The sequence below is a fragment of the Sturnira hondurensis genome, unplaced genomic scaffold (assembly GCF_014824575.4).
Source record: "Sturnira hondurensis isolate 20B ecotype Veracruz unplaced genomic scaffold, ASM1482457v3 Scaffold0002840, whole genome shotgun sequence".
Taxonomy (NCBI): Eukaryota; Metazoa; Chordata; class Mammalia; order Chiroptera; family Phyllostomidae; genus Sturnira; species Sturnira hondurensis.
In genome coordinates, this window is record NW_028075471.1 from 33,442,464 (window position 1) to 33,514,552 (window position 72,089).

Sequence of the window (72,089 nt, forward strand, 5' to 3'; positions counted from 1 at the left end):
CAGTCACCGCCGCCGGGTCCGCAGAGCTGCCGGGCGGGAGGAGGCGGGAGCGCGCGTGTGCGGGACGGCTCGGGGAGTGCGCGCGACCAGGAGGCAGAGGCGCCGCAGCCAACAGGCGGCCGAGGGGGCAGCCTCGGGAGTTGCCAACGACTGTGGGGTGGGGGGCAAAGCTATAAAGAAGGCCCAGAGGTAAGAAACTAGCAAAAACACAACCTCAAGTTATACCCGTGCTGTGCCTCTCTAGCAGCAAAGACGAGCGGTGTGGGGTTTTGGCTGAATCTGCACTTCTCGTCGGAGGAGAAAGGGTATTTTCCTCTTTAGCATAAGTCATTTGCATAGTGTCTTTAGACCAGAGTTTAAATAAGAAGAAAACTGTAGCTTATTTTTTTCTCTTTTCCTCTCTATCTTTTGAAAAGAAGTCTGGAATTTTGGAGAAAAAGAAAAGGGTCATTAACTACCAGAGTTTTCGCAGCTAAAATAAATTAGTGTCCAATGCACTGTTCCTAACAATAATCTAGAAAAGTTTCCAGCAAGAGAGAAGAGCAATTGTGTCTGGCGTGAACGGACAATGGTGACTGGTTTTGTGAGACACATATGGCAAAGAATAGAGCCAAAATCCTTTGTAAATATTTCTGTTTTAAAAGAAATTGTTGCTTATTTACGTCCTTCTAAAATTATTGGACTCCACTCTATTACAATGTATTAATTTCTTATTACATTTATTTGCAAAGAAAATTGTATCTATGCTTTGAATGTCAAATTGCAATAACTAATTTCTGATGGCATTTTGTCTTTGAAAATGTGTTTAGATATTATAATAAAGTAACAAAAGGTCTGTATCCCAAACAAAAGCAGAAAACTGTATTGAAATCATTTCCTCCATTGAAAAGATGCTGTATTAGATTCATAGGATACCTCCTAAGTAACTGAAATATTGAGAGGAAAATTATTTAGAAACAGAGTGAGATTTTGTTTTGTTATTTTTGTCTTAAAATTTTAGAGGCCTTTTGTGGAAGGGATGTTTCTTTCCAGCTGAAACACAGAAAACCTTATCTGTACCACAGTAGCCTCAATAATGATGAATCCTTGAGGCAAAAAATATATGTATTTTGTTCAAAACAACATTCAATTTACTGTTGGATATAATGGTAATTGTGGCTGGGCCAAATGAATTTGTTTGAACTCTTAATGGCCAGAAAAGAAATTTTAAGGTAATTTCATGTCACTTGTTTGCGTTTAATTATTTGGTAAAATGTGAACTGGGTTTGAAAAGCTCCTGCATGAGATTTAATATCCGAAGGAACCTGACTATGTGAAGGCAAACATTTCTGTTTTCCCTTAGTAATTTTTGAAACTCGAAATTTCAACTAGAATTTAAATCATTTTCTTCCAAGTGAGACTTTAAAAAAAGTCCTAAGTAACAACAGGTTGTTGACCTTCACTGTTGACACCTTTGGGTTCTATATAAAACCAGTTTCTAAACTCAACACATAAACCTGCTTTATAGGTAAACGGTTTATACCTTCAGAATTTTTAGCCAGGGAAATACAGTTTTGATGTACATAAATCATAAAACACTCAGGATTAGAATTCTTTAAATTTACATTACATTAAAATATATATCTATTCTATTTGGTTTAATTATATATATAATTATTTTCTTTTCCTAAAGAAAACTTTATAAAACTATGCCAAAAAAAATGAGAGAGTTGAACAAAGCCAGAAAGCCACTGGGGGCTGAAGTTCATCTAAATATCTCCGCTGCTGGATATCAGCTTAACAAGTGCTTAGCTATCAGAAGCACCAAACCGAGGCAAAAAGCCTCAAATGTGTACAACCAGAGTGAATATGAAAGCAAGTTTTATCCAACTTCATTAAAAATTACCAATCACTCAAAAACACACTGAATTTAGGTCTAAGTCAGAAGAAACACATTCTCATATAAAATAAATGATCCAACAAACTGAAGTTGACTTTTTTTCATGTTTAATGTGAAAATGGTGAACTCATGAGGTTTACAACACCACAGTATTAGGCATTACTTAATATCCATTTTGATGGCTGTTACATCATCTAAAAGTAATATGGCAATCGGCAGCATACATTACATGCTTTTCAAAACTGCTGAAAAACAGAAATAATGTGAATTCAAATACATATTGCCAAAGAGCTGGGGATTGCTCTTAAATGGCGGGACACTAAACTTTTCATGTTGGCAAGATAAAAAGAAATTGCTAACCCTCTTTTTTTCTGTATTAAAATAATGAATGTTAGATGATAAAATAACAAGATCCAATACATTAAGTCAGAATACTTACAAAAGTTCAATAATGTTTTACACCGAACCAAAAAAAAAAGGGAGAAGTTACAGAAATCATTCTTTTCTAATTTAATTTGTTTTTATTTCTTAGTTACAGACATTTCAAAGACTTTTTAATGATACAATAACTTTTAAATTCCTAATTAAAATGAAGTGAGGTAACATTTAATTATAGCAACAAGTTATCCTAGTTATGGAAAAATACCTTCCGGTTAGTCTCAGAGATATTTTGCACTGTGCACCAGGGGAGGAACTTGAGTAATTATCTCAAGAAAATGCTGCTTCGTCCGAAACTTCAAGTTCAATGTAATTTAAGACACTTTCACTTTGGGTCATGGAAAGAAAATATTTTATTAAATTATATAAAATTATACCAGTTCTCTGGCAAATACCTAAAAAGAAAAGGCTTTTAAAAAATGAATAATTAATTCTGAAATTAACAAGTTGATATCCTTTTCTATATTATTGGAATACTTATTGGTAAAATTAAATGCATTGATTTGTATAAGGTACTACTTCTAACCTAAACATAAATAACAAGTAACCACCACTGACAAAGTTATCTAGTGATGAGAAATTGCACATTTAGTCAGAAAATAAATCATTAACCTGTAATCCTAATTACACAATGATAATGAAAACAAATTATTTGTTTCCAGCAACCACGTGTTAAAGCTGATGTTGGACAATGAAACTGCATTTCTGAATCTACGTATTTCGAATATCAGCAAAATTACCAGCATGACTTCTGTTTTGTCTGATGTGTAAACATTCTTTTATTATGTTTTTATTCATAAGACACCTTTCCCATCTAAGTGTGAAACAGAATACTGGAAAGGTTAAACGCTCTTAAAATATTTCAGTCAAACACCCAAAAGCAGAGTTTCCCAGTGCAGGGGAGGTACCGGCCAAGCGTCAGCCGCAGGTCTGGATGGGCAGTCTGGTCTAGCCTGTCAGTCTTCCTCGTGGTTAAGCTCACGCATGCTGTGTTCACGGTCACACTGCCCCACTGACACAGGAAGGACTCTTCTATCTGGATTTTAAATGCTATCTACTCCCCTATCTTTTCAAATTCCATAAAACCAACTCGGGTTTTTTGAACATATAAATCATCTCATTCGAGGGCAGGCAGGTTCTTGTTTTACCAATAGTGTGTGCCCTATGAAAGAGAGTGTTGCAGTCACAGGCTTTTAGCTTTCTATGGAAGCTTCGCCAAAATAAGACAACATAAAAACAGCACTAATAAACAACCCAACGTCTTGAAGAATTTAAATACCTTATATCATGACAGTGAGCTTTAGGTAAGAATATATCATCAGCGAGCTTTCTTCTCTATGACTGGACATAATTTGCGTTTCCTAAGACGGTCACGTTAGAATTCTTGTTCAGGATTCCTGCAGAGCTGCGCTCATTTTACGCCCCCGTGAACCGCTGTCATCGCTACTGTGTCCAAACCCGGAGGATGAACTGGGAAAGAAGAGAGGGGAAAATAATAAAAAGAGGAAATTGGTTTTCACAACACACTCAAAGCCTGAGTAACAGAGGAGAACTTTAATTATCTCCAGTCACAAAGAGAGACAGGAAATTTGGACTTTTAATTAGCCATTTGGAGTGCAGTTGGATATTTTTTTTTGCTAGATAATTTAAACGCGAATAATTCAAGTCTGACTAAATGAAAGTCACATAATCAGAATGCAGATAATTGAATTTCTACTGCATTCATTAATTCAGTGTGGAGGTGTGTGTGAAGACTACTATGATGAGCTGTCACAACTCAATAAAATCTCAGTCAATTAATTTTTTCATTATCTTAGTATAACATCAACAAAAAAGGGAAGTGTGTGGAGCTATCTGTACACAGGCATGTGAGTACTATGTGTGGCAGAAATACACACACGTTACATCAAAATGCAAGGAAATACCTTTCTGAATCATAATCTATATCGTTTTCTTTTTTTCCTTCTTCGTCTTCTTCAGGGAAGCGTCTGTTCATCAAGGCAAACTTGTGAATCGCTTCCTCTACAGAGTATTTAGTCTGCCCAGAGACGCACGCCTCGATGTCCTCCGCATTCAGGTGGCTTTGCAGGAAGAGGTGAAGTCTACTGTCGGAGAGCAGCAGGGCATTGTGCAGGACCCTATATACAGGGGGAAGGAGAAATGATCAGTGCACAGGGATGGACAACTACAGGCAGAGGAGAGAGAAACATTAGAAAGGTGCCGCTGAGGTCATTTCTCAGCTATGGCAAACTGCATCCATTGTGGACTCTGCCTATTAAAGGGATGAAAGCATATGTTAACTTTCATTCAATTATTTGGAAATTTAGGTGAGTAAAAACATGAAGCTAATAGTTAAGAACATCTGTTAAAAGAATAACTTCAAGGACATTTCTTCAATTTAACCATCTGTTGTGGCCATGTGGATTAATTATGGAAATATTTTGCTTGTGTAGTCATAGAAATTTATTCTGCTTAAAAAAAAATTTACTGCCAACCAGCATGTCAATTTTGTGATCTTTATGGGCTAGGCTGTCAAGAAACATCAAAACTTTGAACTACTATTAAAAAGTTCTATTAAAAAGTCATCTCTTGATGGGGAAAAAAACCCACCTACTTCTATGCTTGTACAAGTTCACAAGGGCTCAGTTGAGAGGTGGCTTTTTTTTTGAACACCTAAAATTGACTAGAAATTTCTCCAAAGTCTTCAGTGTGCAGATTTCAACTAGTGCCTCAGAACTACAGGGAGGAATAAAACCTAACCTGTAGCAAAATCTATACATGCTCAAATTCATATTATCAGTGAATGTGTTTTTTCTGACAGAGTACAGCCTTCTATTTAAATAAAAACTGTTTTTATCTTTTTAGCAAAGACTTTTAAGTATGCTAATCTTGTCTCTATTAATAATGACACAGTGACGAGATACTAAAACCGGTTGTAGGATACAAAACTAAAATTCTAAAACCCAAGTATAATTTTGTCCAACATGGGATTTTTGTATATAAAGAGCTGTGAAAAATGGGTTACCTATTTAAGACTAAATGGGCCTCACTTTCTATTCCACATTTTTAAACAAGTAACCAGGAAAGTACATCTCATTTAATTTGCTGAAAATCCAAGGCCACTAAGATATTTCCTTCCCTTCAAAATGAAACAGATTTACTTTTTCAAGATGGCAAACATCTAAGAAAGCACAGTATCCACACTAAAATCTAGCTATGCCCTTGGCTGGGATAGGCTTACAAATGTAGTTTAAGAAAATATCCTTTCCTGGCCTACAAAAAGAAAAGGTAAAACCTTTGTGCTTTTTTAAAAAAGGCAAAGTCTGAAGCAAAGCAAGTAAACACTTCCTCCTGCTTTGGGTCGCCTGCTCTGGGTTCCCCCAGAAGATGATCATAATCACATGATAAAGAGTGTTTTACCAAATACAAGTAGTAAAGTAGCAAATTCTTCTCTCTTCCTCCTCTTCGAGATTTATTTTCTACCTTTACCAATGTTTGCCACTCTTGTTTTAAATACTTCACATCCAGAGGAGATTTATATGGCAATGACCCACTAATACTAACTCGCATGCCCTGTGAAGTTTGAACAGAGGGCTTCCTGCCAGCTATGGGACAAGTAACCGTTCATAGGATTATACTTACTGCTTTGTTTCTGGTGGAAATATGTTTTATTTTCTTTATAAAATAATGGGTAATCTTTAAAATTGATTTTAGATGGTTCAAGGCATTACACCACAAAAGTAATGAGCACTAATGCCAATGATATTGGACACAAATTCATTTTAGCTTTGTTTCATGTCTAAAGCAATTCTACTGAGCCTTGAACTGCTCACGTGCTGTTATTAACTTGCTAGTCACCTAACACATGGGTACAGCAAACAAAAGTGATCAGAGCCCAGGTTGATCGGGACCTCAAGGCTACTGTCTTTTTTCTTGGGCTATAATTCAATTTCCAATTTTACTGTACATTAGAATCATTTCCCAGTGTTTTCTTTTCTGCATAATACTGCCATCTGGAGGACACGCAGGTGAAAAGCAAGAGGGAGCCGGGCACACCCAGCTCTCAGTTCTGAAGCGGAGAAAGATGTGGAGAGCGTGGGAACCTCTGACCACCCACGCAGGCCACAAGTTCAAACATAGTACATCTGCTATGCACACTTCTAGGTTTTTCGATTCTTTTAGTCTGGCTAGCTAAATTTATGCCACCGTGCTCCATGGGTATGAGTTTTAAATAAGCAAAAATAATGATTAATGTGTTTATGATTTTTACTTTCACTCAGATATTTCATTCCAAAACTAAGAATACAAAATTTTGAGAGGGACTTCCCACCTGCTTCGGTGAGCATAGCTATTTCATTTAAAGTTATATCTGGTTTAGTACATATCAGAGAGTATGGTTGCATTTGTATCACCATACGAAATCTTTTTACCCTGGTCACATTTGTGCGACAGTTTCCACAAACAAATGTAATGGCAGTAAATCAACTCCCAACTGAATATAAAGAGTACTTTGTAAAACAGTCAATAAAACGTCATCATTATAAGCCTCCATAAAAATAAATGTGTACAATTTTCAAGCCTTTATAAAAGGAACCAAAAAATAGCCTCTAGAATTTTAAAGGCATCTGTGAAAAGCTATTTAAAACATGAGCCCAAAGTTATTCTTTTCTCCATAACAACTTTAAACTAGACAAAGCAAAACCTGTTTTCCCTTGAATTGGATACAGTCAAAAATCTGGTTTTCCTCAACATGATTTTATTAGGTGTATTATATATTGGTTCAGTCGAGAACAATATAAAGCTGTGCAAAAACGTTTAATCCTGACTATGGATGCCCTGGATCTGCTGAACCTAATATAATAGCACATACACACGTTTGTATCACATGTGGACGGTTAGCAGTCTGATGTAGGCAAAACAAATTTAATTCAGCCTGTTTATCTCTTAACCATGAGAAAAAACACAACCTACACATCTTCCCTGAAGACATTCATGAACTGTGCTGTGGCGCCCTCTATTGAACACAAAGACACAAAAACTGTGTGTATGTGTGTGTGTGTGTGTGAGAGAGAGAGAGAGAGACAGAGAGACAGAGAGACAGAGAGACAGAGAATGAGAATCTGTAGTGTTTCTAGGGCACCCTTTTGTGAAAAACTGTAATATTCCTTAAGTTTTGAAGAAATACAAAACTGTAGTACAAAAGCCTAATTTTTTCGGGACACGGGGTTGTATTAACAGGATGAATTCAGTGAAGGACAGCTGGCTCTCATTCATGATTATCAATCACACATAAGAAATTAGTAGGAAGGCCATTTTCACAGTTAGAGTCTATTAACAGAGTTTATCATTTTAGTCTATAATTTTCCTTTTCCATAGCTATAAGAAGTGACTTACAATTTATAATTATACAGGGAAGAAAAATCTAAAAGGGAGATTATAACCAAAATTGAGGGAAAATGAATATATTTTAAATATCTCACAATCATACTGACTGAATTTAACCTGCACTTAAGAGTTCTGCTAATTGTAAACTTGCCACTTCCTGGGATTAATATCGTACCTCCACTTTCCTATAATTTCCTTGTCTGTAAACTTGAGATCATACCCAACTCCTGATATTGTCGTCAGTATTGAGATGAAATGTGAAAAAAAACTACACTATAGCAAGTGTTCAGTACATGGTGTAGATTATTTTTTGGCACCTAGTGAAAGAAACAACTTTCTAATTCCTCTACGAAGATTGGCCTGGATATGCACTTTGCTATTAAACATATATGATTTCACAAATGATCTTAAAATAAAAAAAGAAACTGTTATATACACACATATGCCCAGAATTAGCAGCATTTCGGTTTTGAAGTATTTGAGCATATTAAGTGCCCTTGCTTCATAACTTCAAAACTTACATAAAGTCCAGATATTTTAAACACATGCTAAAAATCTGCCACACAAGTATAGTTCATATTTAATGCGATGGGGCCTTCCCTTTCAAGTCCCTGAAGTGCTCTATGAACAAACAAGGCACAGGCTATTGCTAGTGGCCTTACTTAAAACATAACCAATGAAACCTCAGAGGGTGTTGAACCAGGGGCAGGACACAGTGTCCAGGGGGCCAAGTTAGACATCGCATCCCGTTTCCCAAAGTGCGCTCGGGCTGAGAGACACCGGAGGTGCCAAAGACATGGAAGGTTGTTCCTTCTACACAAACCGGACAAAGAACAGGAGGTCTATGCCTCAGAATCTAAGGACCACAGGAAGATGGGGAGGGTCAGGAGGGGCCACAGCATTCTGGCAATTTAGGTCAGGCCTGGCTCCAACCACGTGGTATTGGACTCCTTGCTTCCCGAAGGTTCAAAACACAGAGAAGCACCCCAGCTTGGAGACTCTTGTTCACACAGCACAGCCGACCAGACAGCATCACAAGAGAACTTGGTGTCTGTGCTACGACTTGACTTCTGGTTGGTAATCCAGATCCAATGTTTATGAATCTAGCCCTCCCCAATACACATTTAGTGCTCCCCCACCAGACTGGAAGCTATAAAAGGACAAGGATTTGTGTCCAGTTTGTGCAGTCCTGTATCCCTACTGCCCAGCCTGGGCCAAAGTAGTAGCTGATAAACGGTTTTCCCCTGATGCCTCACTTCAATGATGCAACCACCAGTGAGGTCAGCAATGCCTGGGTAACATTATCGCACTCTTTGTAGCAAACCAAGGCTCAAAGGAATTCAGTGACTTCCCCATGGTCATGTAGCCAGAAAACCATCAGGAGCCAAGATTCATGAGACACTTGGAGTCCGGCTCCTTGAGCTCCTAACTCAAGGGACTTTTCACTATGACGCCTGCATTAAATTCCATCAGCAAGCAGCCAAATGACACAGGATGCAAAAATAACCGAGTGCAAGCAGAACTCCACTGCAGCCAAATGACACTCACTGAAGTCATTAATTCAGTAGGCTTACCTGTGAAAGGAAAGGTCATATTCAAAACAATGACATGGCCCTGGCTGGTGTGGCTCAGTGGATTCAGCTCTGGATTGCAAAGCAAAGGGTCGCTGGTTGGATTCCCAGTCAGGGCACATGCCTGGGTTGCAGGCCAGGTCCCCAGTCGGGGGTGCATGAAAGGCAACCACACATTGATGTTTCTCTCTCTTTTTCCCTCCCTTCCCCTCTCTCTAGAAATAAGTAAAATCTTTTTTTAAAAATTACAATGACGTGATTCCCAGTTTTAAAAAAAGAAAGCCCGCATGCCCTGCGATTAACTAGCAATGTAAATACTGAGACAAGGGCCATCCTTTGACCTTACAGAAGGGGAGGTCTCTCTAGAGAAGACAAGCAGCTCCCCAGTGCTAGTGGGGACCCTTGAGCCCAGGCCTCACTGTCGATGGCCAGTCTGCAACTTCCCCGAGCAGCATCAGGAGCAACAGGCCACTCTGCAAACTTGGACCACAGGGACCACGTCTTAAGGGAGAGGCCATCAGCCACCTGGGTCTCATACAGACAACAAGTAAGATGGGAGCTGTCCCCAGAGAAAGGGCAGAAAAACTTGACCAGATCTTTGTTCTGTCAAGCACGTGATACTCAAAAGAATCCCTCTGGAATGTTTTCCCAGGACTCGGCTCAGGTACTTGGTCCTACAGTCTCATGTCGTTTTTATTTCTCTGGCTTCTTATTCTTTTCCAGGCCTCCCTCAATCTATAATCTTCAGTGTTTCTATATCTCTCCATGACCCCCTCAAAGGAAAGGCAGTCTAACAATCTAACTGAAATAAATACTAATATCCATGTGCATACGTAATAATCCAACCCTTTATGAGTGAGCCACATGGAGAGAAGGCAGTATGCAAGGGGGGGGACCGAAAAAAAACAGAAATTGTCTTCTGGAGGGCAGGCCCTTCACAGTACAGGCTTCCCCCACTAGGTGAGTGTTCTAGGAACCCATCTGTACCAGTGTACCAGCTGGCACTGTTGTGAGAAGTTGCATTCATCTTCAGTGAATTTTTTTGAAGACTCTTTCAAAGCCTTTGCCCATTTCATGATGGATGATTTACGAGTGCTCCTGCCCACATCTCGCTGAGTGTTCAGTTTTCGACCAAAAACAGCATGACCCTCCCCCATGCCCACCCTCCCTATTCACCCAATATTGCCCCAAGGGACTTTTTGTTTCCTTGGATGAAAAAAGTCCTCAAAGGAAAACATTTTGCTGATATGGAAGAGGTGGAACAAAAAAAAATGGGAGAAGCACTAAAAAGTATCAAAATTGATGCATTCAAAACCCGTTCTTCTGAGCAGTGAAAAAAATGTCTCAATAGGTGTATTGCATCAAATGAAGAGTACTTTGAAGATGACTGACATTTAAACATGTAAGAATAAATACACAACTTTTTATAAATGAATTCGGGAGGTTGGTTTCCCCCTCCATATTATATCATACTAGCTCTAAGGTACCATGTAGTGAACTTGAAAGATTACTTCAAATCCTGAGGCCAGCAGAAAAAGACAGTCCAGGAGACTGGGCTCTGCCACCTAACCAGCAGTCAGTCACATGACTCGGCCTAGTTTATTATCTGTAAAGTAGGAAGTTAGAAAAATTGGCTCAAGGCTATTTCATTTCTACATGGGTCAAACAAACAATGGCCAATACTCAGCTACCATGTATTACATGCCAGACTGTTGTGAGTGATTTACATTCATTAATTCATTTAATCCTCTCAACAATCTTATACAGCAGGTACTATTATTAACTCCATTTTACAGGTGGCAAAACACAGACAAAGAGGGAGTAAAAGACTTGCCCAAGCACCCAGCTTATAAGGAGCTGAGCCAGGCTTTGAACCCAGGCAATCTGGCCACAGTGTGTGTGTGCAAACCAACGTGCTCTCCCATGGGATGGGTTCCAGCATTCCAGAGTCAGGGCGGGGAATTATAGCAGTGTGAATTTGAGTCGCCTTAACTATAGCACTTCCCATCACCAAGTAATCCAGAGTTAATAGCCCACGGAGGCTATCAAACATCAATAAATACTCCCTTATAAATATTCCCTCCAAAGAGTAGAGTTAAACTATTCATTTAGAGGAGCCAGAAGGGTATTAGCAGCCCACTGCAGAGCTGATTTTCATCTGTCAATCCTAACTGCTGTAAATAACGATGGTTTTTAAGAAGTGCCTTTTTAATAAGGTACATCTGTCTCCTGGCAAATTTTAGTTTTGTCAGCTAAACTTCCAAGTAATTTGGCTCTGCTTTGTTGCTTAAGGGACCACGTATTTATTATCAGACTCAATTAGTTCATTGTTTTCTTTCAGGAAGATTTGGTCCGGAAGATGGACCATCAGATGTGAGCCACACGATGGAGCTCTAATACAGGAAATGAACGACTGAGCAAGCTTCAGGAGCAGATCATTAGCATTTCAGACAGGATATGGTTCTCCCCACCTGATCCCTGGACACCCAACTCTTGCAAACCACTTCTCTCACATTTCCTGTGGGGCCACATGAGTTTCTGCACACTTACTTTCTGAGGAAATCTTCCAAACCCTGACGCCTTTGATCCACATGCTGGCGATTGTTCATATTGAAAAATAGGTTTTTAGATGGAAGTTCTGGCAGTTGCCTTATGAGAAAGGAAAAAAAATTATAATCATCAAATTAAGGTGGTTTAGTTCCAGAAATCTCTCAAAGTAAAAGCAAAGTAGGCACGATAATTATCACACAGTGATTATATATTACATTAGAGCTGTATAATAAGGATAAGAGAATATTAACTTAAAGAAAATCCCATTTTTAAACATTTTTGAGGACTTTCATGGTTAATGCCCATAAAAGCTGGTGGAATTCAAGTGATAAATATTGAATTCAGATGCTGTAGGCACAAAACTAACTAAAACTATAATTACAATCAACAAGAATGTCTATTAAATCCTTCCTATTATGTATATCAAATTTCTAAATATTGAATACAATGATAAAGTCTCCTCAATATACTCTTTAAGTCACTTACACCAGCAGCGCGTTACTTTGGAGTCTCTGCCTCAGCCACACAAACTCTCTGTATCTTCTTCGTACACAAGATGTTTTCATCGTAAAACACATGCTATTGGTCTGTTCAGAAAAAAGAAAAATATAAGCCTCACTAGAGAGAAAAATGCTTTTTCCTTACTTCCATAACTCACAATATAACCCCCCGGAAAAAATTGTTTAAATAGGATTTTTAAAACCAAAAATACATTTGCACTTAAACCATAAATGGCAGTGTTGACCTGAGGCAAGCCGGTCATTCCCTGAGTCCCAAAGTAGCCCCTGATCACCTGCCAGCATTGCTTCAAAGGAAAATCAGAAAATTGAAATCCTGAGTCATAAATGACCCGACAGCACTCAGGGTCATCCACTGCATGTAACACCTTCCATGGGTCCGTGCAGCTGGAAAAGCCTTTGGGGGCTAGAGACACCTTCTCCTGGTCTTTGGCATGACATCACAGAAGCCATCATGTCCTTGAGAGGGCCATCACTACAGATCACCTGGAAGCCTGAAGTCACTTTGAAACCAGAGAACAGCATGTCCCTTCTCTGCCAGATGTGAACTGAGTTAGAAAGGGGTCCGATGCACAGGGACAGACATCCTCATGGGTCACCCACATTCTGGTCCTGGCTCTGCTGCGGGGCAAGTCACTTACACTCCAGTTTCCTGATGGATAAAATGCACGAAATGGAGCGTACCACTTCACAGGGTGTGGGAGGACTGACAGCAAGCAGTTGGCAAATGTTACCTATTAACACTATTATTAGTGACTAGATGTTGGTTTCCTTCCAGCTACCCTAAGGCAGACATGGAAAAAAGCCACCTACAGAGGCCCTATACTCAGCAAAGTGATGATGCATCTCCTTTGGGTAAAGACTGGATGGGCAAATACATGTGTCTCTTGTGTGGGTAACACAAGAGATGAACAAATATTTGTCTATTGATTTTTGTAAGAAGATCCTCAATTCTCTATATTTATTTCAAATTTCTATTTCATGATCTTTAATTACCAAATGAGAAAATTTTTGCCATATTCTACCATTTAACAACCACCCAGCAGTTGTTTTCCTTAGAAAATGTGTTTGGTTCTTAAACTGTCCCCAGGAAACGTATGACAGAGTTCCTGGTATTTCTCCGAAAACCCTGGATGCCAAGAGGTTGAGTTAAGAGACCCGCCCCGACAGCAGCACTGGTCTCAAACCCACCCGAGGTGCTGGGCGGAGTTTGGTGTATAACACTCCAACCTGTGATTTCAAAGCACCCCAGTGCCTCACTCTAATGTGACCCTTGGGGACTAGAAGAGCAGGCAGTTTACACCTGAATTAGTGCCCTGACGAGGCCTGGGCAGGCAGGTGTCCTCTCAGAGCTCCCTCCCCAGGGAGCACCAGGCCACTATGGGGACCCCATCGCCTCCAGTACACACTGGGTCGGTTCCAACGCCCTTTCCCTTCTCTGTGTGGACCATGTGGAGGCTGATAACTACAGATCCCACTGGCACCTGCGCCAGACCAAGATCCACCCACCCATAAGTCCTTCCTTTGCAAAGCAAGTTCAGGGAGTACAGATGACAGGCTCCCCACCTCTACACTCCGCTAGTTTAAAATTCCAAGTAAATAAGATTTCAGAGTTGCCTGATATCGTTTCCCTTGAGGTTAATTTAAATGGGCTGAACAGCGGCTTCTCCACCCGCAAAGCTCTATGGTCCCGGCATCTCAGGGAGGCTGACCGAGACTCTCCAATCCACGCCCCCAATTCTTAACTGTACACCAGGCAGAAGGTGCTTCAGGATCAGATTATGTCAAGATCACTAATTTATTAAGTTCCTCTAAATAGATTTGCTTGTTTCTGCTATCTGTCAAGCCAAGCTGTATTAACTGTCCATTTATTCGCATGTCTGAGAAACACCAGACCACAGCCGAATAATATTTGTGCAACCCACCATTTCTGGTTTGAGATGGATGGACATTTCTGAATTCATATCATGCGACTTACGTGGCAGAGAAAAATCTACACTTTCATTAACTCTCAGAGGATAATCAAATTCCATGCCTACCGTAAAGCATGTGATAAGGACCTACACATTTTTAGAGGAAGTTAAAAGGCCACTAAAGAATTTAATTTCTCTTCAAAGGCACAATCACAGACATTTGTGTTAAAATTTTCCACACAAAATGTATATCTGGTGTGACTTTAGGAATAAAATCAAAACAAAATCAAAATATAAAGTATACCCTGGCAATGGACGTCAATGCAGTCACTGAAAAAGCAGCCCTGAGTTTTCGGTTTGTTCATTTTCTAAGCTGGAGAGCCTCAGGAGGAAAAAAATAAAAGTTTTATGTTTTATGGCTAGTTAGTGATGGCATATCCAATCTACCAACCTAGCTACGTATCATAGGAAATTGGAGGTAGCTGAATTTCACCTCGCCTGTGCCATGTGGTCACAGAGGAAGCCTGGGCCTGTCGCTACCCTCCCAAGAAAAGCCTGGACTAAATCAGATGGGGAAAGTGGCTATCCATGATCAGGGCCACAGAGCTCCAACGCATGGGTCAGACCCACCTTGCCACTTGTCTTCACAAATACAGTTCTTTGGAACACAACTACGCTCATTCATTTATGTCTTGTTCATGGCTGCTCTTGCCCTACAAGAGCAGAATTGAGTACTGTGGAGAAAGACTGCGTAGCCCACAGAGCTGAAGACTTTCATTTACTACCTGGCCTTTTAAAGATTTATTTTTAGAGAGAGGGGAAGGGAGAGAGGAAGAGAGGGGGAGAAACATTGGTCAGTTGCCTCTTCCACACAACCCAAAAGGGACCAGGCCTGCAGCCCAGCATATGTCCTGACTGGGATTCAACAGGTGACCCTTCGCTTGGTGGGATGATGCTGGTCAGGGCTACTACCTGGCCCTTCACAGAAAAAGTTTGCTGACCCTGTTCAAGATGATCACAGAAGGCCACACGCCACATGACACTGTCCACGGGATTAGGACAGAGCATCCTTTCCAATTAAAGAACATTATGTCCAGTTATTTACTTGTGTTAATTACTCGGAAGCTAGACTAGGGCAACAAAATTACACATATTCAGTTCCTACCTCCTTTTTTTTTTTGCTTTTTTAAGTTTTTTGTTGTTGTTCAACAGTTCCTACTTTCTTATCTACCTATAAAACACTATATATCTCTTCCCCAGAGAACTCTACACCCTCTCAAAACAGAAGACATCAAGCAATGTATTTATTTCCTGGAAATAGCTACAACAGATCATAAATACTATTAATGAGGTATAAATATTCTTTAAGCATGAATTTTATATGTATCCACATCTCCATGAAGGCCATAAACATTAAAATATTAATATTAACACAGGTGCAACAAGGAATTCAAATAATTTTCAACTTTAGGGGCCATCTTACTACTTCAAGATACAAGCATTAGCTGTGATCATTAAAGTTCAGTTCTTTGAATAAAGATCACTTCCCAAATTTCAACTGTAAGTATATCATCCTATCCCATCAAACAGACTCTGCTAAAACTTACTATGATTCCCATGGGCTACTGACTGCATACTCACATGAATGCATATCTCGTAGTCAATGTAGGAATGCCAAAAGTCCTCCTTCTGAATCCTGGGGTCTCGGACCCAGACACTCACGAACTCCTGCAAGGGCATCACAAACACAGAGCCGTGTTTCGGGACTGCAAGTAGGGGCTTGGCAACAGATGAGAGCAATAAGCTGTACTAGGACAAGACGGAAATGAACTTCAACCGATGTGGTCACGGTTCTTTGAAAAAGAAGAAGTTAATGAATCGGGCTCCATAGGAAGTCCCCCTGCCCAGGAAAAAAAAACCTTTTGCCACATAATGGAATTTATAAAATAATGCAAAACCAAGTTTGTTGTACTTCCAGGGAGTTTTACATGTTGTAAGAGGATAGTAAGAAAGTATATTTTAAATCATGAAAAATAGGTTTGTGTTTTTCTCAAATTTTAAAAGTGGTCATTTCTTACTTTCTTAATTGTTCTAAATTAAAACTGTAGGCTCTGCCTCATACATCACACACTCCCTACAACACAAATGAGAAAAAGTAGCAAAGGTCATGCGAAAGGCAAGCAATGACCGTGTACAAGGACTCCGTGTGTGCCCCCAGCTTCACGAGGAAAAGCTTCGTTTAAAAATATAATAACATGGCCCTGCTGGTGTGGCTCGGTGGCTTGAGCACCAGCCTGAGAACTGAAAGGTGGCCAGGGTTCACTCCCCGGTCAGGGCACATGCCAGGTCCCCAGTTGGGGTTGTGCAAGAGGCAACCGATCGATGTTTCTCTCGTACCTCAGTGTTTCTCTCCCTCCCTTCCCCTCTCTCTAAAAGTAAATAAATAAAATCTTTAAAATAAACATGATAACATGTATTTTAAAAATGCATTATTTGGCTTGATAAATTTTAAAGTATAATTTATGCCCTTGGGGACTATAAATTTGTTCATTGAACTTAATTTTCAATATGTTAACTTTTTGGTTAGAAGGAGGAGCTTCAAGGCTGAAATTGGAGCCATTTCTTACCGCTTTTCTCTGGCACACAGGAGAGGCCAGTGTAAACGCCCTGGAGCAAAACCGAAAGAGCGATGGTGGGGTTTTCTGGATGGAGCCCCTCCATTCTATCATGCAGATGATAAAATGAGAATTTTCAGTACAGAGTATTTTTTATTGACTTTAGGGAGAGAAAGGAAAGCAACATTGATTTGTTGCTCCACTTATTTATGCATTCCTTGGCTGCCTCTTGCCGGGGATCGAACCCACAACCTTGGCATACTGGGACAATGCTTCAACCAACTGAGCCACCTGGCCAGGGGAGTACAGAGGATTTTTTTAAGGAGAAAAATAGTCCACATCCTCAAAATTACTTTTGCCACCTATCAAGTTTCACCTTCTAAGACATGAGCTTTATTCCTGCCTTTGAGAACTCTGCCCCAAGGCTTGACCTCAGTAGACAAGGATTGTGACTTAATGCTCCAAATAGTCTTATTTTTAAATATTTTATTTATGTACTCTTTCATATTTTTATTGATTTTAGAGAGGGAGGGAGGAGGAGAGATTTGTTGTTCCACTTATTATGCATTCACTGGTTGATTCTTGTATGTGCCCCGACCAGGGATTGAACCCACAACCTTGGCATACTGGCATGATACTCTAACCAACTTAGCTACCCAGTTTGGGCTCATTATGTATTTTTAATGCCACTTAGAAGACAGAGAGGCAATAAAAATAAGGTAACAATATAGTGATACTCAATGTTTGGCCATTACTTCTCAAAAACACATTCTAAATTGTAAGAGGCACTATAAAAACAATTGTTAAAATGAAGTATTTGTAATAGCCCTTCATTCTGTATAGTGTGATTGGGTCAGGGGTAAAGAACATGCTGCCCAAAGATGGAACCGAAACCCAGGCAGCCTGCCACTGGTCGGTGCACATTTCCCCTTGTCTCCTGTCCCTGTGTGTTCGTGTGTGTGACTTGTCTTCCTGAGGTGCTTTGCACACACCCACAGCTCTTAGAAGGAATGAATCAATCATCAGTGAATCAATAGACAGAAGGACACACAGAGTAGGATTAGGAGAGAAGACCAGGGTCCAGAGCAGATATCCCTCCAAACACTCCCACACACTTAGGGCTGTGCCCTTTCACGGGCCCTGGGTGCTGTTGCCTTCATGGGCCCTTCTCCAAAGCACAATATTCAAAATCAGACCTTGTGACTTTCCTGGCACAAAGATGAATAAATATATTGCTATTATATAGGAAAACCTTCTCCTTGACCTAAGAGATCATTTTATTTTTCTGATTAAAAAAATAAGAACATTTTCTTGGGCCCCTAAAAGCAGTCAGGGTCCTGGGCACAGGGCCTGATGACAAGGTCGGCCGAGCCCACGGTCCGGGCCAGGCAGCGAGTGGCCGGCAGCTGACACGGTCGTCTGGCCCTGCGTTGGGCCAGAGGTCCCAGTCATCAAGTCACATGAAAGCCACACTCCCTCACAGGGTGCTGGCTGCTCTGATTTTCCGCTGGAGAGGCGGAAGAACCGAATATACCAAAAGGAAAATGAAATGTTTCCAACCACTCCATGTCCCCTATTAACAGAAGACATGCATCATGTACTGAAATAAGTAGGCCTTTACACAGATTAAACAAAAGCAAAAGACAGAAAAACACATTTGTCAATTTGCTATAAAGTTGTGACTTCAAAAAAATGTTTCTGAACTTAAGCTATAAAATCCACAGCACCGCATACTCCCAAACACTCAACATATTATTAATCAGTGATAAATGATGACAGATTATTCTGGAAGAAATCAGGGCTTTCCCCCTCTATTTCTTTGCTTGTTAACACACAAACTTGGAGTAACACGTCCCTCTTCATGGAAAGAACACTGAAATTATAGCCACAAGGCCAGGGGAAAATTCCGTCACCCACTTCCTAAGTTACAAATTTATTCACTGAGCCTCTGTTTCCACATCTGGAAAATGGGAATAATGCCTGTGCGACCTATCTCAGCTGTTTATTACGAGAATCACATTATAAAATACGGGTGAAGACACCAGAAAACTTTTCATTAGGTGCTACACGAATACACACTATTATTATTATTTTCCATGTAAAGTATTATTACATACAAAGGGAAACACTTACAAATCCAAAGCACCAAGGTCTTCATACAATCATTGTCAACCAGCAATTAAGGAAAGGTTAACCAAACATATATGTTCTTTAAAAGATTGACTGATTGATTTAGAGAGGGGGAAGGAAGGGAGAAAGAAAGAGAGAGACATATCATAGGCTGCCCCTCGTTTGTGCCCTGACCAGTAACCAAACCTGCAACCCAGGCAAGTACCCTGACCAGGAATCAAACCAGCAACCTTTCGCTTTGCAGTGCAACACCCAGCCAACTGAGCCATACCAGTCAGGGCTCCATGTTTTTTAAAGTAAAAATTACTAAGGACCCAGTAGCAAACACTCTGAAACTGATTTTTCAGCAAAAGGGGGAGTGACCTAAACACCTCACAGTCCTTACTCAGAGCAAGCCCCTCAGAATATTTGTAAAAGGAATGGACAGCATAGTGACAAATTTGTAAAGAATCTCTTTTCTTTGTCTCACTGGGATGGAAATCTCAGACTCTACCATTATTACTACTTATGAAGTTTAATCTTTAATCTTTCTGGAGAAGAGTATGTTGAATACATATTCTAAAACCATGCTGGAGATAAAATGGCTTCTAAGAGCATGACAACGCATTGTAAACACACACACTCAAAGTTAACTGTGTTGCTAAGACTCCAAATATCTTGCCCTTGGTTAGAGTGCTGAGTATCACTCTTCTTTGGTGGATGGCGAATTTGGTTTTCTTCCTCCTCGTTCTCTTAAATGTTGCTGTGGGCCCGACAGCCACCCCCCCCACCAGGCTGCTATTCCTCACACCCTGTTGTAATTCCAGGGTAACCTTATCCAACCATGGGTTCCAGCTCCCAGCATGAGCTGATGATTCCACCTGCAGCCCAGTCCAGGCCACTCACCACATACCCAGCCTCTTCTCTAGACTGCCCAACTTGGAAGTCCCACTCTTCCTACATTACCCTGTTCCCCATCTCATCCTCAGCAACCCTGGCTAGAAACCCAGTTACCCCAGACTTCTCTCTGTTTAAATCACCTCCCCAAGTCCTCCAGGTCCCCTCTCCTTCGAACCCACCCACACCCTATTCCCTCTGCTACTGCTTTGGTTCAAGGACTGCCTGCCCAACATTACCACAAGGGCTGCTAAATGATCTCCAGACCTATATCCAATTCATCCCCCACATTAAGACAAGAATAGCTCCAAAGCACACATCTGATGATGTCATTAACCTGCTAAAAATCCTTCAAAGCCTGCCCCCTAACCTTCAAGATCAAGTTCAAACTCCTAAGCTAGCACAATAGAGCCTTTCATGGCCTTCACTCTGCTTATCTCCAAAAGCTAAGCTTATGTCCTCATACCCAACGTGCAACTTCACACCTGCATGCCTTTGAACAAGCTGTTCTCTCTGCCTGAACAGCTGTCCCCACCCCACGTTCTCCTTTTTTCTTCTTTGTTGTCTTCTTTCTTTTATTTTCTGCTAACTTTGACTAATTTTCCAAAATGCAACTCAGTCTCCAGGAATCCTCAGATTCGTCCTGTCTATTTACAGATTTGACCCTCCTCTGAGCCCCTAATGCCTCTGGGCAGACTCCAGGCACCCACCCTACTCAGGACACCTCACTGTACAGTAATTACCTGTAGCTCTCCTCTACCAGATGCTAAGCTCCTGGAGGGTGGCCGAGGCTGCCATGTATGATTTGAATGCCTGGCACATCCAATGTATTCTATTAATGTCACTTAATGAATAAAAAATGTCTACAGGAATGAATGAATGAATTGCCCGCAGGTGGGGGAACAAGATTAAACTTTAGTGGAAATAAAAACCTCATCCACTTGGGTTCCTGGATTCCATGAATTAGTGATAGCTCGTCTCAAGTTCTACATGAATTAGCAGCTGGTCTAAAGTTTATCTTAATTTAACAAACCCTTTGCGCTGAGGGTGTGCCAATTAACAGCTCGTGGCCGCAAGAGCAATGTTTAAGATCTAGGAGAACTAACTGTTTTCGAGCACCCTAAAGAACTCCAGAAGCACCTATTTACATAGAAATCATTGAAAATCATCCTGATAGCTTCAATAACTTGGGTCCCCGAAGACCTGTGCCAGACAACAATTTGTTCGCCTCTTTGGCCTTAAAATATGTACTTGAAAGTAATAAAAGTACACTTATTTTAAAATATTCTATGAGTCAGATGCACCTCCCCTCCCCCCACCCTGCAATTAGTAGAAATTACTGGAGTTCCACCATGCTGCCAGGCACAAATAGTACACCCAGGAAGCTAAGGTTCACCGATAATCTCTTAATTAGACACATCCCTCACGATGCTGCCCCCCATCCTTCAACGGCAGGCTGGCAGTCTGGCAGCCACAGAGGGCAGCTCAGAGTTCCATACCTAGAGTCGTATGGATTTCCTATGAAAATTGCTTCAGCAGCAGCAGTTACTCAATTTAATAACCTTATTAAACACTTTAATGACTTCTTGGGCCTAATGACAATATCTAGCATGAAGGAAGAAGCCAAGCAGATTAAAATTAAAAATTTAAACTAACTGATCCCCGCTATGCTCCATGTGAAAACGGGCTTCTGGAGAGAGACCACTAGACTCTGGGAGAATCTAACCCTGTGTTCTCTTCTAATAATCACTCTTTGATTTTAACATACCACCTCTCTCCACCGCCACTCCAAGTTCAGCCTTTATCCACTTATCCACCTACTTTGTTGGGTTGGTTTTTTTTTAGCCCTGACAGGAGATGAAATTAACAATAAAAATAACTGTATTGTACAGGGCACTGACACACTCCAGGCTTTGTAACAAGTGTTTTACACACATTTTCCTTTCTTCTTCACAACAGTCCTAAGAGGTCAGTAATATCATCATCCCATTTTACAGATAAGAAAATAAGGCTTCTAAAAGCTTAGGCGGCTGACCCAAAGTCAAATGGCCAATAGGCTGAGCTAGGTTCCAACCTCTGGCCTTCCTTGCTCCAAAGCCTGGGCTCTCAAACATTCTATCTAGTGGCTCTTTAAGCAATAATATAAATCTCTGTCATTTCGAATTTCCCTGTAATTGCATTATTTTGGAGGGGGAAACATTGTCTTCTTTGCTATTAGCTAAAATACCAGCTGAAACAACATGCACTTCTGAAACTCTGTGCCATAGGCTTTGTATTTCATTCTTATATTTCTAGAACCAAGCACGGCACTAGCACATAGTTGGTGCTCACAAAATGTTTGAGAATTCATTTGACTACAAAGAAGATTAAAAAACAAAGGATGTACAGCTTCTATAGGCTTAAAGTTATAAAAATGCTGTTGAAAAACATCAAAGAGGCATATACTTCTTTGTATACATCTATATAAACATCATATCCATACTGTGTTCACATGTTAAAAGACTCAACAGCCCTGAGCGGTGTGGTTCAGTGGGTTGGGCATTGTCCTGCAAACTGAAAGGTCACCAGTGTGATTCCCAATCAGGGCACACGCCTGGGTTGCAGGCCAGGTCCCGGGTTGGGGCATGCAAGAGGCAACCAATCAATGTTTCTCACATTGATGTTTCTCTCCCTCTTTCTCCCTCCTTTCCTCTCTCTCTAAAAATAATTAAAATCTTTTTTAAAAAAGACTCAACATAATAGACAAATTCTCCCCAAACTGATCTACAGGTTTAACACAAGTTCTGTAAAAATCTCAGTAATATTTTTTGAAGACATAGATAAGCATATTGTAAAATTTACATGGGAAAGGAAAGACCCTAGAACAGCCAGAACAATTTTGAAAAAGAATACAGTGAGAAGAATCCCGGTTGCTGAAACCTATACAAATATGCCCAACTGATTTTTGACAAAGGCGTGAAAATAATTGAGTGGAGAAGAGATAGTCTTTTCGATAAGTACTTGTAGAACTGGACATCCACAGGCTAACAGAGGAACCTCAACCTACACCTTGCACCTCACCGAAAACTACCACAAAATGGGCCTTAGAGTTAAAGTCCTAGCCTTGATACCACCAGGATGATCAATATAACAAAAAAGTGAAAAATGGGACCTCACCACAATTAAAAACTTTTGCTCTGCCAAGGCCCCCGTGAAGAGTTGAAAAGACAAAGTACAGACTGTAGGAGAATATTTGCAAATCGCACCTCCCTCCAAGCACTTGTATTTACAATATATAAAAATACATAAAACTCGACATTTAAAATATACAACGAATTCAATCAGAAAACAGGCAAAACACATGAAGAGACATGTCACCAAAGCAGACAGACAGATGGCAAGCAGGCACATAAAAAGATGCTCAACGTCAGCAGCCATTAGGGAAATGCAAATTAACACCACAATGGTGTGTCATTACACACCTCTCCCAGCTTCTAGTGGTGTTATCACTTTTTATTTTAGGCATTTTGATGGATGTATCATTTAAAATTTCCACTATGGTCTAGCTTTAGTCTTCATAGTATGAGCAAATGTAACTGTGCTAAGTATAAAAATACTTACTAAGATCACAAAAAGAATAGAGACAAAAGCTAATAAAGGAGAATTTCTAAGTATTGGTGAGGATTAATTTTTCATAGCCTTGATGAGAATTTTCTATCACAAAAGAGAAAACTTGTTTCATTTTGTGCTCATTTTCTCAGGACTTGATTTTTTTTATTCCAAAGTAGTGTTTTACATGTTTACGTACGTACCGGAGATTCATTCATTCATTCATTGATACAATTAAAATGTATGGAATACAACTCTGAGCTACACAGCTAATGCTTACAGAACTTAATATCTTATTCACCCAAATTCTGTTCAAGACTTCCACATAACAATCTCAGAACTAAAATTTAGCCATTTTACACACTACATTCTTTACAAATAGCAAGTTTGAAAGGCAGGAGGAATGTCTTTATTCGCTAATATTCCCTTCCTTTATTCCCTAATAGTACTTAGGACAACCTAAAAGACACACCACAAGGATGCTACTTGCCACTTTATAGCTTGGAGTGTGTTTAAGGCCATGCCCTTGCAGGTTCGAATGATTTTTTAAGAAAGCTTTTATTATTTCAGGGTAAACAACTGTGGGTAACATTTGGGTAGACCTGACTTTAACAGGACTTCGTGACGTTGCAAGTTTCTTTACACCAGTCATGCCCCAAATTAAGGAGTTACCTTTTGGTATCACATAATGCATTAGGAAAAGTGCAATGGAAAAATTCAACTTTTGCAAAAAGAAATAACTGCCAACCTGTGTTAAACTGCACCACCAGGACCCAATCAGTAAAATCCTGAATGTGAAAACCACTCCAGGACAGAAGACATGGTTTATTTAACACACAAATTGCAAAAGGGAAAAAAGGCAGAATCCGTGACTGTAAGCAGGATACTGACCAGATGCAATGTGGTCCTCATTTCAATCATGATTAGAACGAGCAAACACATAATCTTTTTTCTTCAACACAATCAGGGAAACTGGAAGGCTGGCTGAGTATTTGATGGTAGGAGAGAACTAATGTTAATTATTTAAGGTGTAAGAATGTGGTTTGTTTCTGAGAAGGGTCCACTGTTAGACATGCATATTGAAATAGTTACAGAAGAAATTCCAGAATGTCTAGAATTTGTTTCAAAATAATACACTGAGTGGTGGCAGGAGGAAATGGGTGGGGTTGAGCAATGGCCTGGTCATGAGTTAATAATGTGTTAATCGTTGTAACTTTAGGTACATTAGGGTTCATTATGTGAATCTCTCTACTCCGTGTATGTTTAAAATTTCATAATGAAACAGTAAAAGAAAAAGTAAAAGGAAAGAAGGGAAGGAGAGAGGAAGGGAGGGGATCCCCAACAGACAGCTTTAGAAAAAAGAACAAAAGTGGCGTTTGAAAGTGAAAGCAAGTCAGAAATAGAATCTGAAAATGTTAACCATTTGTTTAACATTTATTGACACCATTCGCATGATACTCTAATGCTTGTCTACCTTTCAACGATTTTTTCATTGTTATAAAAACAAACACTTGCATGTGGTTAAAGATATATTTACACATAAAATTTCACCTATTCAGGACTTTTTAATATATATTTTAGACTTTATGTATATATATTGCCATATATATAATTTTTAACACAAATGAAAGTATGCTATAAATACTGGTTTGTACCTTCCTTTATTCACCAATCTTTTAGAAATATTGATATTTATATATAATTCAATGTTATTTGATTTAAAACAAAGTTTATTTTAGACCTGTTTGAGATACACAGAAAAATTGTGAGGATAGCCCTGGCTGGTGTGGCTCGGTGGACTGAGCACTGGCCTGCGAAACCAAAGGGTCGCTGGTTCGATTCCCAGTCAGGGCACATGTGTGGGTTGAGGGCCAGGTCCCCAGTAGGGGGCACGTGAGAGGCAACTACATGTCGATGTGTCCTTCCCTTCCCCTCTCTAAAAATAAATAAATAAATTTTTAAAAAAAATTAATAGCTATATGTCTAGAACCTTTAAAAAATGTGAAGACAGTAGAGAATCCCCATATATCTCATTCCCAGTTTCCCTGTTATTATATCACATCTGATCGACCCAGAGGGAGGGAGGATGAAAGAACAATAAATTTAGTTTCAGGGAGTAGGAGACTGTGTTGTCTCGTCACTTCCCTTCAAAGTCCCCAGCATCACAGGACACCAGATAGGAACCCTGCTTATGGGGTATTCTTTAATGATATTCACTGGCTCCAGCTAAGTGAGTGACCAGTCAGTTTCCCAATATCAAAACCATGCTTCCCCAGAGCAAGTCTCAAATGTTAGCGTCAGTTAGCATACCGTACCTCAAAGATGTATGTGTTAAGCTTAAATCTAACACATGCAAAACAGAAGCACATCCCTCCCATCTGTCCCTGCAGGGCCCTGTCTCCTCCCTGGAAGCAGGGTCCTCCTAGTGCCTCGGACTCTCGGAGCCCACGTGTGTCTGCTCCACTCAGGATATCCCTATCACAGAGCTGATGAACTTATCGTCACTAAGTTATCGATAACTGGTAGCTGCCATTGCACTCAGTATGAAGTAAGAACACTGTCTAAAGGTACAGGTCAAGCACTACGATCCAGGAGAACAGAGGGAATAGACACACACAGGATACACACACCCTTCCAGTCCCCCCCACCCAGAGGCAGAAGCACCCCATTTAAACCAAGTGAGCCCTGGGCAGGGGAGCAAACCCATGCCTTGGAGGGGCCAGCATGTCAAACTCCATGAAACACTGTTCAGCAAGAGGAAACTGACTATTCACACGTCACAGGGGATGAACCTGACGTGGCTGGAGGCAAGAGTCTTTAGTAATGCTGAAAAATCCACCCGCTCCTGCTGGACACCAGAACGCAGGGAGAACAAAGATGCCTGACTCCACAAAAGACACCATCCGAGACCTGTCTCCTGTCACAGCCACCTGCCTTTTCATTAGGATTCTGGGTTCTGTCTCATTAAACAGAAGGGTTGATTCAGTTGGGTCCATCTAATTATTCTTATTAAAATATGTAACCATAATATTTTAATTGTAAATTAAAGTTGCATGCATGAATGAATCTGAATTCATTTTAATTTTACAATGGCCCAATGCCAAGGCCATTTTTATGGGGAAGATCCATCAGCTCGGATACTGCTGTCCTGGGAATTCAAACCCATGTGCAAATGGAACATGTTTAACTAACAAGAGAGACTCCCACTCCTTGTTCTCCTTTCTCTAGATTTATTACAGTAATAAAGCTACTTTAACAAGAGAGACTGCATTTGGTTCCACACCCTCCAAATCTTTTTTTTTTTTTAATTACCAAACTTCTAGGTTGGCACTACCAGTTAGGTAGAACAGAGATGTCACTCCCGGGCTATTTGAATCTTGAACCAGGATGGTAAATAGCTCTCCATTCAAGTGCCAACCTCATGATTAATTAGTACTGTCTGCTGTGGGCGAATGAGCTTACACACACACTGCCCCCTTGGTCTAGATTCTAGAACAATCACCGCTATTGCATTCAGCCCTTCCCTATGCAGTGAAGTGCGACCTGAATTATTTCCCACTAAACAACATTTAAAGCCTCAGCCACAACCTCCTCCACTTCTAACGGGCAATGAGGACAGAGAGCTGCTAGGGTAGGCAGTGAGACAAAAATACCTTTTTTTTTTTTCACAGTAGAGGCTGTAGAAAGGCCTCGTTTGGACTCCTGCACTAGGCCTGAGAGTGAAAGGGAGTTAGACAATCAGGTTCGAAGCCTGGGGGAAGAAAGATTGCTCCAGGCAGTGGGAAAAACATTCGTGGAAGCCCAGGGCCCAGAGTGCAGAGCAGTGAAGACTCAGAAACAAGTCCCACGGTGAGGAGTGCGAAGCTCGCTGGGGTTGGCGGAGGGGCAGAAGATGAGCCTGGAGAGGGAAGCAGGGCCAGAGCATGAAGGGCCTTAGATGCCTCAGTGAGGAGTTTGACTTTGCTCTAAGGGCAATTCGTTAGAAGCCAGATCCCTCTGGCCACATGTAGAAAGTGGGCCGGTACGTGGTGAACGGCGCATCCAAAATCTAGCCTTATCGGGTTATCTCTGGCTGAGAGGCTAAAGGAAATTCCTGAACGTTATATCTCTTTCTCCCTACAGTATTTTTTTCCTTTTCAGTTGAAAAACTCTCCAGTTTAAAATTTCTTCATGCTATATTATTACATAGTTATCTATAATAAAGGACTTTTGCAAGATCAGTAAAATGCTTCCTTTATGTAATTGGTTAAATTTGTCTAGTTTTTATTAATTGAAATGTGTTCATAATAAAAATGAAATGATTAATACAACCCAGGAAAAAAAAAACTTCTAATTGGGAAAAAAGTCTTCACGGCTTTCACTGGTAGCTCCCCCCGCCCCACCCACCCAAGAGAACAGCTTTTAAAATGCACCTTTGAAACAGTGCTGGAGACAGCTGGAGCCTGCTCCCACGCACAGCCTGCCCAGTGGTCAGGCCCTGGCAGGTGTGTAGTGAAGAATTCCCTTCACACAAAGGGAGGTCTGGCTTCTGTCCTAGGCTCCTGGGAGGTGCCCTCTAGGCCCCTGCAATGTCCTGCCTGACAGGTGCATCTTCATTGGCCTGGGCTTTGATCCCTGGACAGTCTAACAATGTGAGTATGACGGAGGCTGGGGCCACACTATATCAGCTGCATCCTCTAAAGGAACTGGAAACTGAGCGTGTTAACTTGACCCCAGGAGATGAAAGGTCAGCCACATTGTAAACATGGAGCCCCAATAAAAACTCTGGGCACCAGGGCTTGGCGAGCTCCCTGTGCACGTTGTCACACATCAATACTGGGAAGGTGACTCCATCAGGAGAGGACAACCAGAAACTCCACATTTGGACCCCTCCCCAACTTTGCCCTCTGCGTCTCCTCCTTTGACTGGCTCTAACTGGTATGCTTTCCCCATAAAAAAAAAATGTAACCATGAGTATAATAGCTCTCACTGAGTTCCATGAGTCTTTCTCCTGAATTAGCAAACTGAGGGTGTTTGGGGAACCCTGGAAGTTCCGATGGTATCAGAAGTGAGGGAAGTCAAGTGGGGATTTGCAGTTTGGCCAGCCTCACAGAGAACATACTTCCTGAAGCCAGCAGCTTGGTCCCAGCATTGCTTAACAGAGGGACAGAAGAAAGAGGGTCTTGGTACTGTGTGTGGCTACCTCTGGGAGTGTGGGGGCAGCAGGGAAGCAGGGGACTGGCAGGAAGGGGCACCAGGTACCTTCTGGGGTGCTAAAAGCATCTCTACCTTGATCCAAGTGGTGGTTACACAGGTATAAATGTAAGAAAAATACACTAAGATGTACACATAAGATCAGGGCATTTTATGCATTTTACTGTACATATGGCATACCCAAGTTAAAAAAAATTAAAAAATAAACAAAAATGCTGCCTTTGAAAGTGGGAGAGGCCAGCCTGCAGTTAAAGGGTGAAGTGGGCAGGACTAGTGAAGAGAACCTGAACCCACAGGCAGGGCCCACGTGAGATCTAGGGAAGAAGTCTGTGGAAGGGTTCTCTGAAATGGATCGGTTTTGTTGCTGTTGTTTTATGGATTGGAGAGAAAGGGAAACATCGATTTGTTGTTCCACTTATTTATGCATTCATTGGTTGATTCTTATATGTGCCCTGACCAGGGATCAAACCCACAATCTTGGTATATTGAGACAACACTTTAACCAAGTAGGACACCCAGCCAGGGCTGAAATGGATTGTTTAGTTCTTTAAATTTGGACAAGGTGAAATAAGGACCATGTGGTTGTGTGACTGTGTGTCTATGTGCGTGTGTGAGTGTGTGTGTGTGTGTGAGTATGCATGCTCCCTAAAAAGGCCCATGTTACAGCTGTTTGGTTTCGTTAGGCTCACCGACTGATGACACACGTGATACAGCAGGTGGCAGGCAGGACAAACAGGTACTTCTGAGGGACAGCTACTTGGCGAAGGGTTGATGCGGTGGGCGTCCTACGCTCCTCCCAGTCAGACAGAAGCTCAAGAAGCTAGGACTGGAGGCTTGAGAGGTCAGGCTAGGTTTGGGAAGGGACAGCTTCCCTGCTTGTGGGACACCAAGCCAAGGGATCCAAGTAGGCGACAAGCAGGACAAAACTGAAAGTAATGGCAGATGGTTGCCCTGGGTTGTTACCAGATGTATGAAAAATTGCTAATGAGGCAACTGAGCAGAAAACCAAGAAAGTAGGATGAAGGGAAACTCAATGGGGGGCAGAGTTTGGGAGAATTCTGAGTCATGGAAAAAGATACTTTTCTAAGCAGTGTGAGGGACTGAGCTGAGAAACAGCTCGGTCATTAGAACCAAAAGATAAGGGCCAAGGAGGCACCAAGGCTGGGAAATGGAGCAGTGGTTTTTGTTCGCTCATTAGCCCTCCTGTAGAAAGCCCTGCAGTATCTTGACTCTCTCCACCCTGTACAGATTAGTGAACAAAGAACTAACCTGCAGTGAGTCAAATGACATACCTCTTTCTGTTGTTCTGGAAACATCTTCGGCACAGGATGAGATCAATCTGAAAAATAAGATACCAGCACTGGGTGACATGGAACCCAAAGCAGATATGGCTTCCCACCCAAATCCCCCAAGAGAGCCTGGCCCCTACAGTCTCTGGCAGGTAACCTCTGCTGCTCCCTCCCTCCTGTCCCCCAAACATCCATCAGTCCACACTGGGCGTGGGGAGTTTGGGATAGGACATGTCTGCGGAAGTTGGGTGATGGCAGGCTCTCAACCTTGAAGGCCAGGCAGAATCAGGCTGTAGTCATGGCCATGGTGACTCAGAGGAGGCTAGAGATCTGGGGAGCAGAGAGGCCCTGATGGGCCCTGGGGATGCTGGCTGGCAGCGAGATGGAGGGAATAGAAAGATACCCAGAAAGAGCCACCACCGAGAGCAGTCCTGGCAGTTCTACAGCGACCCAGCCTCTCAAGGAACAAGCCATGCCTATGACATTTAAACTACACCATCAGATAACAGGTGGTAAGGCCCGAAGGAGGACAAAGGTCTTACAAATCCACACCAAAGAATATTCCTATAGAAAAATGAGCAAGGGTTATCAATAAAGATTACCTACTCATAAAACAAAAACAATAAAGGTCAAACTCAACCACCAAAAAACAGAAACAACCTGACTTAAAAATGGGCAAAGGACCTGAACAAACATTTCTCCAAAGATAATATGCAAATGGCCAAAAAGTATATGAAAAGATAGTCAATGTCACTAATCATTAAAAAAACACAAATCAAATCCACAATCAGTTATCACCTCACATTTGTTAGGATGGCTTTTATTTTTAAAAAAAACAGGATATGGAGAAATTGGAATCTTTGCACCCTTGTAGTGGTGGAAATGTAAAACGGTGCAGCTGCTATGGAAATGTATGGTGGTTCCTCAAAAAATTAAAAGTAGCATTATCATATAATCCAGTAATCCCACTTCTGGGGATATATCCAAAAGATTTCATTAAAAGTAGGATCTCAAAGAGATACTAGCACACCCGTGTTCACAGCAGCATTATCCGTAACAGCCAAGAGGCGGAAGTAACACAAGTGTCCACAGACAAACGAGGGGATAAGCAAACTGTGTTGTGTACACCCAATGGAATATTACTCAGCCTTTAAAAGGTAGGAAATTCTGAGATATCTACAACATGGCTGAACCTTGAGGATAATATGCTAAGTGAAATAAGCCAGATATGATAGACAAATCTTTGTGATTATACGTACTTATAGGAGGTTTCTCGTCAAAATCACAGAAACAGGAAGTAGAATGGTGTTTGCCAGGCTATAGGGAAGGGGAAGTAGAGAATTCTTATTTAATGGGCATAGAGTTTCAGTTTTGCCAAATGAAAAAGATCTGGAAATCTGTAACACTTAATACTATTTATTAAACTTTTCCCTTAAAATAGACAAGATGTTAAATTTTACGTTTCTTACCACAATTACAAATAAAGTTCTTGAAATAAGGTCAAAATCTATTTTAAATGCTTTTTTAAAGATTTTATTTACTTACTTTTAGAGAGAGGGGAAGGGAAGGAGAAAGAGAAGGAGAAAAGCATCAATGTGTAGTTGCCTCCTGCATGCCCCCTTCTGGGGACTGGGCCCGCAACCTACACACATGCCCTGACTTGGAATCGAACCAGCAACCCTTTGGTTCGCAGGCCTGCACTCAGTCTACTGATCTACACCAGCCAGGGCTGTTTTAGATGTTTAACAGAAGTGCAAATAAAAATGAGACACTGTGCAAGGATCATAAGAAATGGGACTGAATGCTGCTGGTAGGAATGTGAGTTCTTCCAGTATTTCCAAAAGACAATTTGGCCACATGTTTTAAAAAGCATTTTTTAATTTTTGACTTTGACACAATTACTCCATGCTGGGAACTCAGTCTAAAAAATCAGTCAGACATGCAAAGGTTTTTTTTTTAATCAAATAAAGTGGAAACCTAAGTGTCCATAAGTAGTAGATGAGAAAAATGGCCCTGGCTCATGTGGCTCAGTGGATTGAGTGCCAGCCTGTAAACAAAGGGGTCACTGGTTGGATTCCTAGTCAGGGCACATGCCTGGGTGGTGGGTCAGGTTCCCAGTGGGGGACACCCAGGAGTAAGCCACACGTTGGTGTTTCTCACCCTCTCTTTCTCCTTCCCTTCCCCTCTCTGAAGATAAAAAAATAAAATCAAAAAAAAAAAGGAAAAGAGAAAAAAATGAATTACAGTACAGCTGCATAATAGAACATCTTGTAGCAAATTATGTTATAGAAGAATATTAAATTGTAGTGACTGTTCAAGAAGTATTAAGTGATTTTAAGTAGGTTTTTATTTCTTATTTATTTAAGAATTGGAGCCTACACATGACAAGTTAACAGTAGTCATTTCTGAGTGGTGGGGTTCTGACCGGTGTTTACTTCCTTGTTTTCTAATTTTTCCAAACGTTTACAATGCATTTGGTACTTTTGAAGTCAGAAAACCATACACTTCTTATAAGTAAGTGAAATTTGAAGTGCTCAATTACTTTTACTATTCTTTCCTCAAAAAAAAACAAGTAGCTAAGTTAATTTCATTTTCTGTGTTTGTTTCACTTCCTCCTACAATATTGAACAATTTTTCTACTTAAGTAAAAACAAAAACACTGACTTATTACTTTCATTTTATAAGGATATCCCATCAGCAATTACTTTAAATTCAAAATTGAACTTAGGGTCAGTTTTTCCCAGACCAGCTCTCAGTACTGCCTGGGTCCTTTGCACCCTACTGGTCGGGTCTCAGGTGGGTCTGGGGGGAGGGGCACAGCTCTCCCAAATCTCCTCTGATGGGGAAGCTCTTGGAGAGGGTCCTGCTGGAAGGGCAGCTCTTCAGCTAGCGTGGCTTTCTATCACCATCCGCAGACACGAATAACAGCATCAGTGATGGGCACTGGACTCCAGGAAAGCCAATCCACTGGTCAGTCAGGTGCCTAAGACGAGGCCTGGCACAGAAAGGAGGAAGGGCTGGGCACTGACTTCCCCCTGGGTGTTTGGACTAAGAAACACCATGAGACTCAGCAGTCTCAGAAACCGGAGCCTAGGAAGTGATGTAAGAGAAACTGGACAGAATGATGTCCCAACTGGCATTCTGAAGGAACCAGGGCTTATGCTTAAACAGAAGCCATGATGTAGATAAAAGTTCTCGTGAGATATTAAAGAAACTGACCACTAGAAAAGCTGAACTGGGAGCCAGCTCCAGCTGCTGATGTCTGCAGGGCTACCTGGAGCCAGTGCCCAGAGTTCTTAGTTTTCCAGTGGCTTAAGGGTCCAGTGTCTCCTGGGTTCCCATGGGGAGTGTCCTTACCATATGAACCTCATTACTCACGGAAACTTGAGGGAGATCCCAATGTGTACAAACAAAAGAACTCAACCAAAAAGAAAAGAGAGCTGCACCCAAAGGTGGAAATTGGACTGAAGTGGGCAGCCATGCATCTCGGGGGCCAGCAGGATGTGCAGAACCATCTGCAACCCAGGCCCAGGGAGTTCTCCCTCAGGCTGCTCTCAGAACTTTAAAAAGGCAGACCAAAATGGGAAAACGAGCAGGGTGCTGAAATTCAGTTAAATTTGGACCAGAACGGGAAAACACACAGGGTGCTGAAATTCAGTTACATTTGGAAAGACAATAAAATTTTCCATTTAAATGTTTCCAGTATTTATCAAAAATATATATATCAAACAGGTTTAGTAGCCTAAGAAAATGCTGGTTCATAATACATAAAACAATAAAACTTGCTAATCTCTACAACATAATCTCTACAATGAATTCCATTTATGGCCATGAATATGATTTTTAGGCCAAATATAGGATTTAAAACAAGAAAAAAAATACCAGAGTATTCCAACCTCAACAGCTATTTTGGTGGCATTTAGAAGAATGCTAACCTAGACTTACAGACATTCTAGACAGCTATAGGCATCCATAGGTTGAACCTGATCTCCATCTCCCTTCATATACACACTATGAAGAGCCATGGGCAGGGGGTTGGAACATGACAGAATAAACAATTGAGGGAATAAGCCATAAAAAGCAGATGTAAGTGAGAAGAGTAACCACTGGACCAGCCAGACAGGTAACACTGAACTTCCTAACTGTGACACCCTCTCTCCTCAAAGCAACCCTAACCTCCCATTTCAAATCTAAATATATTTCCCACTCTTTCCCAAATGGTCTCCTTCCTTTTTTATGCTACTAAAGTTCTCCAGATTAGTGATTCATCCAGGCTGCTCATTTTCCTCTTTTAGAAAAGCAGAGAAATTTCAGAAGTTAGGGGAAGGGTATTACTAATTTAAATACTACTGTGAGTCAGTTCGATCGAATTGCACTTGCTATCTACCTTTGGCTGCTCACTCCCCTCCCCCAAGCCCACCACCACACGGAGTAGTGATTAGAATGGGACCAAGGGGAAACCGCTGACACTTGCATGTATAGAGTACCTGGCAGGCTGATGTCACCCTCAGTGCCTGCCACAGGATCATGAAAGACTTGAGAACACTGCCTACTTGCTACAGACCAGCAGGAAATGCCCTGCTCTTTTCACCCACCAACAACAGTACATGGTTTTTCCACTTCCTGTTCACTCCACCTGTCCCCCTGATAAGAAGACTTTGCAGAAGCACTACCATGACTCCCCATCAAAATGCTACCTGAAGGATGACATGGAAAGAATACCTAGAATTAAATTTAACAAAAGAAGTGCAGAACATATACTCTGCTAACTACAAAACATTGTGGGAGGAAATTAAAGGTCTAAATAAATGGAAAAACATCCCATGTTCATGGATCAGAAGACTTAACTTTGTTGAGATGGCAACTCTCCCCAAGCTGATCTACAGACTCAAAGCAATCCCTATCAGAATTCCAGCTGACTTCTTTGTACAGATTGGCAAGCCAATTCTAAAATCGGTATCTTCCTGCCAGCAAGCCAAAATAGCCGAAACAATCCTGAAAAAGAAGAACAAAGTAGGACTCCCACTTCCTGACTTCAAAACTTACTACAAAGCAACAATACTCAAGACAGTGTGTAACTGGCACAAGGGAACAAGTAGATCGATGGAACAGAATTCAGAGTCCAGAAATAAACTCACACCGCTACGGCCAACTGATTTTCAACAAGGGTGCCAGTACCACTCAACCAGAAAAGAACAGTCTTTTCAATAAGTGGTGCTGGGATGAGTGCATAGCCACATGCAAAGAATGAAGTCGGACCCCACCTTGTACCATATGTAAAAATTAACTCAAATGGATCAAGCACCTAACCACAAGAACAGAAACTGTGGAACTCTTAGAAGAAAACACAGGTAAATCTTCATGACCTTGTATTTAGCAAACAATTCTTAGACGTAATGCCAAAAGCATAAGCAACTAAAGAAAAATAGATAAATTAGACTTTACGAAAATTAAAAGCTTTTATGTTTCAGAGAATGCCATCAAGTATTCGAAAAGTTAATGCACAGAAGGGAGAAGATAACTGCAAATCATATATCTGATAAGGAATTTGTATCAAGAACATATAAAAAACTCTGTTCTGGCTGGTGTGACTCAGTGGATTGAGTGCTGACCTGTGAACAGAATAGAATGGTCGCTGGTTCGATTCCCAGTCTGAGCACATGCCTGGGTTACAGACTCAGTTCCCACTGAGGGGCACATGAGAGGCAACCAGACATTGATGTTTTTCTCCCTTTCTCTCTCCCTCCCTTCCCCTCTCTAAAAATAAATAAATAATCTTTTAAAAATAATAATAAAATTTTTTTAAAATTCTTACAACTCAATATTAAAGAATTAAAGATCTAATGTAGGAGCATCAAACTCATTTTCACCAGGGGCCACATTAACCTTGCAATTGCCCTCAAAGGGCCGAATGTAATTTTTGGACTGTATAAATATAACTCCTTAACTAGGGGCTGTATAAATATAACTCCTTAACTAGGGGCAAGGAGCTCGGAGCTGCCACTGGGTAGAAACAAGGTTCTGGGCTGGATAAAACAAGGAGGAGGGCTGGGTTTGGCCCTTGGGCCTTGTGTTTGCCACCTGTGATCTAGGTATAACATGGTAACTATAGTTAATAACACTGTATTGTAAAATTGAGATTTTCTAAGCAAGAAGAACTTAAATGTTCTCACCAAAAACAAAGAAAAATGGAAATAAATGAGGTAATGGATGTGTTGATTCAATGGGGGAATCTTTTACAATGTATATATATATATATATATATATATATATATCAAATCATCATTCTGTACATTTTGTCTATTATGCCTCAATCAAGCTAGAAAGATGATAATAATAATAATGATAATATTAATAATAATAAGAAGAAGAAGACTACTAACTGAATTCAAAAATGGGATCCTGAATAGACATTTCTCCAAGGAAAATGTGCAAATGGCACATGAAAAGATGTTCAACATTATCCAAATCACAATGAGATACCATTTCATACGCACTAAGCTGGCTAGAATCAAAAAGTCAGATAATAACAAGTGTTGGCAAGGATACAGAGAAACTGGAACCCACAAACACCATGGGTGGAAATATAAAATGGTGCAGCCCCTTTAGAAAACAGCCTGGCAGTTCCTCAAATAATTAAACATAGATTTATCATCTGACCCAGAAACTCCATTCCTAGGGATACACCCAAGAGAAATGAAAACATGTGTCCACACAGAAACTAGTATGTAAATAGCAGCATTATTCATAACAGTCAAAAGTTGGAACTCGCCTAAATGTCCATCAACGAATGAACGGATAAACAAAATGTGGGATATCCATACCGTGGAATATTATTCAACAATAAAAGGAAATAAAGTACGGATACATGCTACAACTTAGCCCATATATTGCAAAGCTCCATCCACACGGAAGTCCAGAATAGGGAACTCTATCATGAAGACAGAAAATAAATTGCTTGGGCTTGGATGGGTGGGAGGAGAGGTAGAGGTTAGGGGTACAGCAGAGTGACAGCTAGAGGGCAATGAAATGAGGTCACGCAAACATCCTAAAATTGACTGTGGTGATGGTTGCACGAATCTGTGAATATACTGGACACTTCAATTGGGTACACTCTACAGTAAGTGGATATCTCAATAAAGGTGTGTTTTTAAAGTACTACCTGAAACCCTGAAGGTGACCTGTTCCATTCATGGCCCTAGGGTCCCTCGTCCTGCAAACCACAATGTCTGCCAAGCTGAAGGCCCTGCAGGCACCATCCATCCCCTGGGGCTCTCCCACCCCTGTCTGGCCCTAACTGAGCCTTCCTCTGACATCTCCTTTTCTAATGCTTCCTTCCACTGTGCCTCAGGAACGCTCAGCCTAGAGCCAGCAAATGCCCCACATGCGGATCCATCTTAACAGGGCCCTGGCTTCTCCACCCTGCCCTTCCCTGTAACTCTCCCAGGTCAAAGCTGCTGATTTTATCTGCACTCCCATGTCTCAGGACCAGGAGAAAACCAGGAAAACTAACAAGACAAAAAAAAAGAATAACTTTTTTAAAAAAGAAAATTACATTTGCCACCTGTCCACAATTCCGGTTCTCAAAGGCTCAGGAGTTGATCGTCAGTCTGACAGCAGATTCGATGGCACAATACTTCTATTTTTGCACCACAAGCAAGCAGTGAGCTCGGAGAGGAGAGAGAAGGTGGAAAAGAGCAGCAGGAGGGGCTTTGTTACATGAATACTCAGGAGCAATACAAACAGGCACACTGGATTGGCTGAGCCCTAAATTATGTAAGGCCTAAACTATTTAACCCTGTTTAACATGCAGTCTTTACAGGTATATCATTCCTTTGACTATTCTTTTCAGAGAGAATGAACATAGCAGGTCCTCCCTGGCTGCCAAAACAATCACGAAAAGCCCAGTGAGGCAGCCTCTTAACCACGAGACATGCCCTGGGTGAGTGAAACAACAGCCTTGGGAAGGGAAGAATTTGGTTTACAGGCTCTACCAGATCAAGTATCTACCTGATGAATAAATTCTAGAGGTCTGCCGAACAGCACTGGACCTGAAGTTCACACTGCACTGCATGCTTTAAAAGTGGTCAAGAAGACAGGTCTCATGCTAATTGTTCTTACTACAATAAAATAATATTTTAGATGTCAGGTACTGTTCCAAGTTAGCTCCACAGAGAGGACTGAGAAACTCGAGGATCCCTAAAATGCTGCAAACCTAGACACCCCTGCACGCCTCTCCTACACACACACAGCCCCTTCCTCCTTTTGCCACTTAACTTCCACATTCCAGTTCCTATGTGTGCTTCCTGTATCTTTTTTTAATTAAATGTATTGCAGTGACATTGGTTAATGACATTATATGAGTTGCAAGTGTGCAGTTCTATAACACATCATCTGTATATTGCATTGTGTGCTCACCACCCAAAGTCTAGTCTCCTTCCACCTCCACTTATTTGACCCCCTTTATCCTCTTCATCCTCCCCTCACATACATCTTTTTTAATGTAAATACTTGGTCCTTTCCTGAGAGATGCAGCATGGAATATAAAGGACAAAAATAAAGCCCTGTTCCCAACGCACCTACCACCTGAGGGTGGGGCTTAGCCAAGGGTCTGTTTCCTCAGCTATCACATGGCAAAGGGATAGGAAGGGACATTAAGCTGCCATCAAGATCTCAGGGCCCCTGCACGAGTCTAATGTGAAAATGTCAAGAATTACATGTGGCCGACACTTTAAATGAAGTAAATCCATATGCACGACCACTGGCATTTTGAGTTTCCTCGGATGTCACATTAAGCAACTCAAACCGCTCCACCACAATGGTCCTACATGTCCAGCTACTCCTCCCAACAATGATACTGAAAGCGACAGAGACCAAAGCTTCCATCATTTGCTGCAGAAGCCAAGTTCCTCTCCCTGTTCCGGAGCACAGCCCTGGGAAGCAGCCCCATGTCCAGGGAGCACTCGGGCACTGCCAAGCTCACCTGTCTGGATAGTAACTTCCCCTGATCTCAGTCCAAGAAGGCACTGACAGAAAAGACTGGGCACACATGCAAGTGCCACCCAGAAGATGCCAGGCATGTGTGAGCTCTGGAAGAGGAAAGAGGACCTCCGCGACAAGAGGAAGGGGAAAAAGAAAAATGAAAGTGATCTCAGATGTTTCCCCACTCACCACCCAGAACCAAGGGGACTCCAGGCCCAGGCTGCTGGTCACAGGGTGGCTTCTGTCCCGGTGAACCAAAGGCCACCACTTAAAATCACAACTTGGCCCTATCACAGGCATGGCCTTGTCCCCATGAGCTGTCATCACATAGGCTTTTATTTCCTGTTTGGTATCTGTCTCCACAAGAGCAGGACAGGCACAGTGTGCTTTATCACTAATTTTGATTGGTTACTTGACACAGTACCTGTCTCTATGTAGATACTCAATGAATTATAATGGATGGATGGGTGAATGAATGAAAGATACCCTATTCAAACACTCTCCGAGGTGGGCAAAGGATTATGGTCTCCGTTTTCCAGATAAGAAGAGACAGTGATGTGATGACCTGCCCGGACACAAACAGGCCAGGGCATTTCCTCACCGGACAATAATAAATCCACTTGTTATCACCTTCCTGTCCCTTTGTACAATCTCACTTAATACACAGTGCAGCATTAGAGAGCCCTGGCAGACCGACACTCTATCATCTACATTTTTAGGGGGTAAAAGCAAAACTAAGAGGAGGGGCAGGAAAATGTAAAAAGCCAGGAGCATAATGCTATTAAAGGGGGAAGAAGTCCTGGCTGAGGGTCCCCAATTTCAGGGACAAATCCTGAGAGGGCCTGGGCATCCCAAAGTCAGCAAGATGGGGAAGAGGGATTTCCAAAAGGCAGAGGAAAACACATGGGGAAGAGGCCGTTGGTTGGGCAATCCAGATCCCCATTTCTGCTTCAAGTGCTCTTATATAACTCAGGATCATTGTCTCCAAGAACCCTGAAGATGCTGGCGGCTCCTTCACTCAGGAACTAGCTCTACAGGCTGAGAGGCTACAAACCACAAATGGCCAGGCCAGGAGGGAGCCTGCTTCCAAAAGACCACAGGGCTAAGCCAGCCTCAGCCCCGGGCCTGGCCATCAGCCTGTGGGGACCTACCAGGCCACACAGTTGAGGTTTCTGCTCTTCGTTCTACAGGGACACAGAAGAGGCAGAAAACTGGCTTTGAAGAAGCAGGTAGTTATGAGTGTCCACACAGGAGAGCCCACTATAGGTACCAGAGTTCTTTCTCTAGGGACACTGAGCCCTGGTGACCCAGTACTGAGAAGGTACTAGGAGGTGGCCCCTAAATCCACCCTCAGGGCCTCATGGGGAACAGAGGGAGCATGGGGAGTGATCACTTGGGTTAGAGGTGAGCCGTTCAGGGTGAGGAGACAGAGCAGACAAGGTGAGTGGGAAGAAGGTTCTGGAGTTGGGCACAGAAACTAAAGCTGCCTCCTCAGTTAGGGAAACCTGATCTGTGCCCACACTATCCTCGCTGTCACCCCACCGGCTGAATCTGCTAGGGCACTAAAAGGACACACTCCAGTCCAGCTTCCAAGGCCACCTTGTCTGTCTCCAAGCTCCTACACAGCATTACTTTCTGTTCCGGCGTTCCCTCCCCTAGAGGGACTGACAGCTCTCCTCCTTCTGTCCCCGGCAGTGGCTCTGCTGTCCCCAGACGCTCCACCTCTCTCTGCCTACCTCTGCCTTACCCATTCGTTAGGGCAAAATATCCACAGCAAACGCTTCCACAGCCCTTAGTATGGCCACGTGCTACTCCCAGTACCTTACACACAGCAACATTTTTACTCTGCACACGTGCCGCTGAGGGGGCATTATTAGTATCCCCACATTACAGATGGCAGAACCAAGGCACTCAGAGATTAAGTGACTTTCTCAAGGCCCCATAGGTAGTAAAAGGCTGCACCAAGATTCAAGCCCACAGTCAGCTCCAGAGTCCTTCTCACCGCACAACCCGGACAGCCACCTCCACCCCAAGCCTGCCCTGACCCCCGCGTGGACAGCTCCTTGCGGATGTGCAGGCCATTTCCCACATCCGTGTGGTGTGAGGACTGGCTAGGGTCTTGTCGTCCTTCCCCTCCTAGATTCAAAGGCCCCTGAGAACAAGGTGTTGATGTTATTTCCACATCATCTTTGTGTTCATCTCCTATGGCTGCTGTAACAAATTGCCATCAATTTAGTGGCTTAAAACAACACAAATGTAGCATCTGACAGTTCTGTTGGTCAGAAATCCAACACAGATCTCTCCAGGCTACGACCAGGGCACCCACAGGGCCGGGTCCCTTCTGCAGGCCCTAAGGGGAGAAACGCCTCCTGGCCTCTTCCATCTCCTGAGGCTGCCTGCATTCCTTCCCTCAAGGAGTGTGCCAATCTCTTTCTGCATCTTCAAAGCCAGCAACCTATCTTCTCTCTGACCCTTCTTCTGTGGTCACATCTGCCTCTGACCACAGCCAGAAACGTTCTCTGCTTTTAACGACCCGTGTGATTAGATTAGGGCGAAAGTTAGAATAATCTCTCCCAGGATAATCTCTCCATCTCAAGGCCCTCCACTGAACCACATCTGCAAAGTCCCTTTTGCCAATGCAACCAAATACATCCACAGGTTCAGGCATCAGCATGTGGACAACTTTGGGGGCCATTATTCCACCTGCCACAAGCTTTGTACATAAACCTTGGACACAGTGGTCCCCTGACAAGTATGGAACTGAATCCCCATCATAGTTCCGCCACACAAGCCCCTGAATACTTGATTGTGTGGTCCCTCCACTAGCCTCTGATCATCATGCACATTAGTCTTATGTCTCCAAACTGACCAAGGGCTTGAAGGAGACTGTCTCCCCTGTTAATAGTCCCACATTGTGATGGTGATACTGTAGGGTGGACACATAAAGATGTCTAGCCCTAACTGGTGTGACTCAGTGGGTTGAGTACTGGACCAAGAACTGAAAGTTCGCCGGTTCGATTCCCAGTCAGGGCACACGCCTGGGTTGCAGGCCAGGTCCATGGCTGGGGGGTGTGAGAGGCAATCAATGGAGGCTTCAATGGAACAGCAATGTTTTTCTCCCTCTCCTTCTCCCTCCCTTCCCCTCTCTCTAAAATTTTTTTTAAAAAATCATTTAAAAAGATGTCTGATAATTTAGGGATCAAACAAAATTCACTTTGTATTTTATTTTTATTAATTTTTAAATTTTAACTATTTCAAAATAAAATAATACAAAAGGGTATAAAATAAAAACTCCCTCTTTCCCCTGCCTCCTAGTCATTTTTATCCTTCTGGAGATATTCCAATGACATGCAAGCATAAGACACGTTTATTATCTGCCCCCTCCTTTTCTGTAAACAGGAGCATCACACCCAGTCCTTTCTATGCCTCCTTCTTACCACCGGAGCCTACTCCCCAGCTACCCGCAGGGTTCTCGCTCTCTTGTTGTGGGTATGTACTCTTCCACCGCGCAGAGAGACCAGAATTCCACCAGCCCCCACTGACAGACACTCCTTGGCTATCATAAACAGTGCTCAGTGGGGCCTGTGAATTTGTCTGAAGACAAACTTCTCTAAGTGGTATTTCTGAGTCAAGCAAGACCATGTGAAGTATTAGCTCTGACAGATACTGGCCCGGTGCCCTCTGCAGAGAACTAATACCCATCCACCAAGCAGGCGTGGGTGCGCTCTGTTTGCCCACATCCTTCCTCACGTGGATGCTGTTCCAAAGGCCTTCCCTTTGCCAATCCCAGATAGGTGCTACGTGGCATATTTCAGTGTGATTTAATGGATATTTTAAAAATGGGGGCGGCCAAGCATTTTTCATGTGTTTCATGAATTTATTTTATGTGGGTAGTTTGTTCACATCTTTTGACCATTTTCCTATAGAGTTATATTCTTTCCCTTATTGGTTTGTAGTTCTTTGTGTATTAGGGAAATAAATCCTTAATATATAACGTGAAGTGCAAATATGTTTTTCCAGTTTGTAAGCTTTCTTTTGTTTTGCTTTCAGGGTTTTTGCTATGACAATTATTTTTAGGTAATGAATTTTATCAATCTTTTCCTTACGGCTTCTAGGTTTTGCGCCATATTTAGAGCACCCCTTCCTACGGCAGTTATAAAAATATTTTCCTTTGGACTATTCTAGAGGTCAAGCATCTATGAACAGTGAACAGTTCTCTTCTATAGCCATGAATTACATCCTGGCCATGATATACACACCAGCCATAATGCATACAAATGAAATTTAATTCTTTAAGTAAACTTTCACCTCCTGACACTTGGCAGTTTATAAAGCACTGTCTCACAACAGTGCATGAGGCAGATTGTGCAGGACTTTCTCGCCTTACTTTACAGAAAAGGACACCAATACCCAGAGGGGTTAAGTGGCCACCCAAAGCCACACAGTGTGGTCCAAACTCACTCCGAGGACTCCCAGCTGCCGGAAGTTGTTCTCTCCTCTCCCCGTGCTGCCTCCCTTAACAAAGGGATGCCACACACGCATTAAAATGTTAAAGGACACCTCCAAAGTCATTTCTAAATAACTTCAAAAGAATATGAATCATAACTCTTATTCAAGAAAAACAGTATTTACTAAAGTAGGTCACACAGCGGGCCCGTTGCGCAGTGACTCATCCTCAACGCCACGCCAGGGTTCTCGCCACTGGACAGCACTCCATGTTCCTGCGGCGCGCCCGTTTCACCCGGCAAAATGGGATTGAAAAGAGATGTACAAAGCACAGCACCGGGAAGACAGTCAACAATGGTGTAATAACCGCATGCGGTGCCAGGCGGGCACTTGGCATACTGGGGGGATGACTTCGTAGAGTGGATGATTGTCTGACCACCCTGCTGAGTACCTGAAGCGAATATAAATGATATTGGAGGTGAACTGTCATTGGAAAACGAAATAAGTAGAGATGTAATGTTCCCAGATCTCAAGGCTTCTGAGTAGATGGCGCCTGAGCAGCAGTGCTCCTCACTGTGGGGAGGGGAGGGCGCCGTACATCCACATCAGGAGGGCTGCTTTCAAACTGCCACACGCTCTGGCCGGCCCCGCCCCCAGCAGTCCTGCTGTAGGAGCACATCGCATGCCCCCCCGAGGGTGCTGATGCTAGAAAACTTTTTGAAAGCCGTTGTTCCGGGGCCTGTGTTCACACACTCCTTCACCCCAACTCTCCTGCACACTCACAGCGTCCAGCCGCCCTGACCAGGTTAGCGCTGAAATTCCCACCTCGGGCCTTTTGTGCCTCTTGTTCCCTCTGACCTCTCTCCCACCTTCTCGACTCAACCCCCCAAGGTGGCTCCTTCCCATCCTGCAGGTCTTGGCTTATACTTTTTGTGTTTTAATCCTTACCTGAGGACATGTTTATATGTTTATTGATTTGAGAGAGAGAGAGAGACGCAGAGAAACATTGATGTGAGAGAGAAACATCGATCAGGTGCCTTCAGTGCACGCCCCAGCTGGGGACTGAAACAGCCACCTAGGTATGTGCCCTGACTGAGAATCGAACCCATGACCTTTGGTGTACGGGGCGACGTTCCAACCAACTAAGCCATCCGGCCAAGGCCAGATGCCACCTCCTTAGAGAGACCTTCGCTGACCACCCACTAAAGCAAACTCTCCCAATAAAGCTCTATCTACCCTCTTATTTTCTCTTTAGAATTGATCACAGTTTGTATTATTTTATTTGCTAATCTGTTTTCTTGTTTATTGTCAGTCCTCTCGAAGTCCCATGAGAGCAGGGGCCTTGTCCAAATCATTCATACTTTATAACCGTAGCAGTTTGCAGAGTGCCTGTCACATAGTAGGTGCTCGATACATACCGGGTTGATTAAATTTGATTGAATTTGTCCCAGTTAATTTTCTCCACTTCTGCATCACCGTCAAGTACCTAAGCAGCCCGGCCACGTGGGCTGGGAGGATGGGCACACAACCAACGCCTGCCTCCCTGTCGGCCCACCTCCTCCCACTCACGGTTAACCACCTGCCTGTGAAAGAAGAAATCGTGTGTGTAGCCAGTAAAAACCCAGAATGGAATGTCCGAGGCTACATGTCTTTCTCTACTGTTTTGTATCTTTCCTCAGGACCTAACTCCACTGCACTGTAGAGGATGAGATTGGTGGATAGTGTTAAACTCATGCCTTTAATAATCGAAAATAGCAATCAAACTAAAAATAACTGATTGTTAACTACCTGTGAGACACCGTGAGAAGCCTGTAATATCAATTAGCTCATCTAATCCTCAAGAGGACCCCCCAAGCCAAGTGCTATTACCCCAATTATAAAATACAGAAACAGTGCCCAAGGTCATGTAGCTGGTATGTGGACCATAATCTGAGCCCAGGTGGCTCAACTTGGGAAAGCCCTCGCTCTTAACAACCACACATCTAACTCAGCATCCAAGCTACCTCCTTTGAAATGTGTGCTTACAAGATAGCAACTAGTGGAGAATACCAGCCAATGAACTGAGTTATTAATGTCTTCAGGATGTGACGTGGGGGCAGAGTTCCACCTCTGTATGAACTTGGGAACCAAGAGTCAAAGATCAAAGGAACCAAAGTCAAAGGAAATGACTTTCTCGTGCTTGGAAAGCAGGCGATACTGGGAGAAGTGTAGTGCACTCACTCATGTGACCTCTTTACGGTCTTTAGCTATAAAAGGTAACTAATGAATATCCGGACAACAATGACAAGTCAGTTCAGTGAGTAATCACTGAGAGCCTACTGTCTGATCCATCATTTGCGGAGGGGTATTTTTTTAACGTAACACTCTCTGAGTTCTAAGACCTAAAGATGTCCAGACAAAGATGTCCAGAAACAGTCACTTGTAATGCAAAGCTGACTGGATGTGTCAACGAAAACAACATTGCTAACAGGGCTGCAGGAAGGACAGCAAGGGAAGGGCTTCCTGAAGGGTAGGGGCCTTGATGAGGCCTCGAAGTGCGTGTTAGGGCAAGCAAAGAAAACAGAACCAGCCTGGGGTGACTAAAGGCATTACCACTTTTAGGAGATTGAGGGGTCCCCAGGAGTTGAGGGCCTGTGTTGGCAGAGTATTACAAGGAGGTAAAGGGCTCTGGTGGGCACCATAGGATGGGGAAGTCCCTGAACAGTGAGAGGAGGAACACAAGCTTCTGTCCTCTTGTAAGGCAGGGCTCCAGTAACTGGAAGGCAATGTCTCCTCGGGTGGAATCACAGGGTGGAGGATGACGTGACAGAAATCACAGGTGACGGGCTCCATCAGGGGGCTGCTGGAATGCACCAGCAGCAGAAGAGATCACAGACTCAAGGAGGGAGGGGGATGGAAAAGCACACTGGAAAATGACGAGAAACAGAGCACAGCGGACTTGGGGATAGCGAAACTATCCTGACTGATATAACAGTGGGCTCATGTCATACACTTGTCAAGACGTAGAATGTACAACCCAATGAGTGAACTGTGACGGAAAGTGTGGGCTTTGGATGATAATGATGCGTCGATATAAGTTCAGCAAGTGTAATAGCATACATGCCACTCTGATGCTGAGGATGGGGGAGGGGAGGCAGGTGGTATATAAGGTCTCCCCTCTGGGGCAGGGGGGGTAGAAGAGGGCATAAGGGGGCTGAATGGTGATGGAAGGAGACTTGACTTGGGTGAACACACAACACAATATACAGATGATGCGTTATAGAACTGTACACCCGAAACCTACATAATTTTATTAACCAACGTCACCCCAATAAAGGTAATGTAAAACTTTAAAAAGTGTATCCAGGCACTTTTCTATATACAAAAACATTTTCTTTAAAAAAAAGATCTTCCCTGCCTATACTTTCCCTCAGTTTTGCTGTGAACCTAAAACTGCTCTAAAAAACAATAAATACAGCCCTGGCTGGTGTGGCTCAGAAGACTGAGTGCCAGCCTACAAACCAAAAGGTTGCCTGTTCGATTCCAAGTCAGGGCACAGGCCTGGGTTATAGGCCAGGTCCCCAGTTAGGGACATATAAGAGGCAACCAATTGATGTTTTTCCTGCACATCGATGTTCTTTCCCTCTTTTTCTCCCTCCCTTCCCCTCTGCCTAAGAATAAACCAATGAAATCTTTTTTAAAAAAGAAAATTTGTTGCTATCCTATGAAAAAATTTTACAAATCAAATATCTATATAGAAAGACATGGACACAGAACACAGGGGTGAAAAGGGAGTCAGGATGACTCACTGGCAGGTGGCTGGCAGAAGACTGGAGTCACTACGGAAGGAGGAAGTTGGAAAGGGCCTGTTTTTAGCTGTAGGAGGGAAAGAATGTGAGTTCCACTGGGAACAAGCTGGGATGGTGTCCGACATCCACCCGGACCCGGACCTGGTCTGCAGGCACCTGGAGAACAGTGTGAGGCTGAGGTGAGAAAAGGGCACAGGTATGCAAATCAGAGGCCAGAGTCAGCATTAAATGTTCCTCTTTGAAACTGAGTGATAAAAGCTCTTTCAAAAAAAGAACAGCCTTGCAACACACTGGAAAGAACAGTCTCCCACGAAGCTCGCAGCCTCGGTCGTGCAAGAGCTGCTGCTGGGGAGGCAATTTCAGTTACTGGTGAGAACAGCCAACACCAGGAATGGTGACTCACTGGTCAAGTCAAATCTGCCCGCAGTGACTTCAGTCCAGATATGGAGAACTGGCAAGTAATCTGAGGGGCAAGCAAGAAGAGAGATTTCTGTTTTGAATAAGATTTTCAGTTTTTAGAATGAGCAGGAGGAACACAGCGAATGAGAAAGGCAGTACAGGTTTTCCCTCCCAAACAGCCTAAATGTGAATTTTTATTCTGCCCTTCAGAATAAAAATTACTTAAGGGAAGTTACTTAACTGTGCTGTGCCTCAGTTTCCCCATCGGTAAAAAGGGAATAACTGTCTACTCCATGGATCTGGTGAAGCGATCAAATGAGCGAAATGAAACAGAGGCGTGTGCCTGGAGCTCACTGTCACCTATTGTCACCATCTCTTATCTGTTCTAGACTTTTCCAAGAGCCCTGCAGGGAAAACTGCTGAAGTGTCTTCCTCAGGATCACAGAGCATTTACTCCTTTTTGAACATTTTTTTTCTCTTCAAGTATCTGTTTTGTCAGATAGGACTGTAATATTTGCAGGAGCAGAATGTTTTAAATCTTGGTGCTCTAAAACTCAGCCCACACGTGGGAAGCACACACCTTGGCCTTTCCCCTGCAGTAAATCATTTACCCAAGGATGTCCACTGCCTGGCCTTGACCCGAAAAGGCTAAGGTAAGACATTAGGAAAGTCCTTTTAAAAGTAGGTAAATGCCAACATTATTATTCCTTAAACTACTTGCCTGAAGTACTGACTGTAATCCAAGGGCATTTGACATATGTTACTTACAAACTTAATTTGGCAAAATTCTCCAAACAGAGGTCACGGTTTCTCAATGCTTCCCAACCATCAGGAAAATGAGCTGATAGAAAAAGCCAGCATCCAGTCTAGATGTCCTTGTAAATCATTAAACGGATTTCCCGCATTTCCACGTGCATTTGAGCAGAAGGAGCCCAGATCTCGGGCCTGAGCATCCGTAGACAGCTGATGAAAAGGCTCCAGTCTCCTGCTCTGAGACACCAGAACCCAGCCCTACAGTGACACCACCCCCCAACCCAGGCAGGGACCGGGGGTGCTGCAGGAACATCCACCTTCTCCAAGCCCTTCCGAACACCACTCTACAGTAACAAGAGCTGCTATGTCAGTAAGAAAGAAGAAGGTAATCATCACATAATAACAAACTCTTTTGCATGTGTTTGTATTTATAATAATTTCTAAGGAGCGTAAGTTCCTTACATACAAAGCCCCTTGTTCTGCTCTGCACTTTGAACCCTTTTGGGTCGGTAAGTTTGAGAGAGGAACTGGTAATAGCCATAGCCCTGGAGGGAAGACTGGAGCTCATGGGGAAGTGAGGTGGGGGGTGGGGGAGATTGAGAGGCAGAGAGAGGGACCCAGAAGACCCATTAGACAGTAGAAGGTAAAGAGCCCCACAAGATGACATCTCCACTAACTTAGGAAAGTCTGCTGAACCAGCAAAGCATGCAGCAGGGTAGATTTCTCCATCAGTATGTCAGGGCTGACACCAAGATGAAACAGAAACAGCCTGTGAGCTTTAAAAGATTACTCTGGCTGCCTTCGGGTAATTGGATTGGAGGGGAGGGAGCAAGATGGAGTGAGAGAGACGGATCAGAAGCTAATGTGAAAGTACCTGACAGCAGCTTGAGCTACAGGCGGGAGGGGGTGGATAGAGAGAACAGGGCAATCAACCAAGACCTTGAGATGGCTCAGGTGTGGGGTGAAGATGAGAAATAGTGCCTATGTTTCTGGCCTGGACAAATGAGTGGATGGCAGTAAGAATTTATTCTGATGGGGAAGGTCGAAGGAGAATGTGTTGGGAGTGGGGAGCAGAGGAGGAACCACCAAGAAGCCAAATTTCAAGTTTCTGAGCCAGCATCTGCACGGACAACCTCAGTGGTCCTGTACCTCATTTTGCATTCACAGTGCTGTGTTCTTTTCTCTAAGGGACCTCAAATTGTCAAAGTACTACCCCACAAAACCAGATAGGAGATGATCAACAGTGTTGGGCCCATAAATTTAAGATATCTGTGACACACTCAAGGAGCCACGGCCAAATTCAATGTGAAACGTGTAAACCTGGGGCTCCTGAAAGAGCTGGACATCTGCAGCAAGAAATTAGTGTTTAAAGTCAGAGAAACAAATAACACCAGCAAGTCCAGTGTTGGTTACTGCATCTGGATCACCTGGGAATTAAGACACAGCCCCCCAGGTCTCATCCTAGACCTATCGGAGTATCTAGGAAGTGAGGTCCAGCAGTCTGCTTTAACAAGATGCCCCAATAGTTCTTATGCACAAAAATGTTTGAAAACTACAGATCTAGTTAGACAGTGTAGAGAAATGGAAGAGGACTCAGGGCATGCCATGAGTCCACCCAGCAGCCCCGAGCTGCTGATTGGAGTGGATGGAGGAGAGGAGGGAAAGAGGCTAGGGAAGGGACAGAGTGAAGTGGCCGAAGAAGCGGAGGAAAGCTGAGGAGTCGGTGTTAGAGAGGAGGGGAGCCCTGACAGACTGGATCAGAGCAGTTGGATGAGCACCCCCAGGGCTAGGCCAGCCATGTAGAGCCAAATGCAGGTCCAAGATGTCAGTTTGGGAAGACCCTGAAATCACTCTCTGCCACAAACACACCAAGCATACACCTACAATACACCAAGCAATTCCTTCCGGGGCAAGGGGGGGTGGGTGTCAGGGAGATGGGGGGCAGGTGCCAGGGGACCTGAGAAATCCCAACGAGGCACAGAGAAGGGGGTTAGAGACCTTGCTGCCCCTGGGAGAGGAGGGAAAGGGCAACTTCTGGCTCTGCAGTCCACGCTGCTGCCTCTGAGTTGGCTGTGGTATCCTTACAGTAGGCACCCGCTGTCAGTGCTAACTTCAGAGGGGTCTCTCTTTCTCATAACCAGCAATAGCCAAAGCATAAAGGGATAAATTAGCAAGAACACTGTAAATCTTCGGAGGAGGGGGGAAAACAAAAGCAATAACGCTTCTCAAAGTCCTTAGGAACCTGCCACCACAATGCATTCAAACTCCCAGTAGCTGATTTTAGCTAAGGAGAATCCAAATCACAATGTTACTTCCATCCCCCTTCCTTTAGGGTTCTAACTCTCTCTCTCTCCATCTCTCTCATTTCTGAGACTATCAGAAACAGATTCTGCCCAGAGGTGGCAATACTGGGCTTGAGGGGGTCAGGGCTCCAGGCCCAGCCCTGTGGGTGTGCAGCAAAAGTGGTCACGGGAACCAGGGAGCAGGGAGCCCCAGCAGACGTCCTCTGGATGTGCTGGTGAAAACAAGGGTAAGGGCATGCACCACAGCAAGATGAGCGAGCCCTCCCACGAGGGCCCCACTGTACTGCGTGGACAGACGAACAGGAGTTGTGCCCGGCTGTGAAACGGAGGCTGGCTGCAGAGGCACCGTGAGAGAGGGAGGCCATCTGAATGCAAAGGATGATGCTAACGTGGGGTTCCCTTGGGGGCTGTTGAAGAAGCAGCTCACACTGCCACTGCAGGAGGCGGCCCGGGCAGGACCTGTCTCCTGCATGCAAAGGAGGTGGCTCTCCAGGCCATGTCCCACTGATGACAGCTGGTCAGAGTTCCAGGCCCACGAGGCCTGAGTTGTGACTTTACACATTCTCTCCGATGCCCAGGGAACTTTGGGCCAAAAGCTGCAGGGACCTTAGTGGAACCAGGGAAGCAGAAAGAGGCACAAAGAAGGAAAAGGCGCACCTCAGATGGGGGAAATGGGTGAGGGGGTTGGGAAACAGAAAATAACTTTGTGCCACTGATCTCAGAGCTAAAATGCTCTGAAGTTTTCCACCTACCACATGGTTTTTTGTAAATAACCAGGAAAAAAGCTCTGGTTGCCTGTGATGTAAGTGAACAAATTTATGATAACCCAACCCCAAATTTACAGCCATTTATAATCTTCATGGCATAGGTTTGGGGCTCAGAAATGGGGCCCTCAGAATCCCATAGTTAGTAAGGTACTTAATATTGCTTAAAATTTTTCCCTGTAATCATTTCATCAGAGAGAATACCATCTTGGCCCTAAAAGCTAACACAGTGGTGAGAATCTTAAAATAGGGCCCTGGGGGGAAAATGCGGGTTCAAGAAGGGCCCTTGGAACTTAGGAGAGAGAAAGGCAAAGGGACAGCCCTGGTGGAAGGAACAGGGGAAAGGGAAAGCGGAAATATGAGCCATATTTTTTGAGTGCGAGAGAATATATGTTTTTTTAACTTGTTTTTTTGTATTGATTCTAGAGAGAGGGGAAGGGAGGGAGAAAGAGGCCGAGAAACACCAGTGTGAGAGAGAAACATCAATCGGTTGCCTTCTGCACAGCACTGGGGGACTGAACCTGGGATCCCAGCACGTGCCCTGACAGGGAATTGACCCGGAAACCTTGGGTTTACGGGATAACACCCAACCAGCTGAGCCACACCGGCCAGGGTTATAGTATATTTTTCTAATGGTACAGGTGGATTATGTAAGATCTTGACTGTCAAAGTCAGAAAGCCCAGGTTAGACATTTACTGGAGGGAGGAGAAATGCTGAGAAAATACCAGTGAATGGGCAGCAGTTTTGCACGATAGCAGTTTTGCACTAGTGTTGCACTACACTGAGAAAACAAAACTAAATTAGGAGAGATGAATGCTAACTTTTTTAAAGCCTTAACAACCACATAATCTAGAGTAAATTGACCTCTGGACTGAGCAACTTTCTTGTTATATCACACTCCTGCCTTCGGGCATGGAGGCTGGGGCAAATCCTTGGAAAAAGTAGCAGGAAAGGCACCTGGGAATGCCCACCTGGAAATCTGGAGGACTGGGTCTTTTACAGGGGAAAGCCCATCCCCATCTGGGCATTTATGTCATTTTAAGTCATTTACGTCATTCTTTACACAGGCATTCTTCAGTATTGCATTTTTTAGTACTACATACCCATTACCCTTTAAAATAAAAGGTTTATTATTTTGGTAGCTTTTCTACAAGTTTAAATTCATTTCAAAATGTAAAAGTTTGAAAAAATAGGCATCTATCATCTTGGCTGGTGTGGCTCAGTGGATTAAGCAGAGGCCTGGGCACCAAAAGGTTGCTGGTTCAATTCCTGGGCAGGGCACAAACCTGGGTTGTGGGCCAGGTCCCCAGTTGGGGGCATGTGAGAGGCAATGAACTGATGTTTCTCTCCCTCTCTTTCTCCCTCCTTTCCCCTCTCCCTAAAAGTAAATGAATTTTTAAAATATTTTTTAAAAATAGGCATCTATTATTTATTTAAAAAAATTAAATCATACTATACTTACTGTTCTGCAAGTTGCTTTCATTAGTTAAATATATAATGAGCATTCTCCCTATCAGCTCATTTATAGCAACTTCCTACTTTATTCAGGCAGGTAAGTATTTCTGAGTGATAAAGTCCTAGAAATGGGAATGATGCGTCAGAAAAAAATGCAAAATTTTTAATGTTCTAAATGCTGCCCAAACACTGTACCAATGTACACTCCCCACAAAATATATGGCAACAACCTATTTTCCCACACCCCACCAACACTGGATGTTATCAACCTAACCAAAAAGTATTTTGTTTGAATTTAAAAATCTCTCACCCAGCACTTTCCAAACACCACAATTCTACCAAGAGGCCTGAATGGCCTCCTTGTGCCTCAATCAATGCATGTTGCCCATCTTCTCCCCAGACAATTTTTAACCTTCCGGCTCATATCTTTCAGAGCTACAGATTCTCACCCTAAGTCATAGTAGAGTGGTTCGGCTAACAAGATGTCATGCCAAAGGATGTTGCATTTCGATGAGCGCTTCTTCTGCGCTGGTCTCTCACACAGTGCGGCGGCCCAGTGAGAGAGCAGGGAGCCTTCCGGCATTTCATAACTGATTCATCTGGCACCACTTATTCCAAAGGGAAATATTGGCGTGTGATGGAAAGAGTCTGAGACCGGAGGACCAAAGACCTGAGTTTTAGTCCCCCCCATTCTACTTCTAACTAGCTGCATAGTTCAGATTAAGTTATTCTGCCTCTGCATTAGGCCTCAGTTGCCTCATTTAAAAACTGAGATAATTAGAATAGAACAGCCATTACTAACCCTTCTTTCTACCATGGGTGACCCCTTAAGAATCGAGAGTAAGCTGTGGCTTCTCTACTCCAGAATAATGCCCCTTTACACATAGGTGAAGAAAACGTACATTTTCAGGGGTTCACAGATTCCCTAAAGCCTATCTCTGTATTTCCAGAGTGAAGATAACTGAGACCTACTGCAAGGCTTTTAAAATCACAGAGAATACAGCAGACATGCACACAGAATCACAGATTCATAAGCAAAGTTGAATCATTTACAGAACTAAAAGCATCTCTTCTGCAGAGACAGGGAGGAGGGACTGGTGACTAGGGAAAAATAAGTGAAAATGCCAAGTAAGAGCTGCCCCTGACTGAGGCTCGGCTAAGCCCCTTGCCGATATTCACGGGGCAATGGCTGAGAGCACCCTCTCCAAGACCAGACTGCCCAGTCTCAATCTCGGCTCCATCATGTACTACTCGTCTGACTTAGGCTCTGTGCCTCAGTTTCCTCACCTGTAAAATAAAGGCAGGAAGGCTAAAAATAGTATTTATCTCAAGTCTTGTTAATATACATAGGGTAGTTGAAACGAGGCCTGGCACACCCAAAGCCCTAGGTAAGTATTAGCTTTTAGAGAAATTTGGAACACATTTACTGGGCAGTTAAAATTGTGAGCTCAAGAGTTTAGGGGAGTCAAACATCATGATGCCTTAGTTTCCCCAGTTTAAACAGAAGCTGCTTCATAAGTTTGTTGTGATGGTAAGTGAGCCTGCCACTTAAAAACTTCACAATGCCTAGCATACTATAAGTGTTCGATACATTTCAGCTATTGTTTGTTATTAACAGTTCTGGGGGACAAGGATCATCATGACCTAAAGTTATTTCTGGATAAAAGACAAACCAGACTTAGGTAAAGTGCCCCGCTGACAGCACCTCAACTAGCAAACGACTGTGCCAATATTTCAACTCTGCTGAGTCTGAAACCAGAAGTTATAACCACTACCATTACAACCGCCCATTTGAACAGGGCTTCGAGAACAAAAAAGGTGATTATTACCTACTGGATGCCTCAGAGAAAGAACGAGGTCGGTGATAACAGTCGGAACTCTAGGGTGTTCTCCAGGGTGGTCAACCATGCATGACTTTGGCCCAACGCCCTTCTTTGCCACTCCTAGAAATGAAAGACTGCAAAGGCTGGACCTTGCCCTTCACAAGTGATTGTTAAACCACAGCACAAATGAGAAAAACAAGCCACTTCCCAAAACAGCTTACCTAACCAAGTGAACCCTTCAAAATGAAAGTACAACTAAGTCTGAAGGATGAAGAGAGCTATCGAATGCTCCAATGTCCTATCCAACTGCTCCTTTAGACTACAACCATCAGTCTTTAATTCATACACTTTCATTTGAAAAAAAATGGTGTTTATTTCTAACTCTATTCTTCGGATATCAAGGTCCAGGACGACTTCCCATAAGTATAACAAGAGGAGTTCATTCCACAGCCCAGCGTGTGTACCAGGGTGTGCCAGCCAAGGAAGACCTGGTTATCTATCACTCCAATAAATTCAATAAAAAGGGAAAGACAGAGAGAGAGGGCCCTGATGAGGAGCAGTGTCCCCTGAACGGGTCCCCACTCTTCCAACACCAGTTTCCTCACCTCAGTGAAGCAATAACCTCAAAAAACGAGAACGAAATAGGAAGGCAGAAGAAAAGGCATGATTTCGTTAAACACAAGTCTGTGCTAACCATGTTACTTCACAGCACCATATATTTACTTCTAGATATACTTTACTTTATATCGATATTCAAAATAGCCCCATGCCTTAAAAAAACAAGCCATAGGAAGAAGCATCCTTGGAAGCAATGGCAGAAGCAGCAGGAGCACCTCACCTCACCTCTATTCCCAGACTAAGGAGCCCCAGTGAAGCGCAGTCAATGGGTGATGAAATCAGTTGTCTCTAGTGGCTTCCACATCACCCCCTCTGGCCCAGTGGAATAAGGGAAGTTTTATACCCCAAGCCTACACCCACCTCACACCCCCAAAAGGTGGGGAGAACCCTGCAGCAGCAGTCGGCAGCCCTCAGGCATCTAGGCCTGTTTCTACCCCTATCTGGCTGCAGGACTCCCCAGCCGGGCCCTTAATTACCCTGTCCCTAAAATGAAAGATTTGAATGAAATCACACAAAAGCCTCCTACCTGCTCTCAATGCCTAATTCCATTACTCTTACTTGTAAATGTGTCTTGCCGAAATAAAAGCCTTTTGTTTTGTTTACAAAGAGAGAATAGGCCCAAAATGGGGTCACTTATACTAATCCCCACATCACCAAACTAAGACAATACCTAATTTACTTATTTACTTTTGTAATCCTCACCCAAGGATATGTTTTTATTGATTTAGAGAGAGAGGTGGGGGAGGAGGGGAAAATTGATGTAAGAAACATCGATCCATTGCCTTCTATAAGTACCCCGACCATATATATATCAAGCCCACAACCTAGATATGTGCCCTGAGCAGGAATCAAACCCAAAACCTTTTGGTGTCAGAGTTAACACTCCAACCAAGTGAGCCACTGGCCAGGGCGACAATACCTAACGTAATTATAGTTTCAGCCTCTACCAGGAGTAGAATCTTAAATCAGTCGATCTGGAATCACCTGGTCAGTACTAGTGAAGAAAACTGCTTGATAGACCCTTACCTTTCCCTAAGGAAGGTGACCTTCCCACAATCCGATTTTTGCTACTATAACGTCCACGTCCGCTCCCTTCTGCCTACAAAAAAGTCTTCCATTTTGTACAGCTCCTGAGAGCTCCTTTCTCTCTGCTATATGGAATGCTGCCTAATTCATGAATCAGTGAATAAAGTCAATAAGATCTTTAAAATGCACTCAGTTGAATTTTTTTTCACATTTGCAAGCAGGCCATGTTGCTCTAAGTTCCGTGACCATTCCCTTCAATTACCCGTGGATAATCTTTACACAAGCATGATGCATCAGAACTGAAAAACAGGCTGTTGCTCTCTGCTGGCACCAAACCTGGTTCTCAGTCAACGTGGATTTCTCTCTCAATCCCACAATTCCACGAAAAAATACCCTGCTACCCGTCCCAGTGTCTAAACCCAAAGCTGCCCTCTCATGAATTTGAAAAACCAAACAAACACCCAAACCCGGCCTGATGTAAGGTGCCACAGCACTTTTTCTGGCATCCCGGATTCCACCTCTGTGCCACCCTCTCTTTCTAGCCGCGAACCTCTGGATCCATGCGTTCCATGCCCTCCCCTGGCAAACGACCATGTCTTCCTCCCCTCCACACCTCAGATGAAGAGGAGACACTTCCCCAGCTCCTAACCCAGAGGACCCAAACCTCTTCCCAGACCTCGATGAGCGGCACCTGGGCGCACCGGGAAGAGCCCCACGCCTCTGGAAAGGCAAGGGCAGGCGACTCCCCGCCCCCCGGCTGTGGTCCCCACCCGGCGGCGCCCGGAGGCCTGGCCGGCACGTTTGCTGCCACTTACGCGCGGCAGCTCCAGGCAGTGAGGCAGGCGAGGGCCCGCGGGCAGCGGAGTTTGCTGACTCAAAGGCGCAGCAGAGGCGGTGGCGAGCGCCCCCAGGAGCGCACCCGAGCGCAGCCCCGCGCTCCCCACGCACGTAGCGGTCCCCCGCCCGCGATAGGTTCTCTCCGCCCGGCCACCGGCTTCCGCGGTCTGGGCTGCGGCCCCCGCACCGCCCAGCTCAGGTGCCGTTCTGGTCACCGGCCGTGCCCCGCCCTCCTGCACGCCCGCGGGAGAAGAGGCAGACCCTGGGCCAGCTGGCCTGCGGCAAGCGGTGCAGCCGCCGGGGGGCGCTGGCGCTCCGGAGCCCTGATTCCGCCTCCGGGGCCCGAAAATCAGACTAGGGAGAAAATACCCCAGCTTGCCCGAATGCCGAGGTTAAGATGTGCGCAAGTGGCATCCTTTGGAATCACCACTGGTCAGCTGCCTTGAGCTTGCTAACCCCGCCCCCTTAATGGAGAGGATTTATGACCCGGGAGAGGGATGGGTAGATTCTATGATAAACAAGAATGATAGAATGTTAAAGGTCGAATCTAGATGGAGAGCATATAGATGTGTCCTATAATAGTCTTTCAACTTTTCTGTTGGTTTAAAATCCCTCATAATAAAACTTTTGGGGAAAATAAAGGAGAACTATCAAGGAGCCTGAATTAGTAAACCATTTCCCAAATGTTGTCTTGGGCTACGACTGACCCATCTGTTTGCACAGAAAATAAATGACTATGTTACTGGGTTGTGTATTTACTATATACACTTTTTATCATTTTTAAAGATTTTATTTATTTTTAGGCAGAGGGGAAGGGAGGAAAAAGAGGAAGAGAAGCATCAATGTGTGGTTGCCTCTCCAACGTCTCCTACTGGGGACCTGTCCAGTAATCCAGGCATGTGCCCTGACTGGGAATCAAACTGGCGCCCTTTTAGTTCGAAGACCGGTCCTCAATCCACTGAGGCTCACCAGCCAGGGCTCTTTATCATTATTTTTAATGCACTCTTTCTACTTATTAAAAAAGTTTGCTGTAAAACCATATACTGTGTTGCCTGCAGCAGCCTCATGCATCTGATTTTCTCTTGTATTTGATTTAACCTGGTGTTGTTTTGCACAGTAACATGCAATACAGGCTTGTAGCCTTGGAGCAATAGTATATACCATACAGCATAGGTGTGTAGCAGATTATACCAACTAGGTATGTCTAAGTACACTAGGATATTTACACAACTATGAAGTCACCAAATGACATGTTTATCAGAATGCATTCCTGTCATTTAGCAACTTATGGCCATAACCACTGAAATTGCTAGTTGGTGACTACATGGCAGAATAAACGTAACCTAATATTTAATTTTTAAAACATGAATTTTCTCCTTAAATATTGCTGTCTGTCAATTATCACTAAGGACCATTCCAGGCCCACCTGGAAAATGGGGACAACAATAAGAGCGCTGGCCTCATACGGCTATTGTGGGGGTTAAGTGAAATCACTCAGGTAAAGCTCTTGGAACTGTGCTGGGTACATAGTAAGTGCTTAATAAATTGTATTTGTTATAATAACTTGAAGAGGATTCTTCATTCTTCTTTATTAAAATAACTTGTTTCCCTCAAAAAAATTTAAACCCCAAAACTCCAAATGATCATATACTGCATTTTAAAAGCATTGATTTCAATGGCAGATTTAATTTTATTACTACAGACTAAAAATAATAAACTGGTTGGTTAAAACTGACCAAAAACCAAAGTTTAGCATTATGAGCATGTCTTGAACATAAGTCTAGGCTCAAGTGATCTAGTTTCTAGGCCTGTGATATAAATTGCAGTATGGCTTCGCACCAACAATCAACCTAAGAGCAAGACCAATGGAGAAGCCATCCTCTTAGATGCAGCAGCAGAGGTTCCTGCTTTGTTTGTATGGTAGCCTCTATTTTATACTCATGGTACTGGTTCTGGAGCTGGGGTGCATTATAGTCAATAGCCATGGGGAGGTAGTAGAGTACAATGGTTAAGGCTCCAGAGCCAAAAGCTCCTTTCCAATCCCAAAGCTTCTGCTCTACTTCATGTCTCCAAGCCTCGGCTTTCCTATATGTGAAATAGTACCTACCCAACAGGGTTGGAGTTAGGAGATAATGTATATAAACGTCTTAGCCCAGTACTGCAGCAGAGTAAGAAGGCTTCGGAAATATTACTTCAACATTATCTCTAATAGACATCTCGTCTTGCCTGAACAAATGCTTGCCTAATATCCAAATCTCATCATGACAACTCTTGCAGAAGAGGATATGCTTATGCTCATTTATACAGTTTTCTATGAGTGGACATGCACAGGCTTAATTTTTTATTTTAGATAACCAGCCTACGTGTATGTGCAAAGGAAACACCTTGGTAAGGGTACTCTGTATCTCCCTGAGCCTTTCAAATATTAATAGAGCACATTCAAAAATACATAAACAAAGTGAGAAACAAACACTAAAGATATGAACAGATAATTCACAAAAGAGGAACTAAGAAGCGCTAATAAACCCTAAAAGGAGACTCTGTGTTTCAATTGTTACCGTAGTCAGTAATTTTTCATTAACCATCTCTCCTGTTGATAACAGGTATTTTCATGCTTTGTTCATGAGCACATAAACTGGAAAAGCAGTTTGGGGGAGCAATGTGGTAGTGTCCTATCAAAACTAAAATTGTGTGTACCCTGTGAGTCAGCCATACCATTTCTCAGTATGTCCCCTACAGAAACCCCGACATGTGTAAATGTGGGTGTCTGTACGTACATATAAGGATGGGCAGCTCAGCATTGTCTGTATCAGCAAAAAACTAGAAGCAAGTTCAATGTCCTCAAATATGGGAATGTTTAAATAATCTATAGTGCATCCATCGCATGGAATGCTGTGCATCAAATCAAAGAATGAAGGAAGTCTATGTGTATTGACATCGAAAGATCTTCAAGACACATTCAATGAGAAAAAAGCAAAATTGAGAATAATAGAGTGGGCCCTGTCTGGGTGGCTCACTTGGTTAGTGCATCCTCATAATACACCAAGGTATCAGGTTCCATCTCTGATCGGGGCACATATAAGAAGCAAAGAGTGACTGCATAAACAAATGGAACAACAAACTGATATTTCTCTCTCTCTTCATCTTTCACTCTAAAATCAATAAATAAAAAAATTTAAATACAGTAGGCTATTTATATAAAAGAAGTTTTAAACTTATAAAATGTGTTCTGTTTATATATGTACATATACTTATATATGTAAATATATGGTCTAGGACAACCTCAAATTTTTAACAGATGTTTGGGAGAAGAATAACACAACACTGCTGCTAACGCATGTAACAACTTTGTGAGAATTTTTTTAAGGCTCTTTCTTCCAGACAATTTACTTTTGTCTGCTGGAAAACTATCATTAACAAATACACAGCCCCGGCCCTGGCTGGTATAGCTCAGTGGATTGGGCGCAAGCCTGTGAACCAAATGATTGCGGTTCAATTCCCGGTCAGGGCACATGCCTGGGTTGCAGGCCAGTTCCCAGCAGGGGACACATGAGAGGCAACCACACTTTGATATTTCTCTCCCTCTCTCCTTTCCTTCCCCTCTAAAGATAAATAAATAAAATCTTTTTTAAAAAATGCACAGCTCTGGCTGGTGTGGCTCTGTGGCCTGAGCATCAGCCTGTAAATAGAAAGGCCGCTGGTTCAATTCCCGGTCAGGGCACATGCCTGGGTTGCAGACCAGGGCCCCCGTTGGGGGTATGCAAGACACAGCCTGTTGATGTTCCTCTCACACATCAATGTTTCTCTCTCCCTCTCTTACTCCCTCCCCTCTCTCTAAAAATAAATAAATATTTTTTAAATCAAAATAAACATGGACAAACTCACTACCCTATGAATAGTGCCCTTAGGGTTGTTCAGGATATTACCCACCCAGCCATGTTCTGCGGCCCCCAAGGACATGCCCCTTATGTGCAACAGTTGGCCTTCCTACAGTGAGACCGAGATCAAGGTTTATCCTGAGGTCTGTACGAAGTAAATTAACCTGGCCATGTGGATAAACATCAGTTAGCTTTCAGTGTACAAAGGCCAAAGCGATGAGATTTGGGGGTTACATTATTGCCAGCGTCCGAGATTTAATGCTTCAAAGTTCAAGGAGGATGTGAGAAGCAGTAACACTTGGGGACCAGACAAGACAAATTAATTACCTCTCAATCCTTTCCTTTCAGATGGAAGGAATGCAACAAACTCTTCTAAAACGAAGCATCATTTTTCAGCAGTACCAAGCATCTATTCTCTGCTTCTCTTTACGTTTCAAATCCTGTTTTGGAGGCACTGCCCATTGGTAAGGTATTTGCAGCAATTGCTCAAGGCAACTTGGAATGGTTTTGCAATATTAATTCAAATTCCTGTTAAATTTCTGTCTCTGTGGGATTGATATAACATGGGTGAGATGTGGTACTGATTCTTTTTACTGGCAAATAATTGACATTGAATGTCATAACTGTGAAAATTTTTGTATGAAAATATGAAATATTTCATTGATTTTTCAAGAAAATCAAATTTCAAATGACCAGTTTGTTTAAATGATTTAATTAACAAATTTTATGTTTATTAAATATACTTTTTTATTTTTAAGAGGTGATATTGAATGTTTAAGAAGAATAACTTTTGGAAAGCACCTGAAAGTTTTGATAAAAATATATTCAAATTTTTTCATTTTGACTATAGTTACATCTTATTTTTAATTCTTGAGATGATTACTATCAATAGAAAACAAATTATGTAAAATCTTTATTATAATGATAAAATTAATGATTTAGCTAAAATAAGGTTAAGAAAAATAACTCTATGGACTAAATATGTAATACTAATTTCTGAGTTCTGAAAGTACTTTTTTTTTTGTTCATGCAAATATCTCCAGTCCATCAAAAGAACTCTCAGACACACCCAGTAATAATTAATTTAACCCTGGTTGTATGGCTCAGTGGATTGAGTGCTGGACTGTGAAGCAAAGGGTTGCTGGTTCGATTCCCAGTCAGAACACAAGCCTGGGTTGTGACCAGGTCCCCAGTGGGGATACATACCACAAGAGGCAACCACACATTGATGTTTCTGTCCCTCTCTTTCTCTCTCCCTCCTCTCTCTAAAAATAAAAACATAAAATATTTTTTTAAAAAAATTAAGTTTAGTCATTTTTGATATTTGCCAATGTCAATCACATAAAAACATGGCTCTGAACATATTTTTCAATTTTGACATTATGAAGGTAAGCCTATCAAGGTAGAAGAATAGATTATATTTTATTTAACAGTTTGTCAGCTTGATTTATAACTTGTATGTATTTAAGTATATGTGTGTGTGTCTCTATTTTACTCTTGCCCAAGACCTATAAATGCTAGTGGCACATTTATGGATATACATATACATATCCATAAATAAATATGGAAAATACAATTAACATCATATCATACAGTAAAGTGCAGCACGGGAAATATAGTCAATAATATTGCAATAACCGTGTATGGTGCCAGATGGGTGCCAGACTTATAGAGGTCATCACTTCCTAAGTTATATAAATGCCTAACCACAGTCTGTACATCTGAAACTAATATAGTTTGAATGTTAACTGTAATTAAAAGGTTTAAATATAGTTTTAAAAATATCACATCACAATACAAAGAGATATAATTTTTTTAAAGAACAAAAATAAAAAGCATCACATCATACAGAAATATCATTTCAAGATGCATCTGAGACCTAAATGTGAAAGGTAAAACTTATAAGCTTGCAGATAATATTTAGGGAGATTTTTGCTAAACTTTGAGGTAGACAAATATTTTTTAAAAAACAGGGCATAAAACATTAATCATTAAGTAAATTTTTATAAATTGGACTACATTTAAATTAAGAAATTCTGCTGATCAAAAGATGCCATTAAGAGAGTCAAAAAACTAACCAGAATGAAAGAAGGTATTTGTAATATATAAATCTGACAAAGGACTTGTACCCAGAATCTATAAACAGCTTCTTGAAATCAAGTTTTTAAAAAATCAGACAACCCACCCTAGCTGGTGTGGTTCAGTGGATTGAGTGCTGGCCTGTGAACCAAAGAGTCACTAGTTCAATTCCCAGTCAGGGTATATTCCTGGGCTGGGAGCCAGGTTGGGGGTGCAAAAGAAGCAACCACACATCGGAGAGAGAGATGTTTCTCTCTCTCTCTCTTGTTCCCTCCCTTCCTCCTCTACAGAAATAAATAAGGTCTTTTTTTCAGAAAACAGACAACCCAGTGGAAAAATGAGCACATTCTTGAGCTCCAAGAAGATAATATTCAAATCAACAATAAACACATAACAAGATGGTCAGCTTTATTACTTTCCAGGGAAATAGTTTTTAAAACTGCTGGCCATAACAAGACTTATAACAACACTAAATTTTGCTGAGGATATGAAGCAACTGGAACTCTCACAATCCACTTTGGAAATCCCTTCATTACTATGTACAAAAACTGAATATGCACTTACCCCGTGGCCTAGTAAATGTACTCCTGAATATATGTCCAACATAAATGCACATATATGTTTGCTAAATATGTATAAGGCTATATAGATAGGAATGTTTGTAGCAAAACTGTTCACAATATCCCCAGACTGTCAATAACCCAAATGACCATCAACACTGAGAGATAGATAAATTGTGCGTATTTTTGCACCACAGAGAGTGAATGCACCCACTGCAATGCACATGACGTGGCTAACTTTTATAGCATAATGTTCAGTGGAAGAAACCAAACATTGAAGAGTACACAAAAGACACAGCAGGCAAAAGTCATCTGTAGTATTAGTAGTCATGGCTGTGGGAAGCTGTGACTGGACGAGACATGAAGTAATATTCTATTTCTTGATCTGGCTAGTTTCACACAATTGCATAGGACAATGGATACACAGAGTCAGGAAAGGGTCTGATTTGATTCCCTCACACATTGTGCAGCTCAGCACCTGCCCAGCCATGAATAATGTATATAATTTCCCTCCTCTATATTGTGTTAATTCCTTAAGGTTCTTCCCGGAATATCCTCTTGGGAATGGGAGCCTAGTTAGCTCCTAGCAGAAGCACTTTGCTCTTCTCCAGGACTAGGTCCCCAGGGAGGGTCACAGGCCAATATTGCAGCGTCTTCCCCTTACACCCTTCTGCACTCCGGAATAATCACTGAAGTCTGTGGTTTTGCTGGACCTGACAGCAGTGAGGTCCCCTTGATGAGAGGATGTTTTCATTGCTTCAATGTTTGGCAATTTTCTTTTCTCAGCCTCCTAAGTGTCTTGATAACTATCATTGGAAAATGCAGATGGAGCTTCAAGAATTCCTCCCCACCCCCACCCCCAGCCCTGGCTGGGTGGCTCCTTTGGAGTGTCATCCCATACACCAAAAAGGCTGCGGATTTGACTCCCACTCAAGGCACGTACGTGGGTGGCAAGTTTGATCCCAGGCCCCAGTGCACATGGCAGGCAACCAACAGATGTTTCTCTCTCTCTCTCTCTTCCTCCCTCTCAAATCAATGAAAACATGTCCTCAGGTGAGGAATAAATAAACAAATAAAATGCATATACACTGATACAATAAATTGGCTACTGGGAATACAGTGTGGCTCTCACGTATGCAAAGGACTTATGTCCAGAGTTACTTATTGTAGCACTGTTTACAATCTAGATGTCCCTTACTAAGGGACTGATTGATTAAATAAGGAGATGAATGAGTTAGTTAAAAACTAAAAAAGAATGACTTCTACCCCATATGCCAAGGTTGTGCATTCAGTCCCAGGTCAGGGCACACAGGAATCAACAAATATACACATAAGTAAGTGGAATAACAAATTGATCTCTCTCTCTCCCTCTGTCGCTCTCTTGGATCAATAAATAAAAATTTAAAAAAGTAAATGTAGAACACCTCCTGCATCCTTCTAAGGAAATAGATAAATAAGAAAGAATGACTTCCAAGGTGAAATTATAACCCCTTGGTTCAGTTACATAGAGAAAATATCCCTCTGCTGGTATATCCCAGTAAGGACATGTAAGAAACGATACTAGTGGACAACCAGGAACAAACCGCATGGCCCAGCCCTACCATCCCTGGGAGCAACACCAGCTTGGGGATCAGCAGGCGAAATCTGTGATACGGAATAGTGCAAAACCCTTTGCTTGGCCTTTGTCTCCAGAAATTTCCACCCCACTGCCAGGAAAAGAATTTAGGGCAGTGTAATTAGATTAAGCAAACAGGTTGGGAAGCCAGACCAGCTGGGTTTGAATTCCAGCATGCAAACTTGGGCAACTCATTGAACTTCTCTACGATACAATGTTCTTATTTGAAAAAGGGAATCATATACAGAACATATTCAAAGAGGTATGTGTGTGGAGGTGTGAATGAGTTAATCCACATAGGAAATTGAGTTTCTGGGACACAGTAACAGCTAAAAAAATGTGAGTTATTATTAGTATTATTAGACCCGGAGAGGGAAGAAAAACTGGTAATCTTAAGACAAGGACACTTGCTTTTCGCTGTGTAAACACTAGTGATCTTCTTCCTTCTCCTTCTCCTTTCCCACTCCTTTTCCCCTTCTTTCCCATGAGCATGGTTTTCTTCAGGGGGAAAAATTATTTGGCTGAATTAAAAGAAAACCCAAGGCCCTGGCTGGTGTAGCTCAGTGGATTGAGCTGGGGCCTGTGAACCACACAATCGTGGTTCATTTCCCAGTCAGGGCACATGCCTGGGTTGCAGGCCAGTTCCCAGTAGGGGACGCATGAGAGGCAACCATACATCAATATTTCTCTCCCTCTCTCCTTCCCTTCCCCTCTAAAGATAAATAAATAAAATCTTTAAACAAAAAGAAAGAAAGAAAATTCAGGTCATGGTAGATTCAAATGAACTGTCCAGCTCCACCCCAAGGTTCACTGGTGCAGATCACTCATTCACTCATGAGGATGAGGGCCAGGTTCCCCTCCACAGAGCTGCATGAATTTACCCAAATGCATCTATAGCACCCCCTTTTCATTAATTCTTCCTTAGAGCACAGCATAAATGATTAAATTCGACCTTTCTGTGTTACAATCACATCAGACCACACTGCCCTGAGACTCATCCAGATGACCTGACTTGGACTTGGACCTGGACTGCCCTGAATGCCACAGTCCCACCTGCCCAGCCTGCTGTGGACCTGCACACTTCTCACCAGGGCCCCTGTTTCTGGGTCCCTCCCTGGACTTCAGCCCCGCAGGTGGATAAGCCAGGTCCTTCCCTGCCCAAAAGTTTCATTGCTCAACTGTATATAGAATTAAATACTAATTAAAACAAAATAACAAGCTGAAGGGTTTCTTTTGTTTGTTTGGCTATCTGATTGGCACAGATTAAACAAACAAAGAGAGCCCTGGCTGGTACACACCTGGCTGGTGTGACTCAGTGGATTGAGCGTCAGCCTGCAAACTGAAAGGTCGCTGGTTTGATTCGCAGTCAGGGTACATGCCTGAATTGCAGGCCAGGTCCCCAGTTGTGGGTGTGTGAGAGGCAACCAATGTTTCTCGATCTCTCCCTCTCTTTCTCCCTTCCTTCTCCTCTCTCTAAAAATAAATAAATAAAATCTTAAAAAATAGAATAAAAAAAAACAAAGAGAAAGAAGAATTCTCATACCCTATTGGTCAAGTTAACTGTTTTCCTTTAGATAAACCTAGGAGTACCGATTAACATGTGTAACATGCACACCTTTTGCCTCAGCATTTCCCCTTTTGGAAATCTAGCTTAAGAAAATAATCCCTTCTCTGACTGGTGTGGCTCAGGTTGTTGGGTGTCATCTGGCAAACTGAAAGGTCACTGGTTTGATTCCAGTCAGGGCACGCGCCTGGGTTTCAGCTGGACCCCTGGTCAGCGTGCGTACAAGAAGCACCGATCAATGTTTCTTTCTCACATCAATGTTTCTCTCCATCTCTTTCTTCATCCCTTCCCCTCTCTCCAAAAATAAGTGAAATCTTTTTTAAATAGTAGTCCTTTAAAAAAATTATCTGGGGCATAGAGAAAATAATCCAGGTATACAAAGATGGTTGTATGAAGATTAAATGTACCTTTATCCTCCCAAGGACATTTTTTTCTTTGTTTTTAAGGACAGAGGAAGGGAGAAAGGAAGGGTAAGAGAAACATCAAGGGGAGAAAGAGGATCAATTAGATGTCTACCGTACACAACAGGACCAGGGTCGGAACTCTCAACCTATGTGTGTGCCCTGACTGGGAATTGAACCTGCAGCCCTTTGGTTGGGACAACGCTCCCACCAACTGGGCCACACCAGCCAGGACCAAATGTAGCTTTAAACGATAATAATAGAGGAATGGTTAGTTACTTATGCTGTATTATATAATGGAATACTGTGCACCCATTAAAATGATTACATGGATTGATATTTATGGACATGAAAAATACCTATTATATAAAACAATGTTTGACACATGATACACATTCAATAAGTATTGAATATTCATTGAATGAATAACTGTTTATATTAGGCTTAACAAGTTATAAAACTGTGTATGTTCCTATTTTTTATTTAAAAAATGTGTGTATCTCTGTGTTACACTATACAACATATATACATTAATACATTAATATATATGTATCTCTCCCCCCCTCCCCGTTCTTTATCCATCTGTCATCTACCTCTACCTTACTATCTGCAAATATCTTGGAAAAATATTGACAAAACAGTGGAGAGTAGAGTTGGAAGAAGCAGAGTTTTCACTTTCTACCAACTGGGCTTAATTTTTAAATAATTAACATATATCAATTTTATGATTCATTTACATTTTGAAAAAACATAACCGTCTCGTGTGGAATTCACAAATAAATGGGAATTCCTATGGATGATAGTTGTGTAAATCTCTGAGATCTTTACAAGAATAGTTTGACATTAGTTTTCGCAATTCTTGAAAATGTGCATACCACACGATGCAGCGACCTCACTTAAAGAAATTTACACAAAGGAAGCAAACAATTCCCATTAAAATGCCTAATCATAGAAGGTAGTTAAATAAATTGCAATACCCATATGATGGAATAATATGCAGCCAGAAAAATGTGATTATATTTTTTAGTATTAAGCAAGCATCCCTCACTTTTCCTAGAGCCATTTGCTCTCTCCTGTTCAGTATGTACTAATCATTATTTCAGTGGAAGAGGAAAATATTTTTAAGATTTACAGGTGAAGAAGGTAGTGTGAACAGAAGAAAATGAGCTCAGACAGACATTAGCTTTCTTTTCCCTCCCCCAACCTCCACGCCCACCACGCACGACCCTGGGCAAGCAAAGATAGTGACATTTAATTGGCTGAGATTAATTTCTACTCCTAGATAGAAGGGACTTGAAAATATACTAACTTCCATTATACGACGAATTTAAAAAGTTATAATTATTACACAGCTGATTTTGCATCTAATATGATTATGACTTTAAAACATGGATGAAAAGATTAAAATATATCAAGAGATTCATATAGTGAATTTTTAAGGGTTTTTTGCATTGCTTTTACTTTTTAGAGTGAATAAGAATCTCACTTTGGAACTGAAAGAAAGAGTTCTATCAGGAATGCTTCTGACCATTTCCTGCTTTGCTTTTGATAACACACTGTACATGCTAAGTTCCCACTTCACTCTCACTATGGAGGTGTTTAAACTAATAGCTCATCTTTGCCAATCTCATATTTCTGATTCGGTATTAAATCCAGTTTTCTGGAGAATTTTCTCTTAATTATGCTTTTTTTTCCCCCATAGAGAGGGCAGAAGTAGGCACAAGAACCTTGCTGTCATGGACATGGACGGATGACACAAAGTCCCCTTAAACGTGTGTGATGACAAAACACAATTGCGTTGTCTCTATGACAAAGTAGTTCCTTTTTCAACAAAAATTAAGTCGGTGAAAGAAAATTGGACAATGGTCTCCACAGAGTGTTTTAAATTACATGCATGTGAGAGGAGACATCTGGCGGTGTGAAGGTCAACGCTGGAGGTGACACAAAGCCCTGGCATGAATTCTCATCGTAGTTCTGTCACTAAATCACTGTCTTGAGATCCTCTGAGCCCATTCTGAAGCGGGTTTAAACCAATGACCTGGTGAGATCTCCTGGTGTCAGACTAGTGCCCTCGATCCAGGTAACGCTACTGAAGAGCTTTCAGAATCTTTCTGCATGCAAGTTCTCATGTCCTTCTCAGAGCATCATATATTCTGGAAACAACAAGGTGTCTAACTTACAGATGATTACATTGAAGAAGCCACAGATTAAAGTTGACCAGATCTCTCAGCTGGGTTGTGGGACAACAGAGATCAAAACCCAGGACTTCCGGCCCCTGGAACGCTAACTACTACAGGAAAAGCACCCAAGCAGCAAATGTTTGTCAAGTGCTCCCCAGGAGCAGGCACCAGGACAGGGGCTCATTATGGTGGTTTTACCTTCCCCCAGCCATGAATGCAGTCTTTTATAACCTGTCTTGGAAGCAACATACCATTGTTTCTACTGTATGCTTTCGGGTACGCAGACTAAGGCTGATACAATGTGGGAGAGAACTACCTAAGGGCACAAATGCCTGAAGACAGTCCTTGGGGGCTCTCTTGGAAGTGGCTACCACAGCATCTAAGAGAGAGGGGAAGGGAGGGAGGAAGAGAGGGACAGAAACATTAATATGTGATTGCCTCTAGAGCACCCTCTACTGAGAACCTGGCCTGCAATCCAGGCATGTGCCCTGACTGGGAATCAAACAGGTGGTCTTCTGGTTTGCAGGCCGGTGCTCAGTCCACTGAGCCACACCAGCCAAGGCTACAGTTTCATTTTTAAACAATGAGTGTTTACTCACTTCTGGGAATTGTAAATTTACCTATGGTTGGCCAAGCTGTATGTGATTTGTAGAAGCATATGTGGCTAGGAGTGTAAATTTCCTTGCTCTCTTGGTATTTAATTTTGCCATATCTTCTGTTTTGCTTACCTGACCTCTAGGCATTGTATACAAGGCACTGTTGGTATTAGTTACTTCATTATAGGTCTCTATTTCCCTGTTGAAGTAACTAACCTTACATAAAATTCCACCAGTTCTTATAAGTTCACTGGCGTGTGATACTTACCTGGCAGGGCAGATACCATAATCATAAAGGTGGTTTTCCCAGGGCGAAGCTCACCTACTGCACTCTGGGTGCACTGACCCCTGTAGTCTCCCCAAATGTGGGAAACTCAACTGCATAATTTGGGTAGTGGGGACCACATCCACACTCTCTCCTGGAGAAAAAAATCGCTGCTGTGTGTTTTTACATTAAATGCTTTTCTTCCAACTCTATTTTAATGACTATGACATCTTTTTTTAGAGTCTTTGTTCCACTGTGGGTACAAATTTATATACCCTAGTGTGTACTGGAGGAGAAATACAGGTACCATTGGGGGCATTTGCATGCATATAACAATGTAGTTATAAAATGTACTCTTAAATTTGCCTATGCTTAAATAAAAAGGTTCTATTAGTTAACCCACAATTTTAAAATATTGTAAATCCATGCAATTTGTCCTTCCTCCAAGTCTGTTTTTAAGAGTGGATTTCTTTTTCTTTTGGGGCATCCATCCCAGGTTTAGAGAAGATGAGTCTTCCTGAACAACAAAATACTGCATGTAGGAACAAATGGGCTTTGAATGATTGATATGGGGTCAATGAATAAGCAGACCAGTGTTTCCTTTGTTGCTAAGATATGGTAGCACTGTGATATAGATGTACTGTGATATTAGAGGTATTAGTTGAAATAATATATGTACACATATAAACTGCATCTGTCTAGGGCAGGAAGTGTCTGATTTGTGTGAAGTGAGTTGAATTTTTGGCCAATTGCAAAGAATGAGGTGAAAAGAGTCTTCAGGCTCTGGGAGCACGTGGATATGTGTGGTGCTTGAACAGGTGTCTGACTGAGATTTTATTCATATCTCTGTGCCCAGAGGTTCAAACAGTGAACAAGACACAGTTCCTGTCCCCTGGGAGTTTGTCAGAGGAAGACAGGCAAATGAAGCAGCAATTACAATACTGTGAGGAGTATGACGGGGTAGATACAGGACACTAACTCACACATTTATTTTTAGGTGAACATGTAAATTAGTAGGCAGAGGGTAATTGAAGGCAGAAAGAAATGGATAGAAAAAAAGGTTTCTGGGGAAAGTAATCTCACAGGGTGATCTGATCATAAATTCCTAACTGGGCAGGTCATGCCCAATGCATATAACCTTTTAATTTATCTTTGCCTGAAGCAAGCCCTGTCCATTCTTTCGGTGCATCTAGGTGAACACACCTTTTGATTAAGTAAAATCAAAAGTACACACCCTCAAGTAAACATACAATCTTGTTAACTATCCCCATACCCAATCCCTGCCTTGCTTTCTCCCACCTCCATGTAAACTTCCTTACTTTTCCTTCTTAATTTCAAGTGCTTAAAAGAACCTACAAAACTGTTACTCTTGGGAGCATCTAAGACCTTGCTTCCTGGCACGTGTCATCAGTTTGGCTCAGACTTATAAAAAGTCTCTACAGGTTTGGATGTTTCCTAGGTTGACAGTAAGAAATGGACCAAGCATCAAAGAGGGGAAGGATTGAGGACGGGAGGTAGGAGTGGGTGGGGCAAGCGAAAGCGGTGCCAGGAAAATGGAGACAACTGTACTTGAAAAACAATTAAAAAAAAAAGTCACCCTGGCTGGTATGACTCTGGACCGAGTGCTGGCTGGTGAACCGAAGGGTCACTGCTTCGATTCCCAGCCAGGGCACAAGCCTGGATTGTGGGCCAGGTCCCCAGTAGGGGCTGCATGACAGGCAACCACACGTTGATCTTTCTCCCTCCCTTCCCCTCTCTCTAAAAATAAATAAAATGTTTTTAAAAATCTTTTCACTAGAGTCTTTATCCTA

The 72,089-nt window shown here is 42.5% G+C and overlaps 1 protein-coding gene and 1 non-coding gene across 2 annotated transcripts; one reads left to right on the forward strand and one right to left on the reverse strand.

Moving 5' to 3' along the window:
* Positions 1 to 1,974: 1,974 nt before the first annotated feature.
* On the reverse strand, positions 1,975 to 57,379 carry SNX10 (sorting nexin 10). Its single transcript, XM_037041261.1, has 7 exons — positions 57,119 to 57,379; positions 29,949 to 29,995; positions 15,896 to 15,982; positions 12,310 to 12,410; positions 11,824 to 11,922; positions 4,243 to 4,455; positions 1,975 to 3,787 (listed from the first exon to the last, which is right to left on the reverse strand). Exons 2-7 carry the CDS (start codon positions 29,970 to 29,972, stop codon positions 3,706 to 3,708), a joined length of 606 nt encoding a protein of 201 aa, XP_036897156.1. The 5' UTR covers positions 29,973 to 29,995; positions 57,119 to 57,379; the 3' UTR covers positions 1,975 to 3,705.
* Positions 57,380 to 70,273: 12,894 nt separating this feature from the next.
* LOC118983708 (U1 spliceosomal RNA) lies at positions 70,274 to 70,434 on the forward strand. The gene has a single exon (XR_005065774.1). It is a non-coding gene; the product is annotated as a U1 spliceosomal RNA (small nuclear RNA).
* The last annotated feature ends 1,655 nt before the right edge of the window (positions 70,435 to 72,089 follow it).

Bases quoted from the DNA above. Each gene is read 5' to 3' on its own strand.
- SNX10 (XM_037041261.1), bottom strand. From the start codon at position 29,972: ATGTTTCCAGAACAACAGAAAGAG. The intron at 11,923-12,309 runs GTAAGTGACTTA...CTTTCTCATAAG, and splicing joins CAAAGTAACGCGCTGCTGGT to GCAACTGCCAGAACTTCCAT. The intron at 4,456-11,823 runs GTAAGTGTGCAG...CCCTGTATATAG, and splicing joins TTGGAAGATTTCCTCAGAAA to GGTCCTGCACAATGCCCTGC.